A 66899-nucleotide genomic window follows, 5' to 3' on the forward strand; every position below is an offset into this window, starting at 1 on the left:
GAATTCATGAATTATTCCTTCAGCAGCACAAAAATCAGCAAATTTAGAGTTTTCAAATTCCTTACCATGGTCACTTCTGATTCTTACAATACCACAGTCTTTCTCTTTTTGAAGTTGTATACAAAGATTTTTGAATTCTTCAAAAGTCTCAGATTTTTCCCTAATGAAATTCACCCAAGTATACCTAGAGAAGTCATCAACTATAACAAGAACATATTTCTTACCTCCAAGACTCTCAACTTGTATGGGCCCCATCAGATCCATATGTAGTAACTCAAGAACTCTAGAGGTGGACAAGTGTTGCAACTTTTGGTGCGACACTTTGGTTTGCTTCCCAATCTGACATTCACCACAGATATTGCCTTCCTGTATCTGTAAGATTGGTAGTCCTCTGACAGCTTCCTCTGATATGACTCTCTTCATGCTCTTCAGGTTAAGGTGTCCTAATTTTTGATGCCATAGCTTAACCTCTTCATTTTTAGTTAAGAGACATGTAGATACATTACCTTCTTCAAGAGGGATCCACAAGTAGCAGTTGTCTTTTGATCTAACACCCCTCATAAGGATGTCTCCTTCATCATTGCTGACCAGACATTCATTTTTTGTAAAGTTGACTTTCATGCCTTGATCACATAGTTGGCTTATACTGATTAGATTGGCAGTTAGTCCTTTTACAAGGAGAACATTTTCAAGTTTTGGTAGACCATGGTCAATCAGTCTTCCAATACCTCTGATTTCCCCCTTTGCTCCATCTCCAAATGTCACAAAACTTGTGGCATAGGATTTTACTTCTTTTAAATATTTTTCAACACCAGTCATGTGTCTAGAACAACCACTATCAAAGTACCAATCTTCTTTTGATGAGGCTCTGAGAGACGTATGGGCAATCAAACCTTTCCCACTGCTTTCAGCTGTATACTCCTTGGTATTGGTTGCATCATCTTTTTGCTTCCATTCCATCTTTGTTTTAGTGATGGATTGATCAGGTTCTTGTGGAATTTCACTTGGATAACCATACAGTTTGTAGCAATAAGGCCTTATGTGCCCCTTTCTTCCACAGTAATGACATCTCCATGAATGGTACCTGCTTCTTGGTCTAGGTATAAACCTAGGTCTCTGCCATCTTTGCTGATGTGGTGCCATATGTGGCAACACTTGTCTCTGCTGTCTAGGAGACAGGTGTGGCGACATCCTGTCATGCATTTTTGGAGGTGGTTGTTTCCTTATCTCAGGCATATATTTCCCCTCTTTGTTGTAATCCATAATCCTATTAACATTTTTGTATTCATACCCAATACCAGTTTTGGATTTGCTAGGAACTGGCAGAGTTTCCAGGATTTCATCTAGATCACTTCCTTTGAATAGCCTAAGAACATGCTTCTTTAAATTCTCAAGATGAGAGTTTAATTCAGTTACCTCTTCATTTAGATGGGCTATTTCAGTCAGTTGTTTGATCTTGTCAGCTTCTAAGTTGATGATAGTTGCCTTCTGTTCCTCAATGATCTTTAAACTGTCTTCCCATTTAGTACTAAATTCAGAGATTCTTGACATATTAGCAGCTCTCTCAGTTTCCAACTTAGTGATTGTTTCTTTTTGTTCTTCAGAGACTCTGCAGACTTCTGCACTCTTCAGACACAGCTTTTTATATGAATCAGCCAGTTCATCAAAGGTCAGTTCTTCTTCACATGACTCAGTGTCAGATGTGCAGACACTTGTCAATACATGTATAGCCTTTGCAGTATCAGTTTCTCCTTCAGAATCTTCATCTGACCAAGTTACAGTTAACCCCTTCTTTTGTTTCTTCAGAAAGGTACCACATTCACTTCTAATGTGACCAAACCCCTCACATTCATGGCATTGAACACCTTTATTTGGAGCTGATTTTTCATCTGTCACAGGTTTTCTGAAGTTCCTGTAAGTGTTGCGCCCAATGTCAGCTGCACCTGTCTTAGGGCGTTTGTCCATTCTCTTCAGTACTTTATTAAATTGTTTTCCCAAAAGAACCATTGCATCAGAGATGCTTTGTTCAGACTCTGTGTCACTCAGTTGATCTTCTTCCTCAGCATTTGAAACAAAGGCAATACTTTTGTTTTTCTTATCCATCTTTTCATTTGCAGCTACCTCATAAGTTTGTAGTGAACCAACCAATTCATCTAGCTTCATATCTGTGATATCCTTTGCTTCTTCTATAGCTGTGACTTTCATGTCAAACTTCTTAGGTAGAGACCTGAGCATTTTTCTTACCAGCTTTTCTTCAGGTATCTTTTCACCCAAGGCATCAAATTGATTGTCAAAGTCAAGTATGGTCATGTGAAAATCCTGAATGGTTTCATCATCATTCATTCTAAGATTCTCAAACTTAGTTGTTAGGAGTTGTAGCTTAGACAGCTTCACTTTAGAGGTACCTTCATGAACAGTCTCAAGAATTGTCCAAGCTTCCTTAGCACAGACACACTTTTTGATGAGTCTGAATATGTGCTTGTCAACACCATTATATAGTGCATACAATGCTTTTGAGTTTGCAAGAGCAAGCTCATCTTCTTCTTTGGACCATTCTTCAGCAGATTTCAACTCAAGAGTTGGTTTACCGTCTTTGTCCATCTTCACAGGTGGAGTCCATCCTCTCAGAATTGCCTTCCATGTCTTGCTATCAATTTGTTTTAGGAAGGCCATCATGCGGGACTTCCAATAGTCATAGTTTGAAGCGCCAACCAAGAGAGGTGGTCTGGTAACAAAACCTCCTTCTTTGTCCATCCTTGCCAGAAACGATTTTCCCTGGAGCTCACCCTAAAATTCAGAACAGGGTGCCTGCTCTGATGCCAATTGAAATTCCTGGCACACAGTGGACAGGTGTTGCTCAAGATGTAGCAACACTTGTCTGTTGTAGACAGATGTTGTCACAGGTGCGCCAACACTTGTCTATAAACAGAGTAAATAACATAAAACGATACAAACAGTAAAGTAAATAACACACGAGAGTTGTTAACCCAGTTCAGCCTAAAGCCTACTCTGGGGGATACCAATCCAGGAATGAAGTCCACTATCAGCAGTATTACTTCGAAGCTAAACTCACCCGTTTACAACTTCTCACTTAATCACTACCCAATGACCCTTCTACCTAGGAACTCCTAGATATGAGACCCCGTCCCAATTCCCACCTTAGCAACACAGACAGCGCTGCTATTCAACTCAGACGATTACAACGATTGGAGACACACTCCTAAAAACTAGGATTCACTCTTGCTTAAAAGCTTGCGAGTAAACCACACAACACAATAGAACAAACTCCGTACTTCAAAGCTTAGGAGAAGTTCACACTTACAACTCAATAACACTCAGGTCCTAAGCTTGCATCAATGAGACACAAGATAGGCTCACAATTAACACTCTAAAATCCTAAAAACACACGCTTTGTAAGACTCGATTTTAGATGCTTGAAACCATATGCTTGCCTTCGTATTTATAGTAGTAGAATGACTTGGGCTTCAAGACAAAATTAGGGCTTCTAGAATTACGGCAGCAGTGATATATTTTTGAAAACAATAGTTATATTTTTGAAACCGCAAAAATATATTTTCCAAAAATATAATTCTTTTGGAAAATAAAACTAGGGTTTAGCTGCCTCATGAAACACATTAAACACGTGCGCCTTCTTCTGCAAGATACCTTGAACAAATTCTTCAAACAGATCTTCAAAAGATTGAGTAGAAAATAAAAACATCTTAGCTGGCGCGCGCAGGAACAGAGTCAGGTGTTGTTCCAAAGTGTCACAACATTTGTCACAACACTTGGGGTCAGCACACTTGTCTCAACACTTGGCTAAAATATGTTTTTTGCAAAATGTAGCCAATCATACAAAAACCCAACAATCTCCCCCTTTGGCAAATTTTGGCTAAAACAATATTAGACCAGTATATAGAGAGATACAGTATTACCTTTCCTTTGAGTCAACATGATCACACAACTAGGAAAGAAAGTAACACATAGTAAAACTACTTCCAAGATAGTCAAGTAGCATCAGAGGCAATGCAACAGCGGAATACAAACACAAGTAGCCTCATGGAACAACACAAGGGAGAAATAAACTCCCAATAGAAGATGCGAAGTAGGAGAAATAAACTCCTAATAGTTTAATGCGCATCCATATATCATAAGAGCAACAGGGAAAAATAAATTCCCATAAACATCTGAGAAAAATAAATTCTCAGTCATAAGAGATAGTGGACTCAATAGTCAGGTGCCATAACACTTGGCACAACATGTGTCATCAAATACATTCAGGCGATCAAGAGATAATTTCACTCACACTCCCCCTGAATTTATGCATACAAACACCAGATAAAGAAAGAATAATCACTACTCCCCCTCAGTACATGCATATTACTCACACTCCCCCTCAATACGAGCATACGAACAATTTCATGCAAAAACAGAACAGCCACCAGATGTGAGAACATCTGTCTTCACACTTCACACACACATACACACACACACACACTACTCCCCCTTTTTAGCCACAATTTAGACAAACATCAGGAATAGGAAATCATAGTGTACCAGAGCATAGAGAATATCAGTGTGCAGTTATTACAGACCATAGAGCACACACAGGTGCTAGAAATTCAGGGCCTTGCCCATAAAGGAACAACAAAAGAAACACCAAAAGTACATCAGAAACAAATATAAGGAAGCATCAGAAATCAGATTGAAGAACTTTCATCAGAGTCCTCCATCACACCCTCAGAACCATCCTCAGACTCACTAGTTCCTTCTCCTTCTTGTTCATTAGGCTCACCCTCAACAGTCTCAGCAGCCTCCTCAGCCTTCAGTGCCTCAATCACACGATCAATTTTCAATTTTCTTGCCTCAAGGGCTCTGCTAGTCTCAGTAAGATCAGCAATCATCTGCTTTCTTGAAAGTACACCACCCTGGACAGATGTGCCAACACCTGCTGCAACATTTGTCCCATCCAGCAGCCTCTGCTCAATCACCAACACCCCTTTCCTTTTACAAGGAACATCAGTACTCCTTAGTATATCTGGGTGTTGCTCAAGAATGATATTGCATAGCAGAGTGGGGAGAGCCACTGGCTTCTCAACAGCATAAGTCAGGGCATGGCTTAAAGTTTCTTGAAAGAAATAAGCTCCATAGTCAAAATTAGCCTTGGTACCCACAGCATAGATAAATTTTCCCAATCCTCTTGCAACATCACCTGAGTGAGTGGTTGGTACCCAATTATGGGCAGCAATCCTATTTAAAACAGCATAGAATGGTGAGAGGGAAGTTGCAGACAACTTTGCCTTGCTTGGCCACACCTTAATTTTTCCACCAGTGAGGACCTTGCAGATTTCATTATCTGTGACTTTCAGAGGAGCCACTTCTTCAGAATCCCTTTGCAAATATTGGTTGATCACAGTTGGAGAGAATTGAACACACTTTCCTCGTACAAAAACTTGCCTATATTCAGGGCTTTTTGGATCATTGCAGTCTGCAGCCACATTAATCAAAAATTCCTTAACAAGCCTGTCAAAGCACTTGTCCAAACCAACCACAGTTTTCATCAGACCTGCATACTCAAGAGCTTCTACAACACTAGAACATTCAAGAATATCAGCTTTCAAATTTCTTTCCAGAGCTAACCTTCTATGATATACAAACTTCCATCTTGCAGATCCATTCTCCAGATGGAATGAGACATTATCTAAAGGAGCATAGGGAACAGTTTGAGGAACCTTCTTCCTTCCTATACTCTTTCTAGATGTGCTGCCAGATGCAGCAACATCTGTCTCAGGTTCAAAATCAGAATCACTTGTTGGAGGAGCTTTTCTTTTCTTGGTCTCTGACCTAGGGATCACTTTACTGACAGGTTTTGGAGGTCCATACACAGGCTTTTTACCAGTAGCCTTGCCAGCCTTAGAGGGTTTGGGAGTTTGGACAGGTGTGTTAGTAGCCTCTACAGCTTTACCAGCCCTACTTCTAGTCCTCCTAGCCACACTAGCTTCAGAATGTGCAGGAATAGCCTTATCACTAACAGTAGTTTCATTTTCATTAACAATTATCACCTCAGGAGTTTCATTCACAACTTTATCAGAACCAGCTTCTTTATCAGTATCCTTAGGTGGGGGACTCTCATCAGACTCAGAATAGTCAACCAAATTTTCCTGTGCCAAAGATGTGGTAACATCTGGCACCACATTTGGCGCAGCGCCATGTGTTGCAACATTCGGCGCAACATGAGTCTCAGGAGCAGTTTTCTTGAGAGACTCATCAGCAACATCATTATTGGTCTCAGTAGAAGCACCAATATTATCATCAACAGCAACAGGGGAGTTAGGAACACTTTTCCCCAAATTTTCAGACACAGTAGGTTTCTCTAAACCTAGGTTTTCAACAGAATTTGGAACATCAGAGTTTTGATTAAGTGAGTTCTTACCAGATGTGTCAACATCGTCCTCTGTAGTATCAACGACAGGAGTGGGAGCATCACTAGACGGAAGTGGATCAACATGCAGTTCAGACATTGTAAAACTTCTCCTTGATTCAGACTTCGATTTCTTGCTCTTACGCTTTGAACTTTTAATTGCAGCAGGAGAGGAAGGATTTGTATTCGTTCGCGATGATTTATCCTTCTTTGCCACGGATTTTCTCCTTATCTTTGGACTTGTGGCAGGTATGGTGTTGAGAGGAATCGCATTTATCGCCACTTGTGGTGACGGAACATCTTCATTTTTCGTTGGTGAGGATTTTCCAGAATCAGTCATGATTATTGAGTAAGATTTTCTGAGAAATCTAAAGATTAGAACAAAATTGGTGAAGAAGTTGGAGAGATTTTGATCGAGAGAAGATGCAGTTCTGTTTGTGTTTGGAACGAACACAAGAAGTTGAGCAGTTGGTTGCGTGTTTTGGGAATAGAATAAAAGTTGTAATGATTTCCCTTTGTAAACGTGCAGAGAGTGTAGGAGGGAAGATAAAGTAACTGTTGTACACTCTCCTTGCAATAACTGCTATTGATTTTCAAAAAGGCAAATTCCCAATTTGCCCCTCAATTTTTCAAATTGACTTGCGTCCAAAGCTTTAGTAAAAATATCTGCTAATTGTTCTTCAGATGCAATGTGCTCAAGTTTAACAATTTTTTCTTCTACAAGCTCTCTTATAAAATGATGACGTATGTCAATGTGCTTGGTCCTACTATGTTGAATAGGATTTTTAGAGATGTTTATAGCACTCAAATTGTCGCAGTAAAGTGTCATGACATCTTGCTCCACACTATACTCTTTCAACATTTGTCTCATCCATAACAATTGAGAGCAGCTACTCCCAGCTGCTATATATTCTGCCTCAGCTGTTGATAGAGACACGCTATTTTGCTTCTTACTAAACCAAGATACTAGATTGTTTCCCAAGAAGAAACATGCACCAGAGGTGCTCTTTCTATCATCAGCACTTCCAGCCCAATCTGCATCACAAAATCCAATTAAGGTAGAATCATTGCCATGAGTGTATAGAATTCCATAGCCACATGTGCCATTGACATATTTGAAGATCCTCTTTACTTGAGTCAGATGACTCATCTTGGGTTCAGATTGGTATCTAGCACAAACACCAACTGCAAACATGATATCAGGCCTGCTAGCTGTGAGATATAGTAAGCTCCCAATCATACTTCTATAGAGACTTTGATCCACATCAACCCCTTTCTCATCTTTGGTGAGCTTCAAGTGTGTAGGTGCAGGTGTCCTTTTGTGACTACCACCTTCCATACCAAATTTCTTCACAATGTTTCTTGCATATTTTTCTTGAGAGATAAATATGGTGTCTTCCATTTGTTTGACCTGAAGACCTAAAAAATAAGTTAGCTCACCTACAAGACTCATTTCAAATTCAGATTGCATTTGATGCACAAAGTGTTCCACCATTTGTCGCGACATTCCACCAAATACAATATCATCCACATATATCTGAGCTATCATTAGCTTCCCTTTTTCTTCTCTTACAAACAGGGTTTTATCATTACCACCCTTCTTGTATCCATGGCTGACAAGAAATTCAGTCAACCTTTCATACCATGCTCTAGGGGCTTGTTTCAATCCATAAAGTGCTTTCTTTAGTTTGTAAACATGGTTAGGAAAGCTTGGATCTACAAACCCTTTTGGTTGCTCAACATATACCTCTTCATTTAGATAGCCATTTAGGAATGCACTTTTTACATCCATTTGATATAGCTTGAATTTCAAAATGCATGCCACAGCCAAGAGTAATCTTATGGACTCCAAGCGAGCAACTGGAGCAAAAGTCTCATCAAAATCTACTCCTTCTATCTGGGTGTATCCTTGTGCTACAAGTCTGGCTTTATTTCTAGTAATATCACCATTTTCATCAGTTTTGTTCTTGTACACCCATTTTGTACCAATAACATTTATACCATCTGGTCTAGGTACTAGATCCCATACCTCACTTCTTTTGAACTGAGTTAGTTCCTCCTGCATAGCATTGATCCAGTATTCATCAGTCAAAGCTTCTTTAACATTCTTTGGTTCAATCTTTGATATGAAACATGAATTGGAGATTGCTTCTTTTGATCTTCTTGTTGCAATTCCTTGATTTGGATTTCCAATGACAAGTTCCAGAGGATGATTCTTCTGTGTTCTAGTAGATGGTCCCTTGTTTGGTCTAGGAACCTCTGTAGTAGACTCAGAATGTTGATCAGGTTCAGGTTCAGTTTGATCATCATCAGGTGTTGGGACAGGTGTTATGACATCTGTCTCTTCAGCTGGATCTGCACTTGTTGTATCACTGTCATCAACAACAACATTAATTGATTCCATCATAGTTCTTGTTCTGGAGTTAAAAACCCTATACGCTCTGCTATTGGTTGAGTAACCTAAAAATATCCCCTCATCACTTTTGGGATCCAATTTTCTCCTAGGTTCTCTATCTGCCAAAATATAACATTTTGACCCAAACACATGGAAGTACTTCACAGTTGGCTTCCTATTCTTCCATAGTTCATACAATGTTGTAGCAGTACCTTTCCTTAATGTTACTCTATTGTGAATGTAACATGCTGTATTCATGGCTTCAGCCCAGAACTTGTAAGGAACATTTTTGGCATGCAACATTACTCTAGCAGATTCTTGTAAGGTTCTATTCTTTCTTTCAACCACACCATTTTGTTGAGGTGTAATTGGTGAAGAGAATTCATGAATTATTCCTTCAGCAGCACAAAAATCAGCAAATTTAGAGTTTTCAAATTCCTTACCATGGTCACTTCTGATTCTTACAATACCACAGTCTTTCTCTTTTTGAAGTTGTATACAAAGATTTTTGAATTCTTCAAAAGTCTCAGATTTTTCCCTAATGAAATTCACCCAAGTATACCTAGAGAAGTCATCAACTATAACAAGAACATATTTCTTACCTCCAAGACTCTCAACTTGTATGGGCCCCATCAGATCCATATGTAGTAACTCAAGAACTCTAGAGGTGGACAAGTGTTGCAACTTTTGGTGCGACACTTTGGTTTGCTTCCCAATCTGACATTCACCACAGATATTGCCTTCCTGTATCTGTAAGATTGGTAGTCCTCTGACAGCTTCCTCTGATATGACTCTCTTCATGCTCTTCAGGTTAAGGTGTCCTAATTTTTGATGCCATAGCTTAACCTCTTCATTTTTAGTTAAGAGACATGTAGATACATTACCTTCTTCAAGAGGGATCCACAAGTAGCAGTTGTCTTTTGATCTAACACCCCTCATAAGGATGTCTCCTTCATCATTGCTGACCAGACATTCATTTTTTGTAAAGTTGACTTTCATGCCTTGATCACATAGTTGGCTTATACTGATTAGATTGGCAGTTAGTCCTTTTACAAGGAGAACATTTTCAAGTTTTGGTAGACCATGGTCAATCAGTCTTCCAATACCTCTGATTTCCCCCTTTGCTCCATCTCCAAATGTCACAAAACTTGTGGCATAGGATTTTACTTCTTTTAAATATTTTTCAACACCAGTCATGTGTCTAGAACAACCACTATCAAAGTACCAATCTTCTTTTGATGAGGCTCTGAGAGACGTATGGGCAATCAAACCTTTCCCACTGCTTTCAGCTGTATACTCCTTGGTATTGGTTGCATCATCTTTTTGCTTCCATTCCATCTTTGTTTTAGTGATGGATTGATCAGGTTCTTGTGGAATTTCACTTGGATAACCATACAGTTTGTAGCAATAAGGCCTTATGTGCCCCTTTCTTCCACAGTAATGACATCTCCATGAATGGTACCTGCTTCTTGGTCTAGGTATAAACCTAGGTCTCTGCCATCTTTGCTGATGTGGTGCCATATGTGGCAACACTTGTCTCTGCTGTCTAGGAGACAGGTGTGGCGACATCCTGTCATGCATTTTTGGAGGTGGTTGTTTCCTTATCTCAGGCATATATTTCCCCTCTTTGTTGTAATCCATAATCCTATTAACATTTTTGTATTCATACCCAATACCAGTTTTGGATTTGCTAGGAACTGGCAGAGTTTCCAGGATTTCATCTAGATCACTTCCTTTGAATAGCCTAAGAACATGCTTCTTTAAATTCTCAAGATGAGAGTTTAATTCAGTTACCTCTTCATTTAGATGGGCTATTTCAGTCAGTTGTTTGATCTTGTCAGCTTCTAAGTTGATGATAGTTGCCTTCTGTTCCTCAATGATCTTTAAACTGTCTTCCCATTTAGTACTAAATTCAGAGATTCTTGACATATTAGCAGCTCTCTCAGTTTCCAACTTAGTGATTGTTTCTTTTTGTTCTTCAGAGACTCTGCAGACTTCTGCACTCTTCAGACACAGCTTTTTATATGAATCAGCCAGTTCATCAAAGGTCAGTTCTTCTTCACATGACTCAGTGTCAGATGTGCAGACACTTGTCAATACATGTATAGCCTTTGCAGTATCAGTTTCTCCTTCAGAATCTTCATCTGACCAAGTTACAGTTAACCCCTTCTTTTGTTTCTTCAGAAAGGTACCACATTCACTTCTAATGTGACCAAACCCCTCACATTCATGGCATTGAACACCTTTATTTGGAGCTGATTTTTCATCTGTCACAGGTTTTCTGAAGTTCCTGTAAGTGTTGCGCCCAATGTCAGCTGCACCTGTCTTAGGGCGTTTGTCCATTCTCTTCAGTACTTTATTAAATTGTTTTCCCAAAAGAACCATTGCATCAGAGATGCTTTGTTCAGACTCTGTGTCACTCAGTTGATCTTCTTCCTCAGCATTTGAAACAAAGGCAATACTTTTGTTTTTCTTATCCATCTTTTCATTTGCAGCTACCTCATAAGTTTGTAGTGAACCAACCAATTCATCTAGCTTCATATCTGTGATATCCTTTGCTTCTTCTATAGCTGTGACTTTCATGTCAAACTTCTTAGGTAGAGACCTGAGCATTTTTCTTACCAGCTTTTCTTCAGGTATCTTTTCACCCAAGGCATCAAATTGATTGTCAAAGTCAAGTATGGTCATGTGAAAATCCTGAATGGTTTCATCATCATTCATTCTAAGATTCTCAAACTTAGTTGTTAGGAGTTGTAGCTTAGACAGCTTCACTTTAGAGGTACCTTCATGAACAGTCTCAAGAATTGTCCAAGCTTCCTTAGCACAGACACACTTTTTGATGAGTCTGAATATGTGCTTGTCAACACCATTATATAGTGCATACAATGCTTTTGAGTTTGCAAGAGCAAGCTCATCTTCTTCTTTGGACCATTCTTCAGCAGATTTCAACTCAAGAGTTGGTTTACCGTCTTTGTCCATCTTCACAGGTGGAGTCCATCCTCTCAGAATTGCCTTCCATGTCTTGCTATCAATTTGTTTTAGGAAGGCCATCATGCGGGACTTCCAATAGTCATAGTTTGAAGCGCCAACCAAGAGAGGTGGTCTGGTAACAAAACCTCCTTCTTTGTCCATCCTTGCCAGAAACGATTTTCCCTGGAGCTCACCCTAAAATTCAGAACAGGGTGCCTGCTCTGATGCCAATTGAAATTCCTGGCACACAGTGGACAGGTGTTGCTCAAGATGTAGCAACACTTGTCTGTTGTAGACAGATGTTGTCACAGGTGCGCCAACACTTGTCTATAAACAGAGTAAATAACATAAAACGATACAAACAGTAAAGTAAATAACACACGAGAGTTGTTAACCCAGTTCAGCCTAAAGCCTACTCTGGGGGATACCAATCCAGGAATGAAGTCCACTATCAGCAGTATTACTTCGAAGCTAAACTCACCCGTTTACAACTTCTCACTTAATCACTACCCAATGACCCTTCTACCTAGGAACTCCTAGATATGAGACCCCGTCCCAATTCCCACCTTAGCAACACAGACAGCGCTGCTATTCAACTCAGACGATTACAACGATTGGAGACACACTCCTAAAAACTAGGATTCACTCTTGCTTAAAAGCTTGCGAGTAAACCACACAACACAATAGAACAAACTCCGTACTTCAAAGCTTAGGAGAAGTTCACACTTACAACTCAATAACACTCAGGTCCTAAGCTTGCATCAATGAGACACAAGATAGGCTCACAATTAACACTCTAAAATCCTAAAAACACACGCTTTGTAAGACTCGATTTTAGATGCTTGAAACCATATGCTTGCCTTCGTATTTATAGTAGTAGAATGACTTGGGCTTCAAGACAAAATTAGGGCTTCTAGAATTACGGCAGCAGTGATATATTTTTGAAAACAATAGTTATATTTTTGAAACCGCAAAAATATATTTTCCAAAAATATAATTCTTTTGGAAAATAAAACTAGGGTTTAGCTGCCTCATGAAACACATTAAACACGTGCGCCTTCTTCTGCAAGATACCTTGAACAAATTCTTCAAACAGATCTTCAAAAGATTGAGTAGAAAATAAAAACATCTTAGCTGGCGCGCGCAGGAACAGAGTCAGGTGTTGTTCCAAAGTGTCACAACATTTGTCACAACACTTGGGGTCAGCACACTTGTCTCAACACTTGGCTAAAATATGTTTTTTGCAAAATGTAGCCAATCATACAAAAACCCAACAATTTACTTATCTTGTTATACTTTCTTTCTTCAAGATAAGAACTATCGTTTTCTAAAAAAAAAGAAAAAGAACTATCATGTAAAAAAAACATTCATTCATCAGTAAAATAAAAATACCGATAAAAGGGGATTGGAAAAAACAAATATTAAAGTAAAGTGAGAGATGTAAATGAAATAAATTTGGAAATATGAAAATGAGCATTAAATTAGAGAATATTGGTCCGGGTGTATCTATACTAGTTATAAAAACCCGTGCAATGTATGGAGTCCCACGATAATTTTATGATAATACATACTAAAATGTAATAAAAAGTCTAAAATAAAGAAAGATCTAATACTCTACCAAAAAAAAAAAGTAAGATAATACAAAGATGGCTTAAATGCAGTTTTGCCCCCCCTGTTTTGATTAAATCGGAATTTTACCCCCCCTGTTTTAAAACGCGGACTTTTACCCCCCCTGTTTTATAATTTTTTGGATTTTGCCCCCCCTAAAATTCTGCTTTCGAGTTACAACTTTAAAGCTTCACACACAACTCAATTTTGATTAATAATTCACCAAAAGGATACCGAAATGACCGTAATCGAGTTATCTTTCCACATAATCAAACCCCACTGAATTTGGAGTTACAAAGAGAGATTAATTACCGTTTTAGTGAAGGTATGTCCCCCAAAATTCTGCAAAAAATCTGCTTTCGAGTCACAACTTCAAAGCTTCGCATACAACTCAATTTGGATCCATAATTCACCAAACGGTTACCGAAATGACCGTGATCGAGTTAGCTTTCCACAGAATCAAACCCCACTAAATTTGGAGTTACAGAGAGAGATTAATTACCGTTTTAGTGAAGGTCTGTCCAATTACTAATTCTGCAGAAATCTACTTGTGATCTTCAAATTCAACATCGTCTACCGAACACATCGTAACTCCAAATTCGACGAAATCGAAATGCCAACAAGGGTAATTTCGTTAGATTTCCATACATGTAAATAGTATTAAAAAATGAGCTACAGGGTGAGAGGAATGACGAAAATACCAGTAGTAGTTTCATATAATATTTAATTTGAACAGACATTCACTAAAACGGTAATTAATCTCTCTCTGTAACTCCAAATTTAGTGGAGTTTGATTTTGTGGAAAACTAACTCGATTGCGGTCGTTTCGATACCAGTTTGGTAAATTATTGATCCAAATTGAGTTATGTGCGAAGCTTTGAACTTGAGGTTCAGAAGCAGATTTTGTGCAAAATTTTGGTGGGGGGCAAAATCCAACAAATTATAAAATAGGGGGGGTAAAATTCCACATTTTAAAATAGGGGGGGTAAAATTCCGCATTTTTCAAAATAGGGGGGGTAAAACTGCATTTAAGCCTACAAAGAAATATGAGTTAGGATCCGTCAAGGTTGTCAGACTCGAGAGTCTACTCAGACTCGCAAAGGGTCGCAGACTCGATTCGTAAACTCGTATGAGTTTATCACGCACGCACGCACGCACGCGCGCACGCGCGCTCGCACACACACAAAACTCATAGCAAAAAACCTCCATGATAAAACAAACAAAATAGCAAAGCTCCGATTATATATATATATATATATATATATATATATATATATATATATATATATATATATATATATATATGATAATGGCTTCAAACATCAAAAACTCCGGTGAATTCATCACCACCAATATAATAATCACCATCATCTCTTCACCATCAGCATCATCAAACTTTGCCCAGATAAAACATCTTCTTCGTCGACGACAACTAGTTTCATGGTTTCTAATTCCAAACATTGGGTACTAATGTACTATTACGTATATATAGGAGGAAAAAAAGTTACGGGGTATCAATTGTTTTATTTTTAAAAAAAAAATAATTGTGTTTTGGGCTTTTTATGGGGATTTTTTGTAAAAAAAAAATCTTTAGAAAAATTTATAGACTCGTAAACTCGCCAAAAACTTGCGAGTTTATACGAGTTTATGCGAGTCTATTCGAATCTAATCGAGTTTATCAAAAATCGATTCTATAAGCGATTCAATTCGATTTTGCATCCTAGATACTCAAACTCGCACGAGTTTGAGAGTCTACTCGCGAGTTTGACAACCAAGAGATCCGTTGACACATGTGTCAAATTTTAGTTCAACACTAAATCTCAATTTTTTGCATCATCCCCATCGCATCAACCAACAAAGTTTGGAAGATCAACAATGAAATAATGTTTCGTGCCAATCTCAAATTCTCAGCAACACAGCCACACAAAATTTTCTCTGAAATTCAATGGTTTGAAATCATATTTCTTTTCACCAATCTCAATTAATTTTCACACTTAAAATTATGGATCGAAGCAAACCCATCTAATTAGGGTATTCCTTCTCCTAATTGGATGGTTGCAAATTAGGGTATTCATAAATTTTAGATATATTGCCTGCGGTTGCAATTCACATGGAGAAACCAACAACGATGTGATGAGACGTGATGATTCTTTCAAATTTAGTTTTATTAACCGGAGAAAAAAAAATAGAAAGTAAACCGCTTTATGTTATTGTAAAGAAGAAAGTAAGATACTATGCATACTCGTTAAATAGATACTACCGTGGGGTTAATTTAGAAATTATATTAGCCTTTGATTAAAAAGTATGGATGATTGAGATTTAGTGTTAAACCCCTGACTCAAGAAACATATATATTTGTATTTGGAAAAGAGCAACATCTCCCCTCTTCTCTTCCGATTTTGTTTTTTCCTACACAAAAATAACAGTTGTTTTATCATCATTTACTTACCTTGTTATACTTTCTTTCTTGAAGATAAGAACTATCATTGTTTGGGTAATTTGAGTCAAAAATGTTTTTAAATGTGTAAATTACCAAGACAATTATTCTTATTATTATTCTTAACATATATAAAAAGTTATTCTTATTATTATTAAAACTAAATTTCATTTATAATTTGATTATGGATTTTATTTCAAGACAATTGTGAAAATTAAATGAGAATATTTCTTCTATTTAACATTTTTTGACAAAAAACTAATAATAAAAAATGATTGAATTTATCAGAGCTCCTAGATGCAAAGTATTAAAAATAATAATATTATTAAACCTATGATTTTTTTTACAATACAAAATTGTATTTTTCAATTTTGTTTAAATTGAATCCTGAGTAACCAAATTCCTTTACTACTTCCCTGCAGCACCATTATTGACCATCAGATGAATCAAGTGGTTGACATATAAAACACAACTAACAAAATAAAAACGTTAAAAAAATAAAAACAAGGCGTTAATTTTTTTTTTGTAAGCACTTGTTCCTTTCGTCTTGCTCTTCTTTACCCGTTAGACGGAGGAGTACCAACAGAAAAACGAGCATCGCCGGAGATGGCAGCACCGGGAGGCGGAATGTTAGACGGAGTACAGACGGCGCAACCACCAGGAACAGACATGACCGGAATTTGCTTCCGTGATCAATTATGGCTCAACACTTACCCTCTCGATCGTAATCTCGTCTTCGATTACTTCGCTTTATCACCTTTCTACGATTGGACTTCAAACAACGAACAACTCCGAATGCGATCTCAGCATCCACTCGATCTCTCTCAACTCACGTAAACCCTAACCTAACCTAACCTATTATCCACTCTCAATTTCAATTTCAATTTTTCACTGTAACGGTTATTATTAGGGTTTTGATTGTGTTGATTTGGTTTAGGAAAATGACGGGTATAGAGTATGTGTTGAGTGAAGTAATGGAGCCTCATCTTTTCATTATGAGGAAACAGAAGAGAGATGGCCCTGATAAAATTACTGCAATGCTTGCTTATTACATTTTGGATGGTTCAATTTATCAAGCTCCACAATTATCCAATGTTTTTGCTGCTAGAATTGTATGTTCAATTTCTCTATTGTTATTAGTTTTTTAAATTTTTATCATTTTGTACTCAAAAGGTTTTATTCAATAAACCTTGCTATGAAGTATGGACACGAGACACCTCATTAATACCGACGCATAGATATCGGTAGTTATTTAAGAAAATAAAGTTTTTTAATATAATCACATGTCGAACATTGGATGACATTGACATATACTTACACTTACACTTACACTTACACTTAGACACTAGCAATAATTTAAGAAAATGAAAGTAATTGACTGTTATCATGTGTCAGTGTCGTGTTGGTTGGTGTAAGATATGACACGTCACACGTGTTGAACCCTAGACACACCTGCAATATGAAACGTGGTTGCTGTATAGAGACTTTGTAGAGTTATCTAATATTGCAGCTTTTTCTATTAGTAAATTTTTATTTCTAATTTTTGGAGTGATTTTTTAAGTAATGTTTGTGACATTGATCTTGTAGGGAAGGGCACTCTATTATATTGAAAAAGCATTTACTACAGCTGCGTCAAAGTTGGAGAAGATAGGATATGGTAAGCTCGATTTTATTTTTCTTCTTTCGGTTTGGAAAAATAAAATGTTGTTTGTTGCTCATGAAAACAACGTAATAAATTGCAATTGCGTCATTATTTTTGATATGATGGAGAATCTCGGTCAAATGTTGTTTTAATTGTGGTTGTATTGCAATTGTGGAGACTGTCAAATACTTTGACGTCACGACCAATACTGTGGCTGTAAACCTTTTATAAACCCTGTACCTGTACACAAATTTGATAGCAACTTGGCAGGGTTTGAAAAATTGTTTTGTTACTAAAGCTATCCAACTATAGTAATCAATTCTGTTTATGGTGAACCGTTATACATTTATAGTTAATAGTGTTTGTAGCTTTCCTCCCTTTGCCCGTTGAAAAGGGATAGCTGGATAGGCGATTAAATTTTGTTCTTTAGTTGCTCGAAAACTTAGTTGACGTTTTTGATGTTTCATTTAAGCCACGTGTAAGGTTGCTGTTTACAAACTTTAGAGGCAAATGCTACCAGTACAGTAACCCATGTTTTTTTTGTTTTCATTTTTGAGAAAAAAATCCCGGCTTTTCTGCTTTTTTCCGTAGCAGCACCATGGCCGTAACCCTTGTGGCGGCCTCCATGGCCAACCATGCGAAATCTGCCAAGCCACTGTCTTTCTAGGGAGCCCTGTTGAAATTCAGCCACCAATATCCACGATGGTGCTGCCAGGGCCGACATTCGACAACACTGGTGTTACTTTCCCATCTGATTTTTCACATGAATTTCCTTATATCTTATGTTCTTCCTTCCTGTGATTCTTGTTCTTGTTGAAATTTTTAACCAAGGATTTTCTTGTTGATTCTGTGGGCATTAAGGCTCTGTTTGGTAACAAAAATAAGCTAGCTTATAGCTTATTATATGAGCTTATAAGCTTGTTTTAAAAAATTAGAGGTGTTTGGTAACAAGCTTTTTGTACTAGCTTATAGCTTTTTTTCAGATGCTATTTCAAGTAGCATTTGAGCTTATAGCTTATAGCTTTTTACACTTTATTCCATTTTTACCCTTTAATTTAATAACTACCCACTCTAAAAAATAAACTACCCACTATCAATTATGTAATTTTATATTTAATAACCACTTTAAAAGCTAATTTTACCAAACACTTTAATTTCAATAAGCTAGCTTTTCAGCTATCAGCTATAAGCTAGCTTTTCAGCTATCAGCTAGCTTATCAGCTATCAGCTAGCTTATAGCTTATTTTTACCAAACAGACCCTAACTGAATTGTGTTTCTTCTGGGCCAGTTGATTCTGAAAACGAGACTACAATACCGGAACCAAAGGCGGCTAAGGAGACAATTGACTTAAAAGAAATTAAGCGAGTGGATCATATTCTTGCATCCTTGCAACGCAAGGTGAGTTGATAACAAGCACATACATTATTATTAGAAGTTTCTAAAACTTTTAATAAAAACGAAAGGGGCATTGGTAAGATTGAATTAAAACTTTGTCTCTGAGTATTTTATGAAATAATATGAACTATTTATGGAAAATGCTTTATGTCACAGATTCTTAACACCGATGAAAGACTTGGTGATTTCCACAAACCTGAATTTACATTTTTCTATTTTTAATTACTATTTTTTTTTTTTAAAGAACACCAATTAAAATAAAAAAAAATTTCTGTATTTTGTGAGGTTTGTTGTTCGCATCGAATAGCACCACTCAATATTTATATGCAGATCATCTTCTACATTCTAGAAAAATAAAAATCATTCGAGTAATTTGATATCCTTCTACCGAATCCTTCTAATTACTGAAATGATCAAATATCAAACATGATTGTCATCCTGCAATTGCATGCTATTGCGTGGGGCAGAACACCATGAATAGCTGCTACCATTTCCTTCCTTGCCTTACTTCGAGTTTTCTAGTCGTGGCTGCTCTGCTCTAGTGCCGGGAATAGGCGTTAAATCACGCTTTACACAGGCGTAATTTTGATGGCAATAAAAAAGTCTCCTTCTTCCCTTATCATAATGTTACTGATTAGTAGTGGGTAGAACCATGGGATTTTGCGCTTCTTTTTTCAGAAACAAACCGAAACCCTTAGTCAGCCTCTCATGTTCACACTTCAGAGCCTTTTTCTTCCAAAGCACGCGGATCTCCTGCATTATTCTTCCCAAGCCTTGTGGTTTACTGGCATAACCTGCTGCACCTGCACCCACACCCTATTCTTCACATGCTTTGTTTTCCGTTTCTGACTTTACATCCTCTGTTCTTCATGTGCTGATCTATCCTTTTATGTTGTTAAGACCAACTATTCTATTTCTAACCTCAGGCTTCTTTGGGTATTCTGAATCCTTGTTGGTTACAGTCATGATACCTTCCTGTGTACAATATAGTTTAAAAACATTCTCCTTTCCATGGGGGCCAGAGGTCAAATCTAGCCATAAGAAGAATAGAATTCTTAGCTTATAAAAAAATTACTTTGATAATTCATTAGGAGCATATAGAATTACTATTTCCTCTTTGCTCTGTGTTGTCAAATTTATTTGCTGGGTAGAAAACATGCTTAAAAGATGGCGATCCTTTTGCTGTCTTTTTTTTTTTTTGTAACAACAAATGAGAGGTTTTGCCCTACATGACAAGTACTAAATATAGGAATTTAAACAAGTAGCTGTGATTTGAGTTTGTTGATAAATGTAAAACCAAGGTTAAACCTAAAATATTCTTAGAATTTTACCACATTTAAGTATTTAAGACTAAACAAATAGCTGATACTAAGTGAGTGTTTACATGCTGCTGCAGCTTCCACCAGCTCCTCCTCCACCACCATTTCCAGAAGGGTATGTTCCGCCTTCAACAGCAGAAACTGATAAAGGCTCTGAAACTCAGGAAGCAACTGAGACACAAGAACCTACTGTTGATCCCATAATTGATCAGGGACCTTCAAAAAGAATGAAGTTTTGACATAAAAGACAAACAGCAATAGCTATCAATATTCAGGTCAGAAGTTGATTAATGTTATTCTGTTACGGAAGGCCTAGCCGAAAGATGGTTAACTTATGTCATTCTTTGGTCAATAATATGTTGTTCTTGTCTTGTCTTCACACTGAATGTACATATTCTCTGTTGGCCTCAGTGTTAGATGGTATCAAATTTTGATTTTTCGTTCTAGTCACTGTATGGACTTGGTGTAAGCGAAACAATATCAATTTTCATTGGAAATTTTCTATTTACCGAGTTTCCCTACATAGACTTGCTGTCATCCTAGTTTCTCTGAAAACCTCAGGAAAATGCTTTCCTGTTCAATTTAGTAGTGTATTGATATGGATCCACAAGGGCATAAATGGAATTGTATGTGATTCTTGATGTATAACCTTGGGAGGTCCGGCGTCTTTCCTGTTTGAATTGCATAATCAACAACTTAAGCTTATATGGGTTCCAAAATGGCAAGGTGGAATGGAAGCAATAGAATAAGGGCGTTAAAATTTTGTTCAGCTAACTTTTTTCTATAGTTAAATTAAGTGTTTATTTTTTTAATCGTTTATCCTTTATGTGCAGTTGAAGAGGAGGCTTAGGCCTCAAATTGGGCAGGAACTTGAATTTGCCTCTGAAAACAGTCTTCCAGTTGCAGATCACAACCTTTGGTTCAATGTTGATTTTGTGTTGGAGAGGTTATTGGTTGAAAATAGTGAAGTGTAAATCATAAAATCGTAATCTATCAACCAATGTAAGTCATGTATATGCGTTGAATCTACTATAAAAAAGGATCGATGTTGTTTTGTTTCTTTTGTAATCTACCCATCCACTGTGTAGTGGAGACTGGAAGTTTAACTGAACATGTGATATTATCTCTTAATGTATTTTTGAAGGAGTAAACCATAAAATTGGTCCATGACTTTGTGGAGACTCAAATAGACCTATGATTTTCTGAACCTATTTGAGAATGTCCTACAAAGTCAGAGACTAATTTGATTAATTTGATGATTTAATCATTTTTGAAGCAATCTTTTTAAGGTTTTGTGTCTTGCCTTGAGACTAATAGTCTAATATGATATGATTTTTTGGGAGTATATCATATTCATGACCTCAAATTTTCAAATATCGCTAATTTGGTATCACCCCAAGAGACAGCTAAATTCAAATGTATGGCCAGTCTTATAGAAGAAGCAGAGCAGCAAATTATAATACGATTTTTTGTGGTCTCTGTCTTCGATGGCAAGAAAACGAAAATGTTGCCGATATCTAGTTTGTTTTGTAACCAAACTGCGCAGACTTCAAATAAAACATGACTCACACCTTGCACAGAAAATGACTGCACACTTCTGTACTTCCGTAATGTGCTGTACTTGCACTGTACCCGCCCCACATTATTAGTGATTTGAATGATAGTATTGTAATAATGCACAAGATAAGATATATACTAATATGAATCCTATTTTATGTTTTCTCTGAATTATTTGTTTTTCTTCTCTACTTTTCTCCTTATGTTGAGATAAGATAGACACACAAAATTGCTTGTGTTTATCTGCCTTTTTCAATAACAGTTTTAATTATTTAGTGTTGTATAAACTTTAAAAACAAAAAAAAATTGCCACAATTAAAAATAAACGGAAGATATTACATACATGACTTTGTTAGTATTGTGACTTTTTATATTTTTTTAGATAGACATGAGTATTCCTAAAGAAAGAGACATTCGTAAATTTATGAGAGAATATATTAACACTTAGGTCACTAGATATTCTGGTGAGGTTAAAAACATGAATGTGTATTTGAGACTTTTATGTGGTGGACACAACTTTGAAAGCCCCTTCAAGAAAAGTGGCAAAATAAAAGAAAATGTGGTCTAAAAACCTCCTCTTTCTCTAGCCGGCCCTATTTTCTTTTTCTCTGAGTTTCTTCTTCCTCTACTAGTTAGGGGTGATTTTAGGTCATATTTGGCCTAAAATCACCCCTCTTCACCTTTTTTCTTGTTGTTTTCAATCTAAATAAGTGATTTTTCACATAGATTAAGTTTTTTAGTTGTTTTTCTTTTTTATTTGTGTGATATCGTCGTCTGAGTGCGGCGTTTGTGTTGATCGTCGTCTTGGTACGACGTTGTTGAATTCTCCGTCTTGTTACGGTGTTCGTTTAGTTCATATTGAAAGATCATCTTCAATCAATTGCAGATTCAATCAATGATTTGGGCATCAACGTTGCAGATCCGGAAGCATGAATATTTCGGTGACTTTAGTTTTATCATATTATTATTTGTAGGCATTTTGCCGTTGTATGCTATTAACACGGATGCTGTGAGTTTGTTCGCAGATTCATCCTTTTTATTTTTAGCGATGTTGAATGTGTATTTGGATCTGATGTACTATATCAATTATTGGAATGAATGAATATCGTTATCTTTTTAGTCAAAAAAAAAAAAAAAGAAAATGTGGTCTGACAATCAATATATTTTTGTACCATCGTTTGATTTTTTTTTTTTAACCGAGTACCATTTCCGTTTGATACTTAAACTTGTTAGCACTATAGGTTATGGAGCTTGAATGATAATTACAAATTCAAGAATGAAGTAGTCTATTAGGGTGAATTGGAAGATATATTGCCTTAATAGCGAGATTGGCAGATTGAGGGTTTGAAGAGTTAGAGACTTTAATTTATCTTTTAAAAAATGGAGTTGAAGGTTATTGGTGGATTAAGAGGGGTTGCGGTTTAAAATTTTAGTTGTTGGAGGATGACTGAGTGAGGTCCGAGGGAGGAAGGATTAAGTTGGTGGAAGGATGTGTGTTCTTTTAGAGAAGGGTTGAGTATTGTACGGTGGTTTGAAATTAATATTAGTAGGAATGTAGGTAATTGGGAACACACTTTATTTGAAAACATAAGTAGCTAGGTGAGTAGCCTCTTAATATAAGTTTTAATAGATTGATTGAGTTATCTGTTACCAAAAATACATCGATGGCGGATATGTATAGGATGGTGTGGCGTGTAAGAGGTGAAAGGTGGAGTTGACGACGACGATTTTTAAGTGGTAGGAAGAGTTGTATTTGGAGTGTTGTGTTGCGTTGAAATACTTCTTTTTGTTAGTTGGTGTTCAAGATTGTTGGAAATTGTATCCTTTAGATTTAAGGTATTTAGTCGGTGGAGCTTATCATTTACACTCACTCACACATTTTCATTAGCAGTGGTAGCTCATAACGACGTTATTTGGAACAAAATAGCTCATTTGAAGGTATCTTTATTTGCTTGGATGTTATTATATAATATGTTTTCATCAAAAGATAATTTTTTCACCGTAGAATGGTTTATTTGGATTTGTTATTTTTTTTTATTTTGGAAAAGCCAAAAGGAATTTATTAATGATATACGGCATAAGCTATGCCAAATACAAACCAAACAATTTAGTGTCATCTTGTAATAGTTACATTACAAATTAATACAAAGCCCAAATTACTTCCAAGGCTACACCTCAGGCACATATATGACACCAAAACATTGTAATGTAATTAGACTCCCACTACAATAATTTCAAGGCTACACGGCAGATCAAATATCATAAAAGAAACCAAGCTGCATTTCTTGACTTCCTGGTTGATTTGTAAATATCACCTGTGCGATCAAAATTGTACCGAGATTACCAAGCCTCTAAACTGTCATTGCGATCAGCAGTATAAATTCAATTATGAGCTACCAAGCAACCTGCCAAGGGAACAATTTGGATACGGGAAACTCGGGATCCCGGGCCTTGCCACTAACGCTCGTCGGACCAAAGAGGATGGCCGAATAGCTACAACCTCAATCCGACACTAACCGGACAAGGAGTTTGGGATACTACCAAGAACTTCCCATATCACAAACTTAATTCCCTTAGGGAAAAATATACCAGAGCCTTTAAATTGATTTTCACCAGAGGCCTTAGGAACCAGTAGCCACCTGCTACACCATATATTTGGTTATAGCAGTAGCCCGCTCACAACACAGGGCATCATCCAGAATTGTCCATTGAAAGTCCGCTATTGATCTAAGCAACCTAGACACGCTTTGGGATTCAAAAACCAGTTACTCACATTATAATCCATCTCGCTAGATTTAAACTTCAACCAATTCCAAGATATAATCTTCACAGATTCTAATATTTTGTCCACATTCACTTCCTTATTCTTGAATACCTTGTCATTCCTTGCTTTCCAAATACACCAGATGCCGGCAAACCAGATCACACTAGCTCTATTGACAAAAACTCTACCTTTGTTGATCAAACCTGTGAAGGAGAATGTGGCGATGATGAAAATTCAAATCACTTATTTTTTGGATGTGTTTTCTTTAAATCTTTGTGGTACAAAATTCTCAATATTTACGTAAAAATTTACACTATTATTCAATCATACCCACAAGGTCCTTATCCTTACAAATCAGACCAAGTTTGTTAATGTCTAGCCCACTAACCAATGAGTAGGTCCGGATTAACTCGTTTATTTACGAGATCTTCTTTTATGGCGCTACACGTTTTCAATTTTACCTTTCCACCAATCAAGTAGCAAAAATTATAAAAATGAATTTTTTTAAAAGATATTGTCCATTAATTAAATGACAAACTGTTGGATATAAATTTGGTATTTATCAATTAAATATAATTGGTGGGTCCAATATTTATTTGAAGGTTATATTGCTAAAATAAGACTTTCAAATATGATGTCGAAGCTTCAACCATGTCGAAGCAGCAAAGAAATGTCGAACGCCTCGAAGGTTATGCTTGAGGACTAGTTCACTAAAAGCGCGTCGAAACAGTGAAACAATTCAAAGGGCTGGTTGGTCCAGGCCCAAAGGAAACAACAACGGCCCAATAGAGCATTGGCGCGCACTGAAGAAATGAAAGTCGAAAGTGGAGAACGTGGGTCGACGTGGCGAATCGAAGGGCGTCCAGATGATCAAGAAACAGTTACCATTTCGCCTTAGTATTTATAGCAGTTTTTCATTCAGAACAGGGGTCGCAAAAGTTTTATACAAAATTCTCTCTAAAAATTCTAAGTACTCAGCGATCGAACGAAAGGAATTTCGAGGAGAAATATATGTTTTGTGAACCATCTTTATTTGTAATTGCTTTTCATTCAATGCAATTTACTTTCCAGCAATGTTCTTTAGTTTCATTTAACGTTTGTTCCTGAAATTGCTGTTTCGAGGCGATTCGAACTAGCCATTTCTATAATTGTTTGCAAAAGATTTTATTCTTAAATGTTTGTTTTCATTTTAAACGAGCATTTCAAACATTTTTCCTAAGTAAACAAAACACAAAATTGTTCTGAGATTTACTAGTTGGTCTCGCGAGTTTAAATACTTAAACTAGCGATTGTTTACCAAATTTCCACGTAAACACAAACATTATAAATAACAAATTTGATAAGGTCAAAAATATTTTTGTAAATTTATAATACGCACGAAAAAATAAATTTGATGACAAAAGAAAATTTCTTTATTTAGTTTGGCTCATCATGCAGAGACGGGCTGAGCCGGACCAGTCTTAAACCTAGGACGTGTAAGGCCACAAATGCATTCAATAGGACGTGTTGAGCTAATCAAGCAACACGTGTCATGTCTTTGAGGGTCACAAGAACGAACGGCGGTGGAAGAAAACCAGCACCGAAGAAACTAACAGCTTATGATATGATAACAACACGTGCAGTACAACTTTGACTTGGTGCCACGTCACTGGGTCCCACATTCTACAGATATTATCATATCCAACTCATTGCTGACTCACTTATCATAAATAATCACGCACAAACAAATCGAAACCTCTGTCATTTTGTTTTCATAGAACAAGCCAAATCACACCCTACAGTAACTTAAAAATTATCTTTTTTAAGTTTATTCTATATATTTAGTTTATATTATAGATTATATATATTAATTAATCAATGAATCTAGAATGATAACTTTTGCTTATATATTGTCACGGAGGATGTACAATGTATTGAGTTTCATAATTTCTTCCATTAATATGAGATTTTTATTGATAAATACAATATACATATTACTCCTTGCGATTCTAAATATAAGAGAATATTTATTTTTTAATTCATTGTGAATTTAATTTGGCTTATATTATAGATCAGATACATTAAATTATCAATGTATCTAAAAAGTAGATTTTCACTATATTTGGGACCGTAGGAAATATATCATTATCTATAAGTTTTGAAATTCAATATAACTAAATTGAGTCCTTAAAAAAAAGTCCTCAAATCAAATTTACATAATTTCTTTGGGTACTACTTTACCTGTATTTTTTTACTTAATTATAAGAAAAACAAATATTTCAAAGTCATTAGTCAAAAAAAAAAAAAATTCAAAAGCCATTCATTTAGTCAAAAAAAAAGTTATGCATATTAATTTTTTTTTTTTTACTCAAGTATATTAATCAATAAATTGGAACCAAAATGTTAAGACAAAAATAATAAATCAATAAATTCAAAATAAAAAAGAAACTTTAGATATTTTTTGTAATAAAGAAATTTTGAATTGAATTTTAAACTAAAAACCTAATTTTCATAAAAAAAAGAAGAAGTTAAATTCATAATATATACTTCGACCACAACTATAACAAAAAAAATAATTTAAATTCATTAAATAACTAATATATAAAATAAATATATTAGTTTTTTTTTAGGTAAGGAAATATAATTTTTATTTAAAAAATTTTAAAAAATAAACTTTCTACCTATTTCATTCTTAATTATAAGCAAAATTTACTGTTTAGATTCATTCAATAACTAATGAATCTGGACTGTATTATAGATCAGATTAATCAGTTATTGAATGAATCTAAAAAATAAGTTTTGTTTATAATTCAGAATGGAAGGAGTATAATTGTAGACCAAAAGTAATTAGAATGAGGCTTTTACCGACATGTTTTTGACTTAACCTTTGATACATCAAATTCCAATCCTAAAAATGTATTATGATTTGTGGATTGATCATTCTATAATCCATGGTCAAAAGAGAAAATCAACCTATAATCTGAAATTAGTCAATATTATGTGTGATGATACTAATTAAGTTGTTTGTTTTGGCAACATATACTCCTACTCCTACATATGTATAAGATTATTAATTAATTTTGCTTAATTTATCCTCATCAATCAGATGTTAATTTAATAAAGTAATTATCACATGATGTTAGGTGTAAAGGATATGCTAAAATATACTCAAATTTGGACATGAATAGATTAATAATAATTTAATAATCTAAAAAATTAATCACTTTCGTTCATATGGGACTCTTGTCCAGTGTAAGATTACCAACTTGCTTGGCACTTTATCTTTGAATAGAATTTATTAAAAAGATGGAAGAAATTGGCATTTTCCTTGATGAAAAATAGTAATATATATATATATATATAAGTTATTTATTATAAGAATAGAAAAATTTAATGTGTTTATAAACATGTTTGTACTAAAAATGGGAAGAAAGAAAGAAAATGTAATGTTAGGATTTTCAGAGAAGGACTTAGGAAGTCCCAATTCTCAGGGAAGGACTCTCCGGCAAGTTATAAATAGCATCACTCCAATAGCCACCCTATCATACCTTAAATTTCTCTTTTTTGTACAAATCTCATAACTTGCTTATTCTCTTTCATTTTTCCTCAATACTCTCTCATCATCACCATGACTATCCTCATTGACCAACATGATTATTTTGGTAATTTTTTAACCTTTCTTTATTTTTAGTAAAATTTTATGTTTTTTCCTCTCACACAAAAACTTTCATTTTTAGTTTTTTTTTTATTTTTTTTTTATATATAAATTTTGTAGCAAAATTTATTTATTTTTCTCTCCCAGATTTTTTTTTTCAATTTTAATTTTTTTTCTTGGATCCAATTGCAAAATCAAAACAAAAAATATAGTTTTATTGTATAATTTTTAATAAAAAAATGTTTTTTTTGCATGGACAGATTTTTCATCTTTCTTTTTTGTCTTGGATTTGTATTTCTTTGTGATCATGTATTTATTTGGTGAAAAAATCTAAGTTGTTGGATCAAGATCAGACGATTTAATTTTTGATTTTGTACTCTAAATTTCTTGATTAAAGTCTGATTTGCTCGACCAAATCCAGTTATTTTTGTGATTTGGAAGTGTAAAATGTGCATGAAATTGTGTGTTTTTTTTTCTTCTATTAATTAATTGGTTTATTATTGTAAAATTATTACAGGATCTGATGGAGAGGATAAGACGGTGGCAGCTAATGAAAGGGAGTTGATGTTGGATGGTGGATTTGTTATGCCACAGGCCAACTCATTTGGCCACACTTTTAGGTTCAATTCTATTTTCTTCATAATTTATTCATTCACCCTGTTTGTGCTATGCTTGTCACACACTATTGTTTTTTTAACCTTATTCTTTGTTTTTTTTCTAAAAAAATCTGTGAACTTTTTTCTTTTGCATGGTCAAATATTTTCATTTTAGGTATTGGTATACCTTTACTATCTAGAAAAAGATAACTCACAATTTTTTTTTTGACAAAGATATATAACTCACAATTTTTTATCCAAAGTTATCGGAAATTACACATTAAAAAAAAAATTAATTCTATTCCTATGTGTATTTCCAAAAATTTCTGAGAGCTATTTTTATCTTAAGTGGATTTCTTGAAAATCACATCTCAAATTTTATCTACCTAGACGGAAAAAACACCGTTTTTTTTACCGATTCCAATGAGTTAATCTTTCTAAAAAGTTTTTTTTTTCTGTTTAGATCGAAATCGGTTTTTAAAAATCACCGGAAAATGAGTTCCTAAAGTTACATCCTTTTATTTTTGTTTAGGCCCGTTTCAAACTATTTTCGCATCAGCAAAATTAGAATTTCAGGAGGGATAAAAGAAACAGGGAGTGGGGGAGGGGAGGAAAGGAGAGGAGGGGGGAAGAGATTTTTTCTTAAACATGGCCCTTTTGTGCCAATTCGATCCAAGTTTTCTTTTTTTTTTGCCATTGTTCTTTAGGCTAGGCCCATCAAACCTTGCCTCCTATTTTTGTAGAAAATATCTATTAACAATACATACATAATAATGTTTGTCAAAAAAAACATACATAATAATGATGAAATATAATTTTGGCATTTTTTAATATTCAATTTGGACTTCAACAGTGTTATCCAAACATACATAATTTGGACTTCAATATACATTATTTTAATATACATTACCACTATTATGAAAAATAAAGTTGCAAAAACTTTTAAATTGGTACATTTTATTTTGGTATATGTTGATACTTGATACTACATGTTATTTCACTTGCTTACTTGTACTATGGATCACAAACCATGAAATGAAAACTTTAATATATCCTCTAATTTTCCATGTTCACATGTTAAAACACTTTTATAATTATCTTACATTGATAAGTCATTGTTAATCAGGAATTATGATGCTGAAAGTGAGAGACAAGAAGGAGTGGAGAATTTCTACAGAAAAAATCACATTTACCAATCCTTTGATTTTGTAAGCATTAATCTCATTTATGTTTCCTTATGAAAAAAATGTACATAACAACACATTTGTCACAATTTGTGCTAGCAATTAGTATACACAAAAAATTATGAAGGTTTTTTTTATTTTTTTTTATTTTTTATAAGCCATAAAATTATGAAGGTATAAATAATGGTTATTAATATGAACATTATAACATATATTCAGGTGAAGAAAATGAGAGAGGAATATGGAAAATTGAACAGGGTAGAAATGAGCATATGGGAATGTTGTGAACTTCTTAATGAAGTGGTGGATGAGAGTGATCCTGATTTGGATGAACCACAAATTGAGCATTTGCTACAAACAGCTGAAGCTATAAGAAAGGACTACCCAAATGAAGATTGGCTCCACTTAACTGGCCTTATCCATGGTACTATCTCAGTCTCATATAGTATTAAGTATTATCACTTCTGAAATATATTAATTTCTTACATTATTTGTCATTTTAGAATACTAATAAAGTATTGATTACTGTGTACCCAAAAAAAAAAAATTGATTACTCTCTTCTCTCCTATATATAAGAGACAATTGATTCAACAAAAATAAATATATTCGGTTCAAAATTTAGATCAAATACTTTAACTTTTGTTGGCTGAAGGTAGTACTTTTTTGTATGCAATGTTATCCTTATTTTAGTCGTAACATTTTTTCGCATCGTTATGTAGAAAATATAGTATACTTAAAAGATACTATATTGCGGCCTTTTCCATAATTATTTTCTACCGATATGTACATTATCTTAAAAGATACTTTATATGGAGGGTGAAAATCGAACCACTAACCTCTTTAACACCGGCCACCAAACTATTTTTTATGTGCTAGAAGTTTACTATGCTACTTTTTTCTTCTTATTGGTTTAACATTAAAATTTTGAAATGGGAGATAGGATATTAACCAAAAACTCTTATAATATTTAACCAATATGATTTAATCCAGATCTTGGCAAAGTGCTTCTCCTTCCCAGTTTTGGAGGACTTCCTCAATGGGCTGTTGTAGGTAAGTGTGATGTTTCATTTATACATAATAAAATTGATACTTAATTTGACTTTTTTGGTTACATTACTTGGTTATAGTAATACTTTTCTTTGTCAATTTCTACTTGAAACTATGGTCTCTAATATTTTCTATATTCATATAGGTGACACATACCCTGTTGGTTGCAGATTTGATGAATCAATTGTTCATCACAAGGTAACCTTTCAACTTATTTTTCTTTTTGGGTGAAGTTTTTTTTTTTTTTTTGATTTTATTTTATGGAAATTAAAAACCTAACATATGTTACATTTCCAATTTCAGTATTTTAAGGAAAATCCAGACTATAACAACTCTGCATACAACACTAGATGTGGGATTTACTCTGAGAAATGTGGACTTAACAATGTCATGATGTCATGGGGACATGATGATTACATGTATCTTGTAAGTCCTTTGAAAATCCAAATGATTTTTTTTTTTCTTTCTAAAGTAGGATATTTATTTTTAATTATATTATTTTATAATCAATGAAGAAAATGTCTAAAATTTGTATGTTGTTTTCAGGTGGCAAAGGAGAACAAAACTACTCTGCCCTCAGCTGCTATGTTCATTATAAGATACCATTCATTTTATGGTAAGTTCAACTTAGAAGAAAAAAATTCCCTTGTCTAAAAATTAACACTAAAAGTTCATAACTAATCAAATAATCTATTTTGAATCTTATTTAGTACAAAATCTTATTTAATACAATAATTTGTTTTGCAGCTTTACATAGGGAGGGAGCCTACAAACACTTGATGAATGATGAGGATGTTGAGAATCTGAAATGGCTCCACATTTTCAAGTAAAATTACATGATTTTTTTTATTAGATTTAATTCATATACAAAGTCAGTATAATTATTTTTACATCGTCAATTAATCATAATCGTCAAATCATAAAAATATTTTATTTAAATCATAATTACACCTTCAGGCAAATGATTGATCGTGGTTTATTGTCAGTGTGAAACTTTTTACACTTACGGTGTATCAAAATTAAACATTTTTTATTTATTTTTTGTTTTGTATTAAGTCTGAAAATACAAGATATTGGTTAATATTTTCTCTAACTTCTTCTACATTCAATTACTTGTAGCAAATATGATCTCTACAGCAAGAGCAAAGTTCGAATTGATGTTGAAAAGGTGAAACCATACTATATCTCCCTCATTGAAAAGGTCAGCACCTCTAGAAATATTTTATTTCATTTTCTTCCAATTGAAATAAAAAGAATGTTTTTTTATGGTTTAAAGTTTTGTACAAATAATGCATCTTTTTTTTTGCTACAGTACTTCCCTGCAAAGCTGAAGTGGTGAAATATTGGAGGAGCCTTGAAGTTGAAAAATATTTAGCATGATAATTAGTTTAGAATATGTACTAGAGGGAATAAGCTATTAAGCTGCAAGTACCTTGAATTTATATGCTTTGGAAGTTTAGGATTCTTGTATGAAATGAATTATTAATATTTTTAGTCAAGATGCCTCATCAATTATTTTCAGTTTTTCTTTTAATGTTCCTGGATAGAATAGTAGGTTATTTGGTAAAGTTCATTTGAATGACAACATTAAGCTTTGATTTTTCACATTATAAGTAGGGTTTTTGTTGGAAAAATATTCTCCATTTGGTTTATTATTTATCTAATAAAAAGGCTAAGTTTATTATTAATCTATTTTTAAAAATAAAATAATATCATAATAAATAATATCTAATAAAGAGCTAGAGAATTATATAGTAGGATATGAAAGTCATTGAGTTTGGTCTATTGATAAGAAATTTAGGTAATATAGAGGTTCTGAGTTCGATCCATAACTTCTTTATAAAAAAAAAAAAAACACAAATATGGACCAGGAGAGAATCCTTAATTAGTCCAAACTTAACGCAAGAAAAAACAAATAGAAATTTGCTCTTTAGAGTCATGTTAGAGGTTCTTATCTTTTTATAATCTGAATAGTTAAAGTTAGAGAAAGACTTAAGTATTGAGTGAGGACAACCAGCTACTTCTCTATTTTAAGTATGAGCTGGAAGTAACCATTTCTCTTTGCTCCCTCAAATCGATTACTTTGGTTGAATCCAAGTGAAGCGAAATAAAAACTAAACTAACATGACGGCGATTGAGATTGTTATGCTAATTGACGAAAGTTTTTAGGACTTATTAGGATCGTTATCACTAATTGAAAGGAATTCTCCCTACTATACCTTTATCCCAAGAGGCAGTGGTAGAGGTTAATGGCGGATTAGTCTACACTAGATTTGATGGGGGGTTAATTTATTGAATGTCCCATAAAAAATGACAACGTGGCCTCCATCGTCTTGCACTCCTAGAAGGAGATGTAGATGGCGGATTCGAAATTTAATTTTTTTATTTTATTAATTTTGATGTACTTTTTCTATTTAATATAATTTTTTAGTTTGTTTTACGTTGTAATAAATATTGTTCAATGTAATTTTGGTTTCAGTTGTAATAAAATCAATAAAAAATATTCGCCTTTAATGCAGTTTTGATCCCCCTATTTTGAAAAACCTGAACTTTTGATCCCTCTATTTTAAAACTCAGCATTTTTGATCCCCCTATTTTAGTTTTTTGTTAGTTTTAGTCCCCCACCTCAATTTGGTCAAACTTTTGCTAATATGTCATGCTCACTAATGACGTGGCATTGTACATGTGGACAAACAATTTCCTTAGATAGTGTCCCGAGCCCCAATCTTTTGCTTCTTTGATTGCATTGATGTAAACACGACCATCTTTAAGGAATCCCATTGCAAAACATGCATCTCTATAGGTCAAATATTGTGTGTCACCAATTTTTCTGACATCATCATAGCAAGTTGTCCACATGTACAATGCCACGTCATCAGTGAGCATGACACATTAGCAAAAGTTTGACCAAATTGAGGTGGGGGACTAAAACTAACAAAAAACTAAAATAGGGGGATCAAAAGTGCTGAGTTTTAAAATAGGGGGATCAAAAGTTCAGGTTTTTCAAAATAGGGGGATCAAAACTGTATTAAAGCCAAAATATTCATATCCATATTCAATTTGACATGTTTGCTAGTTAGCCATCAAAACCCCCGATCTGGTTTGCTAGGTAACCAACGAACTGCACTAAAAACTGAATCTTTAGCACAGGGATAAAAAATATTAAAATAAAATAAAATAATTAAAAAGATAATATAAAAAATACCATTTGTATATATAATCTGATTAGTCATGTATATTTTGGAATTTAACCATTTTACATAAAAAAAAAATTAAAGTGTTTAAAGTCGCTGGCCTAATGATATACACTTTTTTAACTAATCTAATCATTAGTTAGATCCACTATTTATTCCACAAAACTATCATCTTCAACTTATGCACCCTATCTATTTGTCTCAATGTCTATAACCTTCTTCTCATGTTGAAATGTTAAAATCTCCAATTGCAATACCACCATGAGCACATTATAGACAGTTGTAGTTAGCCATCCGAAGAACATATCTAGTTGGCCAATCTTCAATACTTTTCAAAAGGTGTTTTGTCCACAACCGACTGATTTGAGGAAATGGACAGTCCGACTTTAAATGTATCAATGAAATGCTTTTGAACCAACAGTTTCCATTGTGAATTCTGCATTATTTTTTAAGATATAAAACTTAAAACGCAGGCACAACTTCTATTGATTGTTCATCATAGAAATTTGGTCTCTCTCATTGGATTTTGTGACGAAGGTGAAATCAAAGCATTGGTTTATGAATACATGGCCAATGGAAATCTCCAACAACAGTTACTAGGTAATTTATGTTTTGTCCTTAAATAATAATTTGTCAGCAGCATCCATAATAGAACTTAAGTAATAATTGGTACGTAAAAAAAAGTAAAAAAATCAATTTGGTACTTAAAAAACTTAAAGAACTCATGAATGCATTTCGCCACACAATAATTATCACGAGTATTATACCAAGGATTATGAATACGGTAAGAGCAGGGCAATATTCAGAGTTTCAAGACTAATGCCTATAATTTGCATGCAGTGGAAAATACGAATATCTTAAAATGGAGAGAAAGACTTAACATTGCAATTGATACAGCACGCGGTAATGTACTGTTGAGATGGCTACATCTTTCTAGTTTCCTGCATTGTGTACCCTTACATTGCACTTAGTGTGAATTTTCAGGATTGGATTATCTGCATAATGGATGTAAACCACCTATTATGCATAGAGATTTGAAGCCTTCCAACATATTACTAGATGAAAACATGGATGCTAAGATTTCTGATTTTGGTCTAAGTAGAGCTTTTGGTAGTGATATTGATTCTCATATATCTACGCGTCCTGCTGGTACACTTGGTTACGCAGATCCTGAGTAAGTACTAAAGATCAATTAATTAACCATATTGCAAATTTTTTATTTATGGCATTTCTGTTTGTTGAATAAATATTCGTTTCGATCATTGGATTATCCATAAATTATAATGTGTAAAAAACAAGTTTAATACAATTTTACCCTTCTTGAAGTTGAAGTTGCAAAAGAGATGATTGTACAAAGATTTCATTGGCCAAGTTACATGTAGAAAAAATTATACTGCTATATTCATTTTATTTGTTTAAGGATGACTTATGCAGTTAATTTATTTGTTTTGTTAATAGATTTCAGAGAACAGGAAACACAAATAAAAAAAATGATGTGTACAGCTTTGGGATAGTTCTATTTGTGTTGATCACTGGTCGTCAAGCAATAGTAAGAGCAGGTAGAGAAAATATTCACATACTTGAATGGGTTATTCCTATAATCAGAGGAGAAGATATTCAAAATGTCCTTGACTCAAAGTTGGGCGGTGAATTCAGCATCGATTCAGCACGAAAAGTTGTTGAGATAGCCATGTCATGCATTTTACCAAATTTCGCTAAAAGGCCGGACATTAGCCAAATATTGACAGAACTGAAGGAGAGTCTATCTTTGGATATGGTTCAGAGACACGGAGGAGAACACGATGTAACTGAATCGACTTCATCGCTATTTCAATCAGTAACCGCTCCCTTTCCTAGGTAACTACCATATGTCTATGGTGATCTCTTCCTATTCTCCACTGTCACTGTCAGTACTCCAAAATGTGAACAAATTAAGTTTAAGTTTTCACTATTTCATGATATAATTTGTATTTTATAAGTGTTTTAGGAACAATGTAAGGATTATAATCGCATCAATTTTTATTTCATTTTTTGAATGACAAATTGTTAGTATATTACAATTTTATGTTAGTTTTGTCTCTTTGCCACCACTTGAACCCTGGACCTTCAACTCGCTTAACCAGTTGAGCTACCCATCCCACCCCTAATAATCGCATCAATTTAAGTTTTCTGGTGAAACAACCTTAAATAAGTGTTATTTTGGAATGGAGGAAGTAACATATAATTAAGAACGTGTAACTAAAATCCTTGTAAAATTGATTAAGAAGAATATGAGAGTGAACTAATTAATCTCTTACTACGGTGTATGAGTCTAAGAATGTCTACAATAAGCAGCAATTATGTATGACTATAAGATGTATGAATAATACTTGAACAATGCAAAAATCATACTAGACGGCACGTGTACTGGTGGTGGTATCATTGATGGACTCTGAGTCTTCTCAATAGCAAACTACTATTCCATCGTCGGAATCACCAATACCAACCATTGAGATTCCGCGAGTGTTATAATCCATTGCAGTTACATGCAAGACTCGCCAACATGTTGAATGAAGCTATCATGGTTTTGGGTGTTGACCCAATATTGGATTGGAAAAAGATCCATTTTGCAAATGTACCATGTCTAAAGGGTTGCTTCTCAGAATTATTCTTATGGTCACCAAATATAATTGTTTTTGTCACTCTCACAAATTTTGAATTTTTTATTTATTTTTTTAACTATTTCATTTCATAAATAATAAAAAAATGGTAAAATTATACTACAGGTCCTTTATCTTATTTATTTGTAACATTTTGGTCCTTTATCTTTTTTTTGTAACATTTTGGTCCTTTACCTTTTATTTGTAACACTTTAGTCCTTTATTTTTTTTATTTGTAACATTTTAGTTTTTTTTTGTAACAGTTTAATCCTTTATGTTTTTTTATTTATAACACTTTGGTCCTTTATTTTTTATAAATAAATAAGATAAGGACCAAAGTGTTACAAAAAAAAAAGATAAAGGACCAAATTGTTACAAAAAAAAGATAAAGGACCAAAATGTTACAAAAAAATAAGATAAAGGACCTGTAATGTAATTTTGCCTAAAAAAATTATGAGTGTTACCAGGTCATGTGATTTTGCTCTGCTTCTCAATACCCAAATACACCAAAGAACAACAATTGTTGGTGTATTACCTCCGGTTCATTTTATAAGAAACAATTGATTTTTTATTTTTATTCAATAATTGATATATCTAATATATATAATAGACTAGATACATCAGTTATTTAATGAATTTAAAAAGTGAGTGTTTCTTATAAAACAGACTAAGGGAGTAATTGAAATAGTCTAATCTCAAATCATTGGTCAAAATCACTATTGATTCGCTACCGATTCTTTGTTATTTTTGAATTTTTCTCTTCCCCTCTCCCTGTTTCTTTTCTACCCTCTATTTTTCCATTTTTGCCCTTCTATAACAATTTTGAATTCATTTTTTTAGTTCAAATTCGGAAAACACATTATGAAGTTTTTTTCCAAGGCAAAAAAATTGGGAAAACACGTTTCAAAATATTTATTCAATGACAAAAATGAAAATCCGGGGTTAGAAAATAAACACAAGGGTGGGAAGAGAATAATGGTGTTGTTTGTTAGAATTATTTCACTTCACAATGTTTCTGATTTACTAGACCTTCCTAATTACCATTTTTGACAATGTTTCATTTCTTCAAGGTTCAAGTTAGGGATGACAATAAGTAGGGTATTATAATATTCATTTTCGTATTTGTACTTATGTTCGGTATTCATATCTGTGTGGATACCAACCTTTGTACTTTATCTTTTAGATATTTCAATACTCATACACGCACCTATTATCCGCGCAATTCTACTTAGCATAAATCGATCTATTAAAAAAATGGTGAAATATGTTTTAGGTCCTATAAAATGGTGACCTTATAATTTTAGTCCTTACTTAATTTTTATTAAAGGTTTAGATCCTAGAAAATTATTCTGCACTCAATTTTGATCCATATAATGTTAAGTCAATGTAGATTTTGAATGATTTTTTGCAAGTATGTTTAAAACATCATAAAAAGTTCATCCAGAAAAACGAGCTCAAAATTTGATTCATATGTAATGATCAATTTTCGTTATTTTGTTTTGAACTTTTACTATTTAATAAATTCATATTTAATTCATTTCATGTTAAAACTTTCTAAATTTTAGTAAATGAACTTTATATGATGTTTTAAACATGATGCGTATAATGAAATGAGATAGTTTTTATATACTTTGTTGATAGTTAACCAACATTCAGATAACTACGTGACTCTGATTCCCTAATCGTTTAGGGATACGTAGGATCAGAGATCCTCTCTGTCGAGCTATAATTCCAGCAACTCTATATTTTAACTAAATATATTTGTTATAGTGTATTAGGCTTGCCATGCTAAACTAAACACAATGTTAGTTAGTGGTGGTCTGTGCGCCGGTCATGACCAGGTATTGAGTCGTGACAAAATCTAACTTTATTTATTTTACTCCCTCGTTCAAACTTTACCAAAATTTAATTCTATTGAGTTTTTTAACAATGCAAATGTTATTTATTCTCTAGGGTCCGTTTGACCTAACTTTTTTTCCCTTCTTTTTACTTAAAAGTAAGAAGCTAGACCAAACAATAATTTCTAAAAGCTATAGTAAAAAAGAAACAGTTTCTATATTTTAGAAAAAATAATAATATATTATCAAATATATCTTTTAACCCTATTATAATAAAAAACAACAACTTTTAACTTTTTTTTTTTTTTATAATTTTTTTTTAAGATTTACCAAATAATTTTAACTTTAGTTAAAAAACTATTATTTCTAACTTTATGATTAAAAGAGCTTCTACATCTAAGATAAAGTTAGGCCAAACGGACCCTTAATAACTATTTACTTTGTTTAAGTAAAAAAAGAAAAGCTATTTACTTTGAGTTTTGACGGTTTAATTTCTTTTGTCGAAAAATATTTGTAATTACAATTTTAGTCTGCCTATTTTTATTCACATTTAGAATTGGTCCGCTTTACCATCACTAAATTTTGGTCCTTTCGTTAAATTCGTTATTTAAAAATGATCATTCAATATATTTTAAATGACGTACATACAACCTCTAATATTGAATGATTAAAATTCATGAAATTACAAGAAAATTCATTAAAAATTTCGGTTTTAATTTAAAAAATTATTCATATTTATAATTTAATTAATGAAATATAAATAATTAATTCACCGAGATGAATTTATATCATTTAAAATATATTAAATTATCATTTTTAAGTAAAAAAAAATTGACAGGGGTCAAAAGTGAGTAATTTTAAAAGAGTTATACTCATTTTCTCGCGCGTCTTATGATTTATCAAAATTTTTATGTCCGCTATTTAGGTAGCGGATATCCTAAAACATCATACCTTTGTAATGTTCACTACTTAAGTAGCAGAGTAATAAAAAAAATGGGAAAGACGTAGAGTGCACGAGAAACTAATAGGTGGCAAAATAATATCTCATTTTAAAATGGCTTAATTGTTATATTGGTCCTTAAAGACATTTTATGTTTCACAATGGTCCCTCAAAGAAAAAAAGATCCATATTGGTCCCTTAAAGATACATCCGTTAGTCATAATGGTCCTTTCCGTCAATTTTTTGAAAAAAACGTTAAGTCCACTATTACTAATGGTGTACCATCAACATACAATTTTTTTCCTTCCTTCATCTTCTTCGGACAAACTCAAAATATAAACATCAACCCAAAAAATTCAAATCCATACACACATAATTTTATTTATGGTTGGATTATGCAGTTTTATTAGATCCAAACACACATAATTTTATTAGATCTCACCCGCACCGTTTCACTCTGGATTAGTCAAACCACCATAGCCAACCCCAAATTCTCCGGCAATGACGCCGGTTGAATTGACCAGAATATGAACCGGTGAGTTGAAGGCTTGTTCAGCGGAGTGGCTTGATTGGGGCGGCGACAAAGTATTTATGGTTGGAGCTGGAAGTATAGAAGATGCAAAATTAAATTATGGTTGGATCTGATTAACATACTAATTAGTAATTAAATAGAAGATGCAAAATTAAATTATTGATGGTTGCGTAAGCATATATGGCTTGATTCATACATGAGAGAAGGAAGGAAGGGTGTAGACTGTAGATAATATTTGGGAGAGTTTTGGGAATTTTTTATTGTTTTGTTCTTTCTGGGTTTGTTTTTTCTGGAAGAGATATGAGTTGTTTGATGAAGATGATGAAGATGAAGATGAAGAAAAGTTAAATAGTATAAAGTGTTGGTAGTTCACATTAATATACAGTGCATCTCAAAGATCCAATGGTGATTTTTTGTTTTCAAAAATCAAATAGTTAAAATTAAAAAAAATAATGAGGTCTATGGTGGACCATCTATAATATTGGTCCACCTGAGACATTTAGAGTTAAAAGATAACGGAAAGGACCATAATGACTAACAATATATCTTTAAGGGACCGATCCGAATCTTTTTTCTTTAAGGGTGTGTTTGGTTCAGGGGTTTTGGAGGGGACGGGATGAGAGGTGAGGTAATATTTTAAATTTTATGTGTTTGGTTCAATATTTATGAGGGGAGAGGAGGGGAGGGGAGGTGAGCAAAATCCCTCCTAAACCCACTTTTTGCTTCCCCCCAAATTGGAGGGATTTGGAGGGGAGGGGAGGTAAGCTATTTAATACTTAATTAAAATGTCATAATTATCCTTATTTATTTATTTTAATTCCAAAATTATCCTCATGATCATTATTAATCACAATATCAATTTGCCAATTTTTTTATTTTTTATAATCTCTTCGCCAATCCTAATTATCCTTATTTTTTTTTCTTTTCCAAATCTTAATTTTAAATTTAATACGTTGCTATTTTGTATTTCAATTTGTTATTATTTTAGAACAAGTTATGTATTTTGTTATTGTGTTTTAACTTTATTCTTTTACAATACAATACAATACAATTATTTTTTTTTCTTTACAAGTTATCATTATTTTTTACAGTGAAACTTTTGTTACATATAATTCTTATTATTTTTTTAATAATGCACACATTAATACACACAATAATGTACCTATATTTTTTAACAGTACAATTTATTATAAGGATATATTTGTAAATTAATTATAAAATCTCTCCCCTCCCCTCATGAACCAAACACAAATTTAGTTACAATGTCTTTCCTCCCCTCTCCTTCCCCCTTTTGAACCAAACACATAATAAATAAAATTCATTACCTCCCTTCCCCTCCCCTCCCCTCCCCTCTATTAAAAACCCTCCCCTCCCCTCCCCTCTCCTCTATTTGAACCAAACAGACCCTAAGAGATTATTATGAAACCTAAAATATTTTTAAAGGACTAATATAGCAATTAAGCCTTTTAAAATAAGGAGATATGAGACCAAAACTGTAATTTAATAATAAATAATTAATAAATAATAAAAAAAGAATGAAGAGAAAGTTTCTCATCCCGTGCAAATAATAAGGTTAACGATACCTTAACTTGGAGTTAGGGCCGGGGTGTCCAAGTTGGAGTCATCTATGCTATGGGTCTTCTGAATCTCATTCACCAGCCTTAATTGACTAACTCTGCTTCACCGTACACACCGGTGATCTTTGCTATCTCTACACGCTTAAATTTGCACCACACGCTAATTTTCCATGGAAAATTCTTCTAAAGAAACCATATATCTCTCTATCTGATGTTTGTTATTTTTGAAAATAACAAGCATTTTTCATAGTTTTTATTTACTTATAAAAGGAATATTTAATTTTAAAAAATATCTAATTAAAGTTTATTGCTAGGAAAGTGTATGATGAAGACATAGTCTACTCTCGTATTTGTTTAATATTATTTTTACAAACATTTTAAAAATAATGAGAGAAGATATAGCACATGCAAAAACATTTTAAATTTAATTGAAATTAATTTATTAAACTTAAAATGCTAAGTTATATATAAAAGATTTTTAGATGAATATTTAATTATATATCATAATTAAAGATTGAGTTCAAATGATTAATAAATTTTTCTTAAGAATGAATTATTCGAGAGATCTCGAGTTTTACAAGACTTTACATGTCTCCCGGTCAAAATATGAATTACTAAGATTCATTTCCTTTAAACAATGGAAATTGACAGCAGTCTGAATTACTAGACTCACTTTCTTAATTAATGTCTTAAAGTTATGGTGTCTCCGTGGTCCCAAAATTTATTAAGAGCATAGGTTGAACTTTGACTTGTACATTAGTTTGACAGCATAAATGTATCCTTGCATAGCCTTAGCAGTAGAGCTCATCATTCATTTTTTGTTTCCCTAACGAAGTAAACAATAATATTGATGAGAATGTTACTGCATTTTCTTTCGGTGTCGCTTGGTGTCCTTACTATTTTGGTTTTGGTACAAGCTCAAGATCAATCAGGTTTGGTTATTAAATTGTATATAGTTTGCTTTTATGTTACATAGTTATCTTATAATTTGTATTTGTTTATCTATTTATATATATCACAGGATTCATTAGCTTAGATTGTGGTCTACCTGAACATTTGAGCTATTCTGAGGTGAAGACAGGCATAAATTATATTTCAGATGCCAAATTCATAGACACAGATACAGATACAAGTAAAAGTATAAGACATACAAAGGAAATGAGCTATATTGAACAACAACTAGAATATGTGAGGAGTTTTCCTAATGGAGTGAAAAATTGTTACAGAATAAATGTATCAAATGGTACTAAATATTTAATCAGAGCTTCTTTCTATTATGGTAACTATGATAATCTAAATGATCCACCAATATTTGATCTTCATTTTGGAGCTAATTTGTGGGATACGGTGAAGTGCAGCAATAATGTATCATTCTTCCAATTCATTGAGATCATTTACACTCCATCGCATGATTATATACAACCATGTCTTGTTAACACAGGTCAAGGGACTCCATTCATTTCAGCTATAGAATTGAGGCCTTTGAATGATATAGCTTATGACACAAAGTCACCTAAATCAGTTTTATCACTCGTGGAGCGATGGGAATTGGGTTCCGGCTCCAATTCAGGATCATACAGGTAAGAAAATATGGCATGAAGTTAGCTAGCAGCAAATTAATAATTAGCTAACTTTAGTATTCATAAGATAAATAAATAACATCAAAATCAATTACTGATAAATTTTTTGGTCATGCACAAAACAACAGGTACAAAGATGATGTTTATGACCGCATGTGGTTTTCTTCAATTCGCAGTGATTGGAGACGATTAAACACCTCAGTTAACAATGATGATCTACAACAGAATCATTATAAACTACCAGCAATTGTTATGAGCACTGCTGTTACACCTGTAAATGGCAGTGCCGCTATACAATTTTCTTGGAGTGCAGATGATGTAAATAATCAATACTACCTCTACACACACTTTGGTGAGGTCGAGAAACTGGCCGCAAATGAAACTAGAGCGTTCAATATCAATGTGAATGGAGGTCTTTTCTATGCACCTGTGATACCTCTATACCGGAAAGCAATGACCATATTTAGCAACAGACCTTTGACCGGAGCCACAGTTTATCAAGTTTCCCTTTCTAAGACAAAGAATTCAACCCTTCCACCCATCCTCAATGCCATTGAGATTTATAAACTAAAAGACTTCTCACAATCAGAAACTCAACAAGATGATGGTAAACAACCCCTTTAGTTTATTTGAAAAATATACTATCTTCGTTTATAAATATAGGACCCCTTTATATATTTTCAATTGTGTTAATTGTTTCTTTATATAGTGGACCTACCCCCCCAACCTAGAGTAGCTAGATGGGGAAGTAAAATTAAACCTTGTTCATACATGGGCTTCTCGGGCACGAAATGAGCTACTTCAAATAGGTTCATTGCTCCGGCCCAAAATATTATTAATCCGGCACGGACTACATGGGCCCCCCCAGTAATTTACCGGATAAATTGATAAGTCGGGCATTCTCGGCCCACCAAGCAAAACCGGTAGTTTCTTGGTCATGACCAGTTAAGGCTAGTCATTTGTGGTGTAAAGTAAACTATGTACAAATTGGCTTGAAATCCTCTTGAACTGTTTTTTGAAATACCAAATACAAATTGACATTATCACAAACTTCAAGAATGCATATGGGGTGGCTAGAAATTGGCAAGGAGATCCATGTGGTTCTTTGAAGTATATGTGGGAAGACCTAAACTGTAGTATTGATGATGGCAATAACCCTCCAAGAATCACATCTTTGTAACCCTGAACAAAATCCTACATTTAGGACAAAGTAGTATATGATTTTTAGTGTCATTTGTGGTGTAAAGTAAACTATTTGCAAATTGACTTGAAATCTTTTTTAACTATTTTTATTGAATACCAAATGCTAGTGGATTCTATCATAAACATCAAGAATGTTTATGGGGTGACTAGAAATTGGCAAGGAGATCCATGTGCCCCTGTGAATTACGTATGGGAAGGCTTAAACTGTAGTGTTGATGGCAATAATATCTCAAGAATTACATCTTTGTAAGTTTACAATCCCTTAATTAAGTCATACATAAATTCAACAACTTCAATTATCCTCTGTTTGAAAGTATATTTGGAAATGGAACTTCTCAGGGATTTGTCTTCAAGTGGATTGATAGGGCAGATAGCATCTTCCATTTCAAAGCTCACTATGTTACAGTACTTGTAAGTTCCCTAATTTCATTTGGTTAATGAAGGAAGATCTTATTTTAGTTTTCTAAATTTTCTAAATTAATGAAGTTACAAAATGTTTCTAAAAGTAAAATAAGTGCTATTAAAATATTATATATTCATCTATCATAGTAGATTAGTAGTATTACTTCCAATCTTGATCTTGTCAATGACTGCATGTACTACTCGTGCAGTCACGTATTTCTAACTGCTTGATCTCGATCAAACGGTTTTAAATTTAAAGAATGATCCTTTATTTTTACAAAATCAAAATATACATTTATCATAGACCGTTCGATCAAGGTTGAAGGGTAAGAAATGGGTGACTGCACAACTACACTCAGTCGGTGAGTGGACGTGATCCGGGTCCATATTACTTCAACTTTTATAAGATATAATATATACCAAATCCTGCAAGTTGAGAGTTAAATTTGTTTCTAGGATATCCTATATACCAAATCCTATTGAATTTGGAAATTATTGTCTCTTTATTTGAGATTCAAAATTATAACTTTGTATAAATTATTCTTTTCAGGGATTTATCAAACAATGGCTTAAATGGTTCCTTACCTGATTTTCTGATACAACTTCATTCACTAAAAGTCTTGTAAGTCCTGTGAAATGTAATTTCCTTTATTTATTATTTGAAAATAGCAAGGTTTCATATTTGTCTTTGTGCTAACAGAAATGTGAGGAAGAACAAACTTACAGGATCAGTTCCAAGGGAACTCATTGAGAGATCTAAAACTGGTTCACTATCACTGAGGTATGCCTAATACTCAAAGCTATATTAATTCATATTATATATATTCAACGAGAAAGAAAGATTTTCAATAATGATTTTCCGTATACAGTTAACGTGTTAGTTAATTTCTGATTGTATGTCTAAGCACATTTGACTTCCTTTCAGCGTGGATGATAATCCTGGTCTTTGTACGACGAAATCTTGTGGAAAGAAGAGTTTGTTTGTACCATTGATTGCATCGTTTTCAGCATTAATTATTGTAATCCTCTTTATTTCTCTTGGATTTCGGATATTCAGAAGACATAAAGGTATTTTAATATGATATAAATTTTTACTTTTTATTCTATCTCATCCATGTTTTTATTCACATTCTTTCATATCTTTTATCACAGCTGCAGTTACATCTACAAATTCTAAGCAAAGGGGTTCACTGATATCAAAACAGCAGGCATTCAGTTACACTTCAATTATCAATATTACTGATAACTTCAAAACTATTATTGGAGAAGGAGGATTTGGAAAAGTTTACTTAGGCACTCTACAGAATCAAACTCAAGTCGCTGTTAAGAGGCTTTCACTATCATCAATGCAAGGTTACAAGGAATTTCAATCAGAGGTTAGACATTGTCATAAGGAGTTTCTATCATATTCTGCATGATTTTGACAGTTAACTTTGTTAGATATAAAATTTAAAATGCAGGCACAACTTCTAATGATTGTTCATCATAGAAATTTAGTTTCTCTTGTTGGATATTGTGATGAAGATGAAGTCAAAGCATTAATTTATGAATACATGGTCAATGGAAATCTCCATCAACACTTATCAGGTAATTTATGTATATATAATTGATTATCAGGTAATTTATGTATATATAATTGATTTAGTATTTTCATTCTTTCTACATATTAAAGGTTAAGTTGAGTTCATCGATCGACTAAACTAACTAGTTCAGAAAGTTTCAAAGATATTCATCACAAGAGTTTTGAAGACTAATGCATATAATTTGAATGCAGTGGAAAATACAAATATCTTAAAATGGAATGAGAGACTTATCATTGCAGTTGATGCAGCACATGGTAATGTATTGTTTATTGCAACACCTTTCTAGTTTCTTGCATTTTGTACCCTTTACATAGCAAATAGTGTGGATTTTCAGGATTGGATTATCTGCATAATGGATGTAAACCACCTATTATGCATAGAGATTTGAAACCTTCCAACATATTGCTTGATGAAAACATGCATGCCAAGATTGCTGATTTTGGTCTATGTAGAGCTTTTGATAATGATATTGATTCTCATATATCTACGCGCCCTGCCGGTACACTTGGTTACGCTGATCCTGAGTAAGTTCTAATGTGTAAAATCAAAACAGATTAACCATATTTCAATATCTTTTAATTAGTAAATTATAATGTGTAAAAAAGAAGAATTTAAATTTTATTTAATTGGTTTTTTTGACAGATATCAGAGAACAGGAAACGCAAATAAAAGAAATGATGTGTACAGTTTTGGCATAGTTCTATTTGTGTTGATCACCGGTCGTCAAGCAATAGTAAGAGAAGGTGAAAAAAACATTCACATACTTGATTGGGTTATTCCTATAATCGAAGGAGGAGATATTCAAAATGTGATTGATCCAAAGTTGCAGGGTGAATTTAGCATCAATTCAGCATGGAAAATTGTAGAGATTGCCATGTCATGCACATTATTACCAAATGCAGTTGTTGAAAGGCCAGACATGAGCATAATATTAGCAGAGTTAAAGGAATGTCTATCTCTAGATATGGTTCAGAGAAACTATGGAAACACAAGAGCTATAGATGATGAATTGGTTTCTTTGGCTACTATATCAGATACCACTGTTTCAGCTAGATAACCAGTATTTATTTATAAATAATATTTTTGTTCTATATCCAGTTTCACTCCAAATGTCATCCTAGTACTCTTTTTGTTCTATGATCAATTAATATCTTGAAATAATTCAGAAAATTCTTGATAGTTAATACTCTTTTGTTGCTATTGGTTCCCCAATTGATGATCATGAACAATGTCCAAGTGATTCTGTATGGTCTACCAGATGAATATGATTCTGTTGCTGCATATGTTCTATTATGAACAAGTCTCTATACTGTTTTAGATATAGAACTCTCCTAATGTCAATGGTCTTCGAGTCAACATGTTGCAAAACATTCAATCAAAAGGTGAAAGAGGACAAGGTAGTAGAGGTTTCTACAATTCTTAAATCGGCATATGTAACCAATTTCAGAGGATTTTGTGGTAGAGGAAGATGTTTCTCAAGAGACGGAGGAAGATCTGGATTCGGTGGTCGAATCCAATTTATAAAGAACAATATCATGACAACAACTAAGTAATATTTGTTAACATCAATATTTGTTATATTAGAAACTTTTCACTTCAAGAATTCTTTGTATTTCGGACCACTTGTTAGTAATATATGATACCCAAAGTAGTATCACCATTGGAGATGGTATTAGGTTTAATTTCTCTTACACATACAATAGACTTAATTCCACTTTTTATTCATTATTTTACCATGCCCAATTATTGATCACAAAAATAGTTTTCCTTTTTTAAAATCGAATCTTTGGATCTTCAAGCATGGTGGCTAAACAGGAGAAAACGTGTTCTGACACTTATGAATTTTCTGAAAAAAATCAAAAGATCATGCATAGCATAATAGCAATGCAGTATCCCCCAAGTGCATGAATGTAGTTTTTTGAAGTATTAGGTTTTTTTCATACAAAAAGGTCTAACGACATAATTTATTGTCCGTGTACCTTCCATTCATGTTTAATTATCATAAATATATACTATCCTCTTTGGAGATTGAGACTTTTATATAATATAAAATAAAATGAAAGAATAAAGTCATGAATGGAACGACTTTGGAGGTCTGGTCGAGACTAATATTCAATAAAAAAAAATTGTAGAAAACTTGATACTCAGTGTGTGATGCAACGACTTAGTTACTTCTGAATCAAACAAAGATTCAAGATGATGTACAAAATTAACGGACTCTTCTTCGCCACTCCTTTCCTTAGCAGTACTTAGCCAAATTTGCACCACACACTAACTTTTCATGGAAAATTCTCCTAATCAAGCCATATATATCTCTATCTGATGTACTATTTCACTAGCATATGTCAAATAAATTCTTCTAGACATATTCTTTATTATATTTTTTGTGATTATCCTTTGCTTTTCCAAAAAACATATTTTTTGTGATTAGTTAATTTTTGAAAATATAACAGACATGTTTTTCTTATTGCTTTTTCAAATAGTCTAATGTTAGAAATTCACCTCTTAACTAAAAATGTCGGAATCGAACTCCAGTCTTATATATTAAATGCAATATGTCTACCAATTGAATTATGCTCATGGAGGTTATTTTTTTTACACAAGGGGGTCACATTTTTTATTTACTTATAAAATGAATATTTTAAATTTAAAACATAAATCAATTAATCATAAACATTAAAAATGACCTAAATCAAATTTATTATTACATCCACAAGCATTTTAAATTTAATTGAAATTCATTTATTAAACTCAAAATGCTAAGTTTTATAAAAGATTGTTTGCATCATGTACGGTTAAGAAGAGGTAGTCTTCACCATATAAGCTGATTTTGTAGAGTTGAGTTGAGTTAGACTTCACCACTTGCTTTTCCTACGCGCTCAAATTTGCACCACATACTAATTTTCCATGGAAAATTATCCTAACCAAGCCATATTATTTTCTTAATATAATTTTTGAAAATAACAAACATTTTTGAAAATAATAGTAAAACATGACAAATAAAATTGACAGGTTAAATTGAAGAGGAATGCGACTCTGTAGCAGTCAGTATATAAATGGTTCCTTGTATAGTATTAGCACTCATCATATTCATTAATTGTATACATAATAAAGCAAAAAATGATGGGAATGTTTATGCATTTTCTTTTGGTATTGCTTACTATTTTGGTTTTGATACAAGCTCAGCAGGATGATCAATCAGGTTTGTAATTTATGAATTTATCTATTGCTTTTTATGTCACATAGTTATTTGTTACTACTTAATATTAAGGCTGAAATTTTCTTTGTTCCAACTTGTTACTAGTAATTATTATTGTAGCTGAAGTTATGTTAACTTGTTCTTCTATTTATATATACATAAGGATTTATTAGCTTAGATTGTGGTCAACGTGAAGATGTGAGATATTCTGCGAGCAGGACAGGCATAAATTATAGATCAGATGCCAATTTCATAGATACTGGTGAAAGTAAGAGGGTACAAGTAAAAATACCCAAAAGTGCTGTTAAACAGGAACTACAATATGTGAGAAGCTTTCCTAGTGGAGTGAGAAATTGTTACAGAATAAATGTAACAAGTGGTACTAAATATTTTATCAGAGCTACTTTCGCTTATGGTAACTATGATAATCGCAATCAGGCACCACAATTTGATCTTTATCTTGGAGTTAACCTGTGGAGAACAATGTATAAGCAGTTGTTAAAAAAATCATTCGCCACATCCACTGGAATGATTTACACTCCATCACTGGATTACATACAACTATGTCTTGTTAACACAGGAAATGGAATTCCATTCATTTCAGTTATAGAATTGAGGCCTTTGAACAGTTCTATTTATCCCCAGTACTCACCTAATTCCGCATTACTAACAAAGTACCGATACGATTTAGGTTCCATAATCACCACAGACTCAGTTGTATACAGGTACGTAACAGCACAGTAATTAGCTAACTTTAAGATATAAGTAAATAATATCAAAGTAATTATACTTTTTTTTTAGGTGTTGTTTTAATTTATTTTCTGTCTTGTGATGTGATCGTTTATGTTTGTTTTACTAACTGTGCTCGTCTTGCGCTCAGTTGCGTTATTAATAAAATTTAGCCGTTCAAAAAAAAAAGTTAATTATACTAATAATTGTTTTTGTGTCATGTACAAATAACAGGTACAAAGATGATGTTTATGACCGCTTCTGGTCGCCTTATGAATTATCCAGTGATTTTTTGAGAATAAGCACCAATGTTAAAAACGTAGATCAATCACTTCTGCATCCTTATAAACCACCAGCTATTGTGATGAGCAGTGCTGTTACACCAGTAAATGCCAGTGCTCCTTTAGAATTAGAATGGGAAGTAGATAATGTAAATGACCAATACTACTTCTACTTATACTTCTATGAAGTTGAAGAGTTGGCAGCCAATGAAACTAGAAAATTCAATATCACACATAATGACAAGTTATGGTTTGGACCTCTGACGCCTCTGACGCAACCAGGAACCGTACAGCCTGACAGGCATTTGACAGGAAAGAAAACGTATCGATTTTCCCTTTTTAAGACACATGATTCAACCCTTCCACCCATCCTTAATGCTGTTGAGGTTTATCAAGTAAAAGACTTCTCACAATCAGAAACTAAACAAGATGATAGTAAGTTAGCCCTTTGGTTTAGTTTATATGGACACATAATATCAGCTCTATCCTACGCATGATATACTTTTAACTGTGCCGATTATTTCTTACCAGCATAATTCTAATTATTTGACTTTGTATGATGTTCTCAAATAAGTCATCAGAATTAGATGAAGTTTTTCAACAGGTCATTGACTTTATTAAACCGTCAAATTGGTTATGTATTTAAAAACTTATTATCATTAATTAAATCCTTATATTTTAACTACTTACAACTATTAATTTGGTTAATATATTTAACCACCTACTATCAGTTAGTCCCAAATATTACTATGGAATTTGGTCCTCAACCCTCAGATGGAATAATATGAGTAAAATTTGATATAGTCAGAGACCTTTTTAAAATATTCATAATAATCTATTTGAGAGTGTCCTATAAAGTCACAATCAAATTTACTCTGAATACTATGATGAAAATATAAACAAAATTTTCTCTGGTTCTCCCGTAAACGATAAACTTGTAAAACAATTATAATAGTCAACAAGTTTAATTCCAAACTTTCTTAATTTGTATGATTTAATCAATGAGATCCTATATTTAGGAGTAGAGGCAGTATATAATTTTTAGTGTTATTTTGTGATGTAAAAGTAAACTATGTGACTGATAATTGGCTTGAAATCCTTTTAAACTGTTTTTCTAAATACCAGTTGATAGTATCACAAACATCAAGAAGGCTTATAGGGTGGATAAAAATTGGCAAGGAGATCCATGTGCCCCAGTGAATTACATGTGGGAAGGCCTAAACTGTATTCCTGATGGCAATAACATACCAAGAATCACATCCTTGTAAGTTTACAATCCCTTAAATAAGCCATATATGTATAATTTCAACAACTTCAATTATCCTCTGACTGATAGTATCTTTGGAAATGGAACCGATCAGGAATTTGTCCTCAAGTGATTTAACAGGGAAAATAGATTCTTCCTTCTCAAAGCTCACTATGTTAGAATACTTGTGAGTTCCTAATCTCATGTGAAACCAAATCCTTCAAATTTGCAAATCATTCTCTCTTTATTTGAGATTAAAACTTGTAACTCTGCATATAAATTATTCTTTTCAGGGATTTATCAAACAATAGCTTAACCGGTCCCTTACCTGATTTTCTGATACAACTGCGTTCACTAAAAGTCTTGTAAGTCTTACGAAATGTAATTTCTTTGATTACTAGCTCTAAGAAGATAATAAGGTTTCATATTTTCTTTGTGCTAGCAGAAAGGTGGGGAAGAACAAACTTACAGGATTAGTTCCAGATGAACTCCTTGAGAGATCAAAAAAAGGTTCATTATCATTGAGGTATGCCTCAAACTCAAAGTTCTATCAAGAGAAAAGACAGATTTCCAACAAAAGGTTTTCAATGTAAAGTTAATATGTTAGTTAAATTTAGTTTGTTAGCTAAAAAGTTTGACTTCTTTCAGCACGGACGATAATCCTGGTCTTTGTATGACGGAATCATGTGGAAAGAAAAGTTCACAATCACATGTACCACTGATTGCTTCGATTTCAGCAATAATTGTTGTAATCCTCTTGATTTCTCTTGGATTTTGGATATTCAGAAGACAAAAAGGTACTTTCATTCTGATGTTAGTTTTTACTATTTTTCTACCTCATTGATGTTTTTCTCCGCATTCTTGAATATCTTTTATCACTGTTGCAGTTATGTCTACAAATTCTAAGAAAAGGGGCTCGTTGGAATCGAAACATCAAGCATTCAGTTATACTGAAATTCTAAATATTACTGATAACTTCAAAACTATTATTGGACAAGGAGGATTTGGAAAAGTTTATCTTGGTGTTCTACAAAATCACGCACAAGTTGCGGTTAAGATACTTTCACTATCCTCAATGCAAGGTTATAAGGAATTTCAATCAGAGGTAGACATTGTTATTATTATATATTAATGTTAGAAAACAACTTATTGAGATTTGATTTGAGCTATATAATATTTGTTAACAATAGAAATACAAACTAGGGGGAAGAAGGAGGAGGCTAAAGTTCCGATAATAAATTGCATAAACTTGCTACAAAAGATTAATCAATAATAAATTGCATAGTCTTGGTCCTGCATATTACATGCAATGTTCCTACCGATGATTAAATGACATCATTGGTACTATTCAAAGATAATTAGTTTCTGCATAATTCAGTTTTAGAAAAAATTGTGTTCAAGTTTCATTATTGAGGGGTTTTTATTCGGTTTTGAACCAACAATTTAAATTTTTGAATTCTGCATTATTTTCCTAATTAACTTTGTAAGATATAAAATTTAAAATGCAGGCACAACTTCTAATGATTGTTCATCATAGAAATTTAGTCTCTCTCATTGGATATTGTGATGAAGTTGAAATCAAAGCATTGGTTTATGAATACATGGCCAATGGAAATCTCCACCAACAATTATCAGGTAGTTTATGTTTTGTCCTTTAACTAAATATTTTGTCAGCATCCATAATAGAGGGGGAATAAAAACCTAACCATATGTAACTTTTTTACTGCATAATAGTTCATATTATAAAATATGATATGATATAATTATGAATTAGGTTCAAGACTAATGACTCTAATTTTTATGCAGTGAAAAATACAAATATTTTAAAATGGAATGAGAGACTTAACATTGCAGTGGATGCAGCACAAGGTAATGTATTTTTTATGGCTACATCTTTCTAGTTGCTTGCCTTGTGCACCCTAACATTCCACTTTGTTTTAATTTTCAGGATTAGATTATCTTCATAATGGATGTAAACCACCTATTATGCACAGAGATTTAAAACCTTCCAACATATTGCTCGATGAAAACATGCATGCCAAGATTGCTGATTTTGGTCTAAGTAGAGCTTTTGGTAATGACATTGATTCTCATATATCCACAAACCCTGCCGGTACACGTGGTTACGTTGATCCTGAGTAAGATACCTTGCTTTATTCATTTTATTTTAGTTTACATTTGGACATACTAGTAGTATACTGGATTTGCATTCACTTATGCATTTTATCTGTTTTGTTAATAGATTTCAGAGAACAGGAAAGGCAAATAAAAAAAATGATGTGTACAGCTTTGGAATAGTTCTATTTGTATTGATCACTGGTCGTCCAGCAATAGTAAGAGAAGGTGGAGAAACCATTCACATACTTGAATGGGCTATTCCTATAATCGAAGAAGGAGATATTCAAAATGTTATCGATCCAAGGTTGGAGGGTGAATTTAGCATCAATTCAGCATGGAAATTTGTGGAGATTGCCATGTCATGCACATTAGCAAATGCAGTTGTTGAAAGGCCAGACATGAGCTTTATATTAGCAGAGTTAAAGGAATGTCAATCTTTGGACATGGTTCGAAGAAACTTTGAAAACACAGGAGCTATAGATGAATTGGTTTCGTTGGCTACTGTATCAGATACCACCATTTCAGCTAGATAACCACTTTTTATAATGATAGTTATGTCCTATATTCATTGTCGCTCGATATTTCGTCCAAGTACGTATCAACATTAGTATGTTAAGTACTATAGTGTTAGTGATGCTTAATTAGAAACACTAATTTTCTCCAATATCATCAGGAAGAATAATGTGCATATATGGAAAGATAAATAAATTGTTGCATGTTTACATTAAGAATCGAAATTTGATCGAGGCACATATTTTACTAATTGTCTGTTAACATACTATGTCACAAGGCTGAGTAGTAGCTGACTTTATCCTATTTGTTGAAAAGATTTCTTTGATACATACAAAAGCTGCCCCAACCAATGTGTTATCCTAGTAAAATCATGATGGGGAGGAAGTTCTATTAGAGTGTAATTTTTGTCAAGAGTTTTTGAAGAAAAAGTAATCAGTGCATGCAAGAAAAGATAAATGGCTTACCGAGTACTTAGTTTCAAATTTGGATATATATTCAGTTTCATCAATGTCCTTGTAAAAGAGGTATAGTGGCTTTCACGACCGCCGCCTAAATTTCAAAATGTTGTAATGTGCATCTCTATTATCATAAATCAACTTCTTTAGCCCAAGACGGATCAACTTGATAGTGGGGGTGTGCATGTCAGTGTGATTCATTCCCTCATATGGAGAATTGCCACTGAAAAAATATAGCTTATTTTAGAAAAAAAAAATCACTTTTTTTAATAGCTACTTTTAAATGTTGTTTGTTATAGCTTATTTTAGAAAAAAAAAATCACTTTTTTTACAAAAAATAATCACTTTTAAATGTTTTGCATATGTTTGTTACAGAAAACAGCTAAAAATGAGAAACTACTATGTCAATTTTATTTTTAACCCTTGACAATTCTATTTTGAAGTCTTGACAATTATGTTTAAATGGTTTATACTTTCTAGTGAACCTTCAATTCATTAAACGGAGTCTTGTCAATTCTATTTTTAACCCTGGACAATTCTATTTCGAAGTCTTGACAATAATGTTTAAATGGTTTATACTTTCCGGTGAACCTCCAATTCATTAAATGGGAGTAGTTTCTCATATTAGCTGTTTCTGATTATTTTAAAAATCTGTAACAAACATATGCAAAACATTTAAAAGTGATTATTTACCAATCGTTAATTGGTTTAGTGGTAATTGGCACTAAACTTGGTCGGGAGGGGCTGAAACCATTTGATGCCAGAACTGAGAAAACCAAAAAATTTAAAAATGATTATTTTTATAAAAAAAATGATTTTTTTTCTAAAATAAGTTATAACAAACACCATGATTTTTTTTTTATTCAAAAAATTTGATCGAACATACTAATTAACTAATACAAATAGAGGTCCTGTTTAAAAAAAAAAAATACAAATAGAGGTCCTATCTTGTTGGACATGAACCAAAATGGGTACAAGAATCTTATTTGACCGGTTTTCACTTGGGATATTTTCTCTTCGGGCCCCCCTGTATTTTTTATACCCCCCAATATTCTAATTTTGCCCTTGATAAAAATTTCGGTTCGCAGAAACCGAAGTTTTTTCTAGTTGAAATTCAGGAAAATTTCGGTTAACAGAAATCGAAGTTTTTATTGAAGGGCAAAAAAGTAAAATCCAGAGGGTGAAAAAAAACCATATGGGGGGCCTAAAGAGAAAATATCTTCACTTGGCTCAAAATCGGCCCCTTTGAAAACTCGAGGGCTACCGCATTTTCAGTCGTCTAACCCAACAAATCGTCGTCTTATGATTTTGATCAAGGAAATTAATACATCTCTTCACGTACTATCCTTTCCCAACTTTGGCAAGGAACTTTTTTGTCGGGCACTGCCCCCACAATCTCCATCACATCCATCTCTATTGTGACCTGTGTTAGCTTGACACTTTCCATCACATCCATTTATATTTAGATTCATTAAATGATTAATGTATCTGATCAATTATATAGATATATCAATCATTAAATGAATTTAAAAAACAAATTTTTTTCTTATCTCTTATAATATAAGCTTGAATACACGAGCAAACCCTAAATTTAATTTGATTTTCCTCCATTTTTATATTGAAGTTTTTTATTTTTTAAAAAAATATAACTTTGTTTTGACCAAGATTCAAACCCGCATCCCTTTATTACAATACAACATTTCATCCACTACAGCATGTAGACCAATTGTGATTAAAATTATGTTCACAAAGTGTTAAATCTGACCCATGTTATGAATCAATTATATTTCTTGGGGAATTAATTTACATCCATATTGAGATATCAATTATCATCAATCTAATAGGAAAGATTTCATAGGACAATTAAATATCAATCAATTTACAAACAATTCAAAGGTCCTAATTCTTTTGATGAATTAAAAACGGTGGATAATTTCAAATATAATAGTTTCAAGGAAGCATGTTTTGCAAGGGGCTTGCTGGATAATGACAAAGAGTATATGGCGGCAATAAAAGAGACAAGTCACTAGGGTTCAGGGACTTTTTTAAGGATAATGTTTTCAATATTATTGGTGTCAGATTAGCTAACCAGGCCGGAAACAATTTGGAAAAGCACTTGACATCTTTTAATTGATGACATTTTGCACAAACAGATACGCTGGCTTGATACTTAAAGTATAAAATATTTTCACGCGTTTCTATATATTATTATTTTTTATAATGTTGTTTTTTCCCTACATTGTGGTTGTTTGGTTGCACGTTGAGTGCACCATGTTAAATTTAGACAAACAAAGTAGAGAATGAACAAAGGGAGGCTACTAGGGTTCCATAAAAATAGAATAACATTACTTAATAAAATAGAGTTATAAGAGATTATTATATAGCAAAATCTAGTGGACTATAAACCTAATGAGCCCAATAACATAAGCCTAATATTTTGTTATCTAACACTCACCCTCAAACTCATGATGCATCAACAAGAAGCATTGTGTTTGTCAAACAAAATACTAAAAACATCTAACAAATAAAATAAACTTATAACACTACCCCTCAAGCTAAAGCTTACTAAGCTTTAAAAGCTTGTTACAAATTAACCCAGAAAATAAACCAACCCAACTAATAACTAACCAATTGAGAGAAGCAACCAAAGTGAGTAATCATCCGAGAGAGAAGTAGCATCCAAAGAGAGAAACCATCAGATAAATAGATCATCAGAGAGAGACAAACCAAATCAAACCAATTTATCATCCAATACAATCCAAGCTAACCAAATCTAAACCAATCCAACAAATCTAAACTTTACCAAACCAATTGTTCCAATCCAAACTGAATCAAATCATACAAAGTACAAACTAATCCAAACCCACATAAAGAAGAACCAAACCACCAAACAGAAGAATCAGTAAATAGAAAGAGAAGCAACCAAAATAGAAGAACAAATAGAGAGGAGCAATCCAACAGAAGAGAAATCATTAGAGAGAGAAGCAATCAGACATAAGAAAACATCAGAGAGAAGCAATCAAACAGAAGAATCGACAGAGAGAAGTGCAATACAATCAATTAGAATAAACAATAGAGAGAGACAATAAAAGATAAGAACCAAATAGATAGAGAACCAAATAAACAGAAGAAGTCAATGAGGGAAGCCAATGAGGGAGAATACCAATCAAACTAAGAAGAATAAAAAGGGGGGAGAAGAAATCAATCAGAAAGAGACCAATAGAAAGACAATCAATCAGAAGAAACCAAATTGTGAGCATTCGCTCACCAAACAATCAAATTGTGAGCACTAGACTCACAAAACCAAACAAACAAAACCAAGCCAATCAAACTGGAACCAAACCAAATGGAACAACAATCGATTTCCTCATGTACCTATATCAACGATTCAGCCTAACAATTTTTTTTTTCTTTCATAGAACCGAACTTCAAAAGCTAAATCAAACACATGTTCCCAAACTTTTGGGAACTCGACAGCGGAATAACAACATACAATCAAAGGAGGATCGAAACAAGCTCTAAATACCATGTTAAATTCAGACAAACAAAGTAGAGAATGAACAAAGGGAGACTACTAGGGTTACATAAAAATAGAATAACATTATTTAATAAAATAGAGGTACAAGAAATTATTATATTTTATTATCTAATGCACAAAACTGACGTCTATAGCCACGGAAACGTGATTTCATCAAAAGAAACCACGTTTGGTTTCAAAAAGGTGAATGGATTCTATGTAATAATTAACAATTTAGAGATCGATATATTATATGAAATTAGAACACACTTACTTGATAATCATAATCACAAATCATTGTTACCGGAAGCGCACCAATATCGAAAACATCGATATACTAGACAAGGTCTTCCTCTGCCTATCACATGCTCCGGTCTTTGAGGTCTTTGATGGGTAAAACCACAAATGAGCTTATTGCGTTTGTACGTGACGGCAAAGGGGACCTAGCCAATCTTATATAAGATCACAACCCTAGTACCACCCATCATGGACTCTAGAGTTGGGCCTACACTTTGTTTCTACACAAATCAGAATTAGTGTTCAAGCCCATTATTACTGATCACAATTATCGGGCTTAAGCATCATCAAATGGATCACAACAACATCAACCCGTTTTTATTAAAATCAAAAGCCACAATTGATTGCAGCCCACAAAATATCAGAAAATATTCTAACATTCTCCCACTTGGGCAAAATCAATTGTGTATATTTAATTTAAAGAAAACACTTTGAAAAATGACTCTCGGGTTGATAACATATTTTAACGTGGCCACATTGATCCCAAGATGCAACATCTAATTAAGACTCCGTCCAACAAAAGTTAAATGATATCGAATCATAGCGGTAATTATATCATTATCGATACAACACCTTCCATGGTTACAAATACCACCAAACTCCGTCGACTAGTCATTTATGTAGAGTGTAGCGAGAAAATGATATGTTTGTGATCTCAACCATACTATCATTTTCTTCGTCAGTCCTCAATTTCTCTCAAATGCCTTAAAGCCAGAGAAATTCTATGGTCCATAAGATACCACAAGTCAAAGCTCCAAAATGATGTTGACTACTGCAGTATAATGATCTAATCAACATCGAGCTCCAATATTTTAGACATAATTTCTCTCAAATGCATCAAAGCCAAAGAAATTACATGGTCCTTAAGATACCATAATGCCCCAGCTCCAAAATAGTGTTGATCACCGGCTAAGTGATCCCGACAACACTGAGCTTAAATTTATTTATGTTTACACATAATGCCTCAGCTCCAAAATAGTGTTGATCACCGGCTAAGTGATCCCGACAACACTGAGCTTAAATATTTTTATATTTCAAATAATTTCAATATTATAAAGGAGTTAATATACAATTTTAAACTCCCACTGATAAAGCATATCAAAAGAATATAAGTTATCTCCCATTAATCAAGTGATCTATGATGTTCAACATTTCAATGGAAACATGACTGGAGAAATTCATTTGAATCAAAACCAAATTGTATTAGTATTATCAAAAGAGGCCAATATAATAGTACAATCACCTTTGGGCAGAATGCACCAACTAAGGTCAAAACCTTAGTCAAAACCTCAGATGAGTTAATCAATAAGTATACATTGAACTTTGAAAGTTGTCACCTTTAGGCAGGCAAATTCCTCCGATCAATACATCCTCCAATAACTTCATCTCAAATTAATTTTTAACTACAACATATAATTATCACCTTTAGGCAGAAAATCACATGTCACAATTAAAAACATTCCTCAAACTACAAAGAAAATTCCATCAATTGATATAAGCGGTCCCACTTTGATGGTAACGGCCTATACCAACGCATGAAATCTCTTGCATAGGAATCAATAATTAAAAGTTTTCACATATAATTATATGTCTTTAGTTGGGGAGAGAAATCACATACATGAAACAGTCAACTCATGAGAGATCATTACTGTGAAACAGTCAACTCAATATAATAAATAAATGATTTATGCAGCGGAATAATATGAGACTTCATTTGAAATATTATTGAGGATATAAAGCAAATAGTCCCGAACTTTAATAAATAACATAGGACTCCTCAATATAAGTCTCTATAAACATTTATAAATAGTTGACATGTAGAACTCTCTCACTTGATAGAGAATTATAGTTGAATTACCAATCTAAAAGTGTTAAAATATTTAAATAAATATTTAACTATTTTCTCTATCACACAATGAACATGTCAAGTAATAGAATACTATAATAACTGGGAGAATTGCAATCCATTTTAAAAGGTTTTAAAATGAATAATGGATTACATTTTATCCAGAATATAACTCTCAAAATATTAAACTTGAAATACTCCCACTCAATAGAGTAAAATTTAAAAATCGGAGTATATAACAAAAAATCAATTAATGATTATATATAGAGAGTTTATAATTTAGAATATTCCGTCAAAAAAAAAAAAAAAGAATATTCCGGAAAAACAATAAAACTTTCATATATAATTGCACATTTATCATTTTAAAAAAGGAGCTAGTAGATAATATTGAAAACAAATTTCTCCTTATATGCAATTATATAATAAGTCACAACATGAAAAATAATTGCACAACTAACCTTCAAGAGTGTGACTTACATCCTTGCATCAAGAGTGTGACTTACATCCTTGCAAATAGAGTCGATGACCATTGATGTCTTTCATCCTTGCACCACTCTTTGACGGTGTCATCTCAGACAGTTCATAAATCAACAACAAAACGTTATAATAATAAAAAGACTCTAATAATAAATCAATACAAGGATAATTCAATTTTCAATTGCCTTAATAATCGTTCACAATATTATGAGTAATATTTTAAAAGTGAGCATGTATACAAAACATAAGGCAACTTAAAATATTTGGTGTCACAAAAAATTGAGTGGGATCATGTAGAGTGGGATATATCAAAGTGTCACAATAAGAGTAAGTAATCTCCACAAAATACTGGACACAAAATTTTGAGTTCTTGTTGATAATTAAAATATATTCTCAGATAAATTAATATTAATAATTTTCAACAAGGTGGAAAATTACGTATCAGTCCACACATGTTTCAACTTGATGCAAATTAATATTTGCATAGACAATTCTGAATTCAATCATATCTAATTGATATTGAATGGCATATATATATAAAATAAAATCAAGCCAAAAGGCTATCAACAAGAAACATATAGACTAAACATTGCCATTGGATATCACTTAAAATTTGTTGAAACTGAAACATAATATGCAAAACAAATACTAGTAAGATTTGTTTTACTTATTTAATTATTTAATGACAATTGAATAGTGGAACTATGATAAATCACATCATATCTGTGCCTTATGATCAATGACAGCACAACATTTATAAATTGAACAAAAGAGAGTGGAGTATATCAATGGTGAGTTGCATAACGTCAATAAAGCATTTCTAAATAAACTCCATTATTAGCTTTTCTAGATAAAGAATAGCCTAGAGCATATAACAGCTGAACTTGGAGACACTGCACACTCGCACAAATTCAATTTTACGGTCAATCCTTTTGCAAAATTGCAAAATTAAATTTTACACTCGTAACTAATTATGCCCTTATAAAGTTAAGTCAATTATGTCAAAATTTGTAATATCCCCAATTCTCATTGTTCTATTTTCAGGGAATTAATTTTTAAAAGAAAACAAACTTTGAATTGATGAGAAAAGGAACCCACAGTATTAGGATTGACAGTGGTAAAATAATTGGTCACTATAGCACAAACACAAATTCTCCAAGATTCATCCAATTATATGGTTAATTTATGATATTTATCAAGAATAAACCCACCAATTCAATAAAAACCATTAATAAAATCTATAAAGTATCATCAAAACATATATATGATGTTCTTATGAATTGGAAATTAATTCAAAAGCTCAAAATTTATTCCATAAGAAATTGTCAGACAAAACAAGTGGGATGCCAATGGACTTTATTCCATATGAAAAATAAATTAACCAAAAGCTGAACAAAAGTAATTCCCTGCTAGTGGCCAAAACCCAAATAAAATATCCATGCATAGATACAGTTTAAAATATTATAGATGAAACTGTATTTATCAAATTGACCTCAATACTGGTAAATTGCAACATGTCAATACTGAACACACATACTATGGTGTTAAGCAAATAGATTTTGGAAAATCAAATTCACCTCTCCAGGCACAATAGAATGTTCTCGAAAAGCAAGCATATTAAAGGGTGGATTAATTAAAGTTCAAAATGAAATCACATTCTAGAAATCACGATTTAAAGTTCACAAAATAAAATCCAACGTGAAACAGCGATTGTGCTTTTATTCTTATCTAAAGGAGATTAAGAACGACAAGAGAGAATCAAAGGGTAGATAAATACTCATGAAGCCGAACTATGTGAATAGGCCAAAATCTGTAATACAAAATTATATATGTCATCGCAAGTCCATAGCATACTGGATTTCATTGTTATCAAAACAGCAAATAAACAACATACGTGGATCATATATCAATAGAAAACAGTATATGTGGTTTATATGGATCGTAAAATTAACTAATAACCACAAAATTCAATATAAGGATTCCAATTTATTTGTAAAAACAAATAAATTAAAGCTCTCAGTTTAACAATTGCACATCAAAACTATTTAGTGCAACAGACTATTTGGTCTTAGGCAAAGGTAAACATGTTAGGTGAAAGAGATATGCAAAATTCCAATATATCTCAATCCATATTCAAATGAAGAACCGAGTGCAATCACGTGTATATGTTATGTGTGAAAATTCAAATGAATTTCAATTCACATAGAAGAATTTGTTATAATAATCAGTGAAAGAATAAAACTTTCAAATTGCGATGATGAATTTCAAGAACAGCAGTTTCAAAATAAGTATTACGTGAGCTTTTTTTCGATTCATCAAAATTAGGGTTCTAATCATATAATATTAGGCTCTGATACCACATGTAATAATTAATAATTTAGAGATCGATATATTATATGAAATTAGAACACACTTACTTGATAATCATAATCACAAATCATTGTTACCGGAAGCGCACCAATATCGAAAACATCGATATACTAGACAAGGTCTTCCTCTGCCTATCACATGCTCCGGTCTTTGAGGTCTTTGATGGGTAAAACCACAAATGAGCTTATTGCGTTTGTACGTGACGGCAAAGGGGACCTAGCCAATCTTATATAAGATCACAACCCTAGTACCACCCATCATGGACTCTAGAGTTGGGCCTACACTTTGTTTCTACACAAATCAGAATTAGTGTTCAAGCCCATTATTACTGATCACAATTATCGGGCTTAAGCATCATCAAATGGATCACAACAACATCAACCCGTTTTTATTAAAATCAAAAGCCACAATTGATTGCAGCCCACAAAATATCAGAAAATATTCTAACATTCTAGAGACTGGAATTGATTTCATCAAAAGAAACCATGCTTGCTTATATTACTTTTTAAATTATTTATTATGTAGTTTATTATATTGTAGTTTTTTAAAATTGAAAAAGGTATTGATTTTTTTTCTAATTACCCTTTAGTTTTACGTTAATGTATCCAAACATAAATCAATTTTGTTTAACTTACTTTTTACCAAAATCAATTCTATCAAACTCAATTCTGCTAAAATTAATTTTTTTCGCCGTACAACCAAACACAAACATAGTTATATCACTAATTACATTTATTAATTTGATTTTAACTTTGTATATTTAACCGATGATCAATTAATACATTAACTAATGTGAGTAGATGTATAATATGAGAGGTAAGAAGTAAAAAGTTCGGCATTAGAAAAGTCCTAGAAACCAGAAGGAAGGATGGATCTGTATATAGGTAAAAAAAGCTTGTGTACAATAAAATTAACTTATGGTGGAAAGTTCTTTTGAAAGTTGTGTTCATCGTTTGATTATTTTATGCAAAGAGAGGAAAAATTAAAACTCTTGTCCCACGGCAAAATATTTTTCCACGCGGTTTTGGAAAGAAACATGAGAACAATATTTGTAGTTTTGTTTTTTAGTTAAAAAAATAGAAAAACTACTAGTTCCGTCCCAAATTATAAAGAAAAAAACCTTATTTTTTTCTCAAATTATAAGGGAAAATATCATTTTTAAAAATGTTTTTTTCTTATTCTCGTAAAATTAAATGCAAATTACATTTATAAAATTGTTTTTAATCTTTCTATTCAACTTATTTCAAGAAAAATCTACAAAAACATATTTCAAAATTCAAATTATCATGTTTTACTTTTTTTAATAAGTGTGATTTTTTTATTTTTTGATTTGGGATGGAGGGAATATTTATTTTTTGACTAAAAAATAGAACAACTATTTGATGTGAAAAGTCAAGTCACCAACATTTTCATTTTTTTTTTTTTTTCTGGATAAGCATTTTCTTTCCTTTCAAAACATTAATGCGGATGGGCCAAAGTATTTTATCTTTTGGGATTGACGAGGTTATTTTATTTGGAAAGAGCTCTAAATGTCATGAATAATGATCTTGCTTTTGGATTTAATCAAAAAAGAGCTTTGCCTTATGAAAGGAAAGTTGATTTATGTCCTGCCTCGTGTTTTCCGAATGCTTTAGGAGTTAAATAATTAATGGGTCAGGTAAAAAAGCAAATGTTATCACATGCTTTCTTAACACCAAATGATCTTGCAAATGTTAATATTCTTCTAAATAAAAATCTAACCATTAAGATTCCACTTAGGAGTTAAATAATGGGTCAGGTAAAAAAGCAAATGTTATCACATGCTTTCTTAACACTAAATGATCTTGCAAATGTTAATATTCTTCTAAATAAAAATCTAACCATTAAGATACTTGATAAAAAAAAGGTTAACCAATGGTAGAGAATAATTATTATTCTTTTGGGAAATAGTAAACCTTGCTTTTGAGATACACCCTCCATACCACAATATATGTTACTTTGGGAAAAAAATTTGTATCAGAATATATGTCGCTTTATATTACCAATGAAGCATTTAATGCTATTTTTCCTATTATACCCTTAGTTAGTTAGTACTATCTCTTCTTTCAATTCTTCAATTTATTTTTTTATACCAAAAATAAAGGACAATTTTGTAAATCAACTCATAATTGATACAACATTAATTACCTTTCTTAATATGTATAAAAGTGTCAAAGTGACATATATTATGGTACAGATGGAGTAATAGCTTAAAAAAATGAAAATAAAAGCAAAAATAGTAGAAAATATTTTTTTAAGAATTTCAAAACATTAAATACACTACTTTTAAATTATATTACCATTTTTTTAGTTTTTCTTACAATGACCTTAAAAGATTATATTACCATTTTTTTTAGTTAAAAAAAAATATTATATTACCATTTTAAACCCCCTAACCATTGTCCGGAGGGCACTGTTTAACATTTCATTATTCTTTTAAGGTCATTCTAACTAGGGCCCAGAGACACTAGTTAAGGAAAGGGGGTGCCAAGATTTTTACTTAGAATATATATATATTCAAGATAAAAGTTTCACCATATATTTGGCACGAAGTTAGCCGGAGCTTCTTCCTCGAGTCCTGTCATGATCGCAGTTGGAAATAGGCTAGGTCGAGCTAGCTTTGCCAAGCCTAAATCTGACTTATCAAAAAATTGAAGGTCTGAGTCTGACATGTGGTCTGTCATAGACTTATTTTTTAGACGTGAGTCTGACCTTTTGAAAGCTTGATATGACATGTTAGACTGTTTAAAAGTATATTTCACGTAAACATATTTAAATAATTATATTTCTTTTTTAAATGTACTAATGAACTAATAAACAAATAATATTAAACTTTCTTTTGATATTTAACATGATATTTTAGAGAATTTAACAATATATATATATATATATATATATATATATATATATATATATATATATATATATATATATATATCATTATATTTCAGTTCTAGTTTATAATAATACATTTAAACATGTGAAAATTAAAGTAGATTAATAAACTTAAACTACTGAAAAAGTTAATCCATTTACAATTTGATTAAAGTACAAATTTTAATATATAATTATAATAGTAACAAAAATATTATTCATATTTACTTAAATAGGTTGCTGACTAGTAGGCCTGGAAGACTTTTTTAATAGTCAGTAGTCTGATCTTTTTAGCTACATAGGCTTATAAAAAGCCTTGACTTGCTTTATTTAAAGAAATAACCTAGCTAAAAACTTGATCGCCAAATTGCAAGTGTGCACAATTGTTGTCAAGTAGTATTAAAATATCGATCCACGAGAATTGTTTATAATTTGATCAACGCAACTATATCTACACAAATTTGAAAACTAGAAAACATAATTGGGGGAAAATTCTATCA

General features: G+C 32.8%; 5 protein-coding genes across 10 annotated transcripts; all 5 read left to right on the forward strand.

The window, feature by feature from the left end:
* Positions 1–16340: 16340 nt before the first annotated feature.
* LOC123885505 (mediator of RNA polymerase II transcription subunit 6) lies at positions 16341–21299 on the forward strand. Its single transcript, XM_045934789.1, has 6 exons — positions 16341–16664; positions 16769–16943; positions 17419–17488; positions 18763–18872; positions 20266–20463; positions 21022–21299. The coding sequence occupies exons 1-5, from the start codon at positions 16438–16440 to the stop codon at positions 20425–20427; spliced, it is 744 nt and encodes a 247-aa protein (XP_045790745.1). The 5' UTR covers positions 16341–16437; the 3' UTR covers positions 20428–20463; positions 21022–21299.
* A 6570-nt stretch (positions 21300–27869) lies between these two features.
* On the forward strand, positions 27870–32492 carry LOC123885424 (inositol oxygenase 1-like). The gene is made up of 11 exons (XM_045934707.1): positions 27870–28150; positions 28661–28763; positions 29866–29947; positions 30143–30347; positions 30915–30974; positions 31117–31169; positions 31275–31397; positions 31518–31587; positions 31719–31797; positions 32091–32172; positions 32284–32492. The coding sequence occupies exons 1-11, from the start codon at positions 28117–28119 to the stop codon at positions 32308–32310; spliced, it is 918 nt and encodes a 305-aa protein (XP_045790663.1). The 5' UTR covers positions 27870–28116; the 3' UTR covers positions 32311–32492.
* A 2044-nt stretch (positions 32493–34536) lies between these two features.
* Positions 34537–36119, forward strand: LOC123886799 (probable LRR receptor-like serine/threonine-protein kinase At4g29180). The gene is made up of 5 exons (XM_045936084.1): positions 34537–34557; positions 34639–34765; positions 35006–35073; positions 35137–35339; positions 35624–36119. Exons 1-5 carry the CDS (start codon positions 34537–34539, stop codon positions 36024–36026), a joined length of 822 nt encoding a protein of 273 aa, XP_045792040.1. The 3' UTR covers positions 36027–36119.
* A 6295-nt stretch (positions 36120–42414) lies between these two features.
* Positions 42415–47617, forward strand: LOC123885089 (probable LRR receptor-like serine/threonine-protein kinase At1g05700). 3 transcript variants are annotated; one of them, XM_045934315.1, is made up of 13 exons: positions 42415–42623; positions 42713–43271; positions 43400–43878; positions 44582–44720; positions 44814–44885; positions 45427–45498; positions 45577–45657; positions 45802–45944; positions 46029–46252; positions 46337–46463; positions 46651–46713; positions 46794–46983; positions 47102–47617. In XM_045934315.1, the coding sequence occupies exons 1-13, from the start codon at positions 42542–42544 to the stop codon at positions 47514–47516; spliced, it is 2646 nt and encodes an 881-aa protein (XP_045790271.1). In that variant the 5' UTR covers positions 42415–42541; the 3' UTR covers positions 47517–47617. The 3 variants fall into 3 exon arrangements, with proteins under 3 accessions (XP_045790271.1, XP_045790272.1, XP_045790273.1); XM_045934316.1 differs by having other exon boundaries at positions 42491–42623; positions 46035–46252; XM_045934317.1 differs by lacking the exon at positions 46794–46983 and having other exon boundaries at positions 42510–42623; positions 47102–47296.
* A 1692-nt stretch (positions 47618–49309) lies between these two features.
* On the forward strand, positions 49310–54786 carry LOC123885087 (probable LRR receptor-like serine/threonine-protein kinase At1g05700). 4 transcript variants are annotated; one of them, XM_045934312.1, is made up of 13 exons: positions 49310–49661; positions 49822–50383; positions 50622–51103; positions 51794–51932; positions 52030–52101; positions 52208–52279; positions 52360–52440; positions 52563–52711; positions 52802–53019; positions 53423–53549; positions 53721–53783; positions 53863–54052; positions 54157–54786. In XM_045934312.1, exons 1-13 carry the CDS (start codon positions 49580–49582, stop codon positions 54563–54565), a joined length of 2646 nt encoding a protein of 881 aa, XP_045790268.1. In that variant the 5' UTR covers positions 49310–49579; the 3' UTR covers positions 54566–54786. The 4 variants fall into 4 exon arrangements, with proteins under 4 accessions (XP_045790268.1, XP_045790267.1, XP_045790270.1 ...); XM_045934311.1 differs by having other exon boundaries at positions 49332–49661; positions 52357–52440; XM_045934313.1 differs by having other exon boundaries at positions 49561–49661; positions 49832–50383.
* The last annotated feature ends 12113 nt before the right edge of the window (positions 54787–66899 follow it).

This window comes from Trifolium pratense, linkage group LG5 (assembly GCF_020283565.1).
Source record: "Trifolium pratense cultivar HEN17-A07 linkage group LG5, ARS_RC_1.1, whole genome shotgun sequence".
In the NCBI taxonomy this organism is placed as follows: domain Eukaryota; kingdom Viridiplantae; phylum Streptophyta; class Magnoliopsida; order Fabales; family Fabaceae; genus Trifolium; species Trifolium pratense.

Excerpts from the sequence above, each read along its gene's own strand:
- LOC123885505 (XM_045934789.1), top strand. The coding sequence starts at position 16,438 with ATGGCAGCACCGGGAGGCGGAATGTTAGACGGAGTACAGACGGCGCAA. Across the intron at positions 16,665-16,768 it reads CTCGATCTCTCTCAACTCAC|GAAAATGACGGGTATAGAGT; the intron begins GTAAACCCTAAC and ends GATTTGGTTTAG. Across the intron at positions 17,489-18,762 it reads GTTGGAGAAGATAGGATATG|TTGATTCTGAAAACGAGACT; the intron begins GTAAGCTCGATT and ends CTTCTGGGCCAG.
- LOC123885424 (XM_045934707.1), top strand. The coding sequence starts at position 28,117 with ATGACTATCCTCATTGACCAACATGATTATTTTG. Across the intron at positions 29,948-30,142 it reads TTTACCAATCCTTTGATTTT|GTGAAGAAAATGAGAGAGGA; the intron begins GTAAGCATTAAT and ends ACATATATTCAG. Across the intron at positions 32,173-32,283 it reads ATATCTCCCTCATTGAAAAG|TACTTCCCTGCAAAGCTGAA; the intron begins GTCAGCACCTCT and ends TTTTTGCTACAG.
- LOC123886799 (XM_045936084.1), top strand. The coding sequence starts at position 34,537 with ATGGACAGTCCGACTTTAAAT. Across the intron at positions 34,766-35,005 it reads TCTCCAACAACAGTTACTAG|TGGAAAATACGAATATCTTA; the intron begins GTAATTTATGTT and ends ATTTGCATGCAG. Across the intron at positions 35,340-35,623 it reads CTTGGTTACGCAGATCCTGA|ATTTCAGAGAACAGGAAACA; the intron begins GTAAGTACTAAA and ends TTTTGTTAATAG.
- LOC123885089 (XM_045934315.1), top strand. The coding sequence starts at position 42,542 with ATGAGAATGTTACTGCATTTTCTTTCGGTGTCGCTTGGTGTCCTTACT. Across the intron at positions 45,658-45,801 it reads ACTGGTTCACTATCACTGAG|CGTGGATGATAATCCTGGTC; the intron begins GTATGCCTAATA and ends ACTTCCTTTCAG. Across the intron at positions 46,984-47,101 it reads CTTGGTTACGCTGATCCTGA|ATATCAGAGAACAGGAAACG; the intron begins GTAAGTTCTAAT and ends TTTTTTTGACAG.
- LOC123885087 (XM_045934311.1), top strand. The coding sequence starts at position 49,580 with ATGATGGGAATGTTTATGCATTTTCTTTTGGTATTGCTTACTATTTTG. Across the intron at positions 51,104-51,793 it reads AGAAACTAAACAAGATGATA|TTGATAGTATCACAAACATC; the intron begins GTAAGTTAGCCC and ends TCTAAATACCAG. Across the intron at positions 52,441-52,562 it reads AAAGGTTCATTATCATTGAG|CACGGACGATAATCCTGGTC; the intron begins GTATGCCTCAAA and ends GACTTCTTTCAG.